At 50.6% G+C, this 63131-nt stretch overlaps 2 protein-coding genes and 1 long non-coding RNA gene across 4 annotated transcripts; 2 read left to right on the top strand and 1 right to left on the bottom strand.

The window, feature by feature from the left end:
* Positions 1–16280: 16280 nt before the first annotated feature.
* Trnp1 (TMF1 regulated nuclear protein 1) lies at positions 16281–17139 on the top strand. Its single transcript, XM_059255125.1, has one exon. It carries the CDS (start codon positions 16357–16359, stop codon positions 17026–17028), a length of 672 nt encoding a protein of 223 aa, XP_059111108.1. The 5' UTR covers positions 16281–16356; the 3' UTR covers positions 17029–17139.
* Positions 17140–17144: 5 nt separating this feature from the next.
* On the top strand, positions 17145–23253 carry LOC131904146 (uncharacterized). Of its 2 annotated transcripts, none has more exons than XR_009377683.1 (2): positions 17145–17170; positions 22565–23253. It is a non-coding gene; the product is annotated as an uncharacterized LOC131904146 (long non-coding RNA). The 2 variants fall into 2 exon arrangements; XR_009377684.1 differs by lacking the exon at positions 17145–17170 and adding an exon at positions 20047–21051.
* Positions 23254–26298: 3045 nt separating this feature from the next.
* On the bottom strand, positions 26299–34009 carry Tent5b (terminal nucleotidyltransferase 5B). The gene is made up of 2 exons (XM_059255124.1): positions 33472–34009; positions 26299–28150 (listed from the first exon to the last, which is right to left on the bottom strand). The coding sequence occupies exons 1-2, from the start codon at positions 33733–33735 to the stop codon at positions 27134–27136; spliced, it is 1281 nt and encodes a 426-aa protein (XP_059111107.1). The 5' UTR covers positions 33736–34009; the 3' UTR covers positions 26299–27133.
* Between the last annotated feature and the right edge of the window lie 29122 nt (positions 34010–63131).

Below are 63131 nucleotides of genomic sequence, written 5' to 3'. Positions count from 1 at the left end.
TGTGCCAGCTGTACCTTGACATTGTGCTCCCCTTGAACTTTTCATTTGGGTTAGTGGATAAATTCTCTTATTTTTCCTTAAGCATTATTTTTTTTAAATCACATTTATTTATTTATTTATTTATTTATTTATTTATTTATTTATTTATTTATTTGTGTGTGTGTGTGTGTGTGTGTGTGTATGTGTGATGGCACTCATGTGGCAGTCAAAAGACAACTTTTGCAGGCTGGAGAGATGGCTCAGTGGTTAAGAACACTTGCTCCTCTTCCAGAGGTCCCAGGTTTGGTCCCCAGCACTCACCTCAGGTGGTTCATAGTCACCTGCAACTTCAGTCTGTTGTGGAATAGTCTTTTTGTACACTGTAAAGATGTGTCTTTGCCAGGGTGCCTTCTGATTGGTTTAATGAAGAGCTGAATGGCCAGCTGGGCGGTGGTGGCTTGTGCCATTAATCCCAGCACCTGGGAGGCAGAAGCAGATGGATCTCTGTGAGTTCAAGGCCAGCCTGGTCTACAGAGGAGTTCCAGGACAGCCAGGGCTGTTATACAGAGAAACCCTGTCTCAAAAACAAAACAAAACAAAACAAAAAGAACTGAATGGCCAATAGCTAGGCAGGAAGAAGTTAGGTGGTACTTCTGGGTAGAGAAAGGAGAAGAGATGAATCTAGATGTGGGATGCCAGAGGACACAGAGAGGAAGCAGGACGTGCAGGAGAAGCGGTAAAAGACACGAGCCACATGGCAGCGCGTAGATGAATAGAAATGGGTTAATTTAAGCTATAAGAGCTAGTTAGAAACAAGCCTGAGCTAAGTCAGAGCTTTCATAATTAATAATAAGTCTCCATGTCATTTTTTGTGAGCTGGTAGACCAAAGAAAAATCTGTTTGCATATGGCATCCAGTGTGTGGGAGCTTGAATATCCAAACATAGGGCCTGAGAAAGCTAAGAAAATTCTGGACCAGGAGCCAGATGTAGCTTCCTAGTCCTGCAGTCTCTCAGGTGGGCTGGTGCTCCATGGCATACAGAGGACTGGCTCCTGGCTGTTGCCTGCAGGCTGGAGCCAGCCTCCAGCACCATGTGCCAGTGCCATGTGCTAAGCTGAGCCACAGGGCGACTGGCATAGCAGTTTAAGGTTTGTGTCATGCCGGGCGGTGGTGGCGCACTCCGGAGGCAGAGCCAGGCGGATCTCTGTGAGTTTGAGGCCAGCCTGGTCTACAAGGCGAGTTCCAGGAAAGGTGCAAAGCTATACAGAGAAACCCTGTCTCAAAAAAAAAAAAAAAAAAAAAAAAGATTTGTGTCACGGTCAGAAAACGCTGAAAGTGCTTAGTAAGGCCAGGTCCAGACACAGGAAACCTCTAAAAAGGTACAGTATGTTAAAAAATGTGCTCTGATGCTGAAAAAAAAGAAAATGGATATAGACAGTCATAGAAAAAAATAGTTTAAAATAATAAAGTCTTTAAAATGGAGTAGAGTAATCTAAAAAATAATAAGCCATGTAAGGATGGAAAATATTATAACACAGGGAGTTTGGACCTCATATAGTGCTTTGTTAATTTTGAATTTTTTAAATACTAATAAACAGAGAATTATGCTGATGAGAGACACTGAATTGTGGAAGGGACTGTGGAATTAAACCAGCCTAGATACTTTAGGGATATCTTGGCTTCAAAATGGAAGTCAGAAAATGTACTGCTTTGGGGAAGAGGTTATGCTTTTGTTTCCACAGAAAACGAAAGGCTGTGGATTCACTCAAGGTTGATAGAGATCAGGTTTGATTGGAGGAGACCCTGAAAATCCTGGCTACAAGCGTAAAGAAATAAACCTAGAAAAACTGCAAGACAGGTAACGTATATTTTACCTGCTCAAACATAAAATAAAAATCATCTTTGGCTGGCTTGTCTACAATGCATATTTCATATTTGTGTTAATGCAGATATGTGTGTTACCTTTGAAAGTTTGTGTGTTTTCAGAACAAGGGGACCAGACACCAATGAAAATGGTGGCCCAAGTGATCCTGCCTCTCGGAGTACCTCTGTTGTAGCTTCCTCAGAGTTCCACATCAGAATAGCTTCAAGGTTTCTGGCTGAGATGGTCCAGCCTGACAGACTATTCTAGCCAGGACTGCAGACAAGCCTTGTGCTTTCCCTTTGCACCAAGACTGGACAATAAATGTTATGGCTGGTTTTCCCATTATCTTAATTTTTTCAGGTTCCCCAAAGATGCCATCACTCCCAGAGCAGTCTAGAGAACACAATGTCCACTTTCCCAAGAGGTGGGGTGGTAGTTTTTGGTTGTTCGATGGGTTATGGATGTTTGTCATCATTTAGGGGGGTTGGTTACAAGTTGTTATTGGTCATGGTCAGGAAAAAAAAAAGCTGAACAAAGGAGATTAGATTTGGGGATTTATTTCTAAAGGGAAAAAAGGGGGATTTAGTATAAAAATGATGGGCTAAAAGGGTGGATTGTTGAGTCTACTTTTGTACAACCATTAGTCTCAAATAATTTACATTGGTATGGATTTTTGTATATTGATATAAATTTAAGGTTATTTTTGTTATACTGTATATGTTTCTATTCTTGTTTAAGGCATTGTACCTATACAGCTCATTTAAAATTGTAATGTAAAGTTTTAGTCTTAAAAGCTATTTAGGATAATAAAGAAATATAGGTTAGTAATTAGTCATGTATAACAATCAAATTTGTGGTCATGTTAAGTATGTTTTTAAGGTCATACGGAGATGTATTTTAGATAGATAGGTCTTCAAGCACTTCAGAGACTTACAGAATATGGCATTTAAAATGTTTTAATAACATAAGGCTTTTCATGGTAGTGAAACACATATGTTTCTGGCAGCACCAATTTACTTCAAAAGAGGATGATGGGCATTGAAGAACCTCCATATGGTGTTTGTTTTCAATGTGGCAAAGTTAGCCATTTGGGCAAGAAACTGCCCTTGCCTTGACTGCTGACAGTATGCTGTACAAATTGGACAAGCAGGACCCAAAAGTAGGTGACTGCTGAACTTTGCCAAAAAAAGATCAGAGAGTCCTTCAAAATTCCTGCTTCACAAGAAAGTCTGTCAGATATTCGGGGCCTGGTAGGCCAGAGACAGATGCCCCAATGTTACAGAAGAACCTTGGCTGACTGTCCAGACAGCCAGATGTCTCTGCCATTTCTATAGTTTTGGAAGTTGCTTGCTCTGCACTTCCTGTCTACGGGGTAATATTATATCCTTCTCAGGTCTTTGATGGGCTTGAAGACTAGATAGTTATAGTTACAGTTTTCCTTATTACCAAATTCAGAAAAGAATTTCACAAAAGAGGTGTAAAATATATAGGGTTGAGAGACATAAAAGCTTAAGTTGTTTATCAAGGAGAATATTTTCAGGTCTAAAAGGATAGTTTTGGGTTGCTAATGCGAGTTAGGATAAAAAGTGAATTAGGTACAAAACTTTGGACTCACCAAGATAGGACAGATAACGAAATATTTTCTCTGAATGCAAATGGACTGGACATTGTGAATGTAGCTCTTATCTGATCATTTTTCTTTTTTTTTTTTTTTTTTGGTTTTTCGAGACAGGGTTTCTCTGTGTAGCTTTGCGCCTTTCCTAGAACTCACTTGGTAGCCCAGGCTGGCCTCGAACTCACAGAGATCCACCTGGCTCTGCCTCCCGAGTGCTGGGATTAAAGGCGTGCGCCACCACCGCCCGGCCTGATCATTTTTCTTATTGTTTTGTTTTTATTATGTTAGAGTTAAAACCTTTCCTATTTATTTATTTATTTATTTATTTTATTTTTTTTGGTTTTTTGAGACAGGGTTTCTCTGTGTAGCTTTGCGCCTTTCCTGGAACTCACTCTGTAGCCCAGGCTGGCCTCAAACTCACAGAGATCTGCCTGGCTCTGCCTCCTGAGTGCTGGGATTAAAGGCGTGCGCCACCACCGCCCAGCGGAATGATCTTTTTGTATGCTGTGAAGATGTGTCTTTGCTAAGACACCTTCTGATTGGCTTCATAAAGAGCTGAACGGCCAATAGCTAGGCAAGAAGAGGTTAGGCAGGACTTCTAGGCAGACAGAGAAGGAGAGGAGATGAATCTAGGTGTGGGAGAGACACCAGAGGACACGGAGAGGAAACAGGACATGCAGGGGGAGAGGTAAAAGCCACGAGCCACATGGCAGCATGTAGTGTGGTGATACTTTGTTTATGCTCTCACAAATGAAGCTTGCCTGGAGATCAGAGTGTGGAGCTAGCCACTAGAGACCAGGCAGTGGTAGCACACACCTTTAATCCCAATACTTGGGAAGAAGGAACAGGAAGTGAGATGGCTAGGTGGAGAGAGGAAGTGATAAGGCGGGGTGGAGACAGGAACTTGCACCTTTTCAGGCTGAGGAGTCTTAGAGGTAAGAGGTAATTCTGGCTGCTTTACTTCTCTGATCTTTCAGTATTTACCCTGATATCTGGCTCTGGGTTTTTATTATTAAGGCCAATTAGAATTCGAGCTACCTTGTAGATTAATAGAAATGGGTTAATTTAAGTTATAAGAGCTAGTTAAAAACAAGCCTAAGCGGGCTGGAGAGATGGCTCAGAGGTTAAGAGCACTGACTGCTCTTCCAGAGGTCCTGAGTTCAATTCCCAGCAACCACATGGTGGCTCACAACCATCTGTAATGAGATCTGGCGCCCTCTTCTGGCCTGTAGACATACATACAGGCAGAACATAGTATACATAATAAATAAAATAAAAAAAAAAAAGGCTAAGCTTTTAAAATTAATAGTAAATCTCATTGTCATTTTTTGTGAGCTGGTGCCCTCTGGCCACTGAAGACATGCATGACACATAGTACTCATAAATTCACACAGACAGGGCCAGGCGGTGGTGGCGCATGCCTTTAATCCCAGCACTTGAGAGGCAGAGGCAGAGAGATCTCTGTGAGTTCAAGGCCAGCCTGGGCTACAGAGTAAGTTTCAGGACAGGCGCAAAGCTACACAGAGAAACCCTGTCTCAAAAAAACAAAAACAAACAAAACAAAATTCACATAGACACACACATATACATAAACTTAAGAATGAAAAATAAATAAAGAAGCAACCTATTTTACTGTATCAACTAAAAAAAATAAAATAAAAAATTATTCTGGGCCAGGCATGTTGGCACAAGTCTATAATTCTAACGTGCGAAGCAGAGGCAGGAGGATCTGGAGTTCAAGGACATCCTTGCCAACCCAAGATTGTTTCCAGAACCAAAACAAATAAACTAAAATAATGGATAAACCATACAACTATCTTTGTAAGACACGGACAACTACCGAGTAGGGGAAGTATGAACTTAAGATGTAGCACGGTGGTAGAGCACATGCCTAGCATGGGGAGGCCCTGGGCTCCTTCCCTAGCACTGTATAATAAAAAACAAAATAAAAATAGGACTAGACTGGACTGTCTTAGCAGGAAGGCACAGATATGTGTGGGTATTGAAGCAGAAGTAGCAGCGGGAAGGGAGGACCCACGGTCCCTATGAAGCGCTTAACCCAGGGTCTATTTAGTAGACTCCCAGTTAAGGAACCCTCCCATGCCAGAGGGCGCTGTTTGCACTGAAGTTGTTCTTTAGCTTTCTTTAAGGCTGGGTCTTTCGCTTTTTTTCGAAGTTCAGTGTCCATCCCATGGGGTGGGCTTGACAGTCCTCTAGATGACCACTAGCACCCCACCAGCAGAGCACTGGGGTTCCAGGCACTTTCAAGCACACTCAGCTAACACGGGCTCTGAAGATTCAAGTCCTCATGTTTGTGTGAGGAGTGTTTTACCCACTGAACCATCTCCCTGGCCTCACTCTTGCTTTAAGAATCTTTCAGGGGCTGGAGAGATGGCTCAGAGGTTAAGAACACTGACTGTTCTTCCAGAGGTCCTGAGTTCAATTCCCAGCAACCACATGGTGGCTCACAACCATCTGTAATGAGATCTGGTGCCCTCTTCTGGCCTGCAGACATACATGCAGACAGAACACTGTATACATAATAAATAAATCTTTAAAAAAAAAAAAAAAAGAATCTTTCAGCCAGGGATGGTGGTGCACACCGTTAATCCTAGCACTTGGCAGCCAGATCTTTGAGAGTTCGAGGCCAGCCTGGTCTACAGAGTAAGATCCAGGACAGCCAGGGCTACATAATGAGACCCTATCTAATAAAAAAGAAAGAAAATTTCATCTGCGTTATTTTGCCTGATCAATCCCATGGGTGTACCAAGGTACTCCTAGACTCAGCATGTCACCCCAGCCCGACAGATGCCCTCAGGGACAACTCACAGCCTCGGACTGTCCTTTCCCAAAGCCTCCCACAGTTCACTACTGCCACTGGGAACTTGTAGTCACATAAGCAAGGAGGACTCGTGGAGGGAAGTGAGTGGGGTGTGGTCTCCATCCCCTGTCACGATGGAGTCTGAATCAGCATCAAACGTCAAGGAAAGCTGGCTCAGCTAGTCTCAGAGGAGGCCGCAAATGCCAGACCTAAAAGCAGATGGCGGGTAGAGCTGTGGGCTGGCATCATTGTCAACTGCCTGTCGAAGCATTTCAGGCAGATGGCAAGGCCTGCCATGCAGAAGCCCATCCAGTGTCGCTGGCCAAAGTGTCACAGTTGGCATCTTATTGATGCTGGGTCCTTGCAGGGTACATGTAAGAAAAGAGAAGAAGAGTAACAGGGGACACACAGAGGAATTGTGGGTCTGACTCGGCCGTACTCTATCTCAGCAGCAGTGATGGGCGGGAAGACAGAATGAAGTTTGAGAACCCGGGGCGACAGAAGGGCTTACAAGGCCTGACATTTGTCCTGCCCGGCAAGCTGGAGCTGGGTGAATGGACTTTTCTGGGCTCTTATTTTGTTAGATGAGGCGTTAGGTCCAATGTCACCTCAAGGAGGCTTCTCATGGCTGTTCTCACAGGACAGCAATCGGTCCGATCTACAAACCACTGTGGCATCGCTGGTTTATTTCCTCAGCTCTAGCTTGTTTTCCTGGTCCAATAGCCAGCGCTCTTGACAGCTGAGAGACATGGCGCTTTGTGTCGACTGATTCATTAATTAAAGAGGCACTACCTGTTTTTTTTCTGTAAGGTGGTGGTGGTGGTGGTGGTGAGGTGTTGGTGGTGGTGTTGTTGTTGTTGTTGGTGGTGGTGGTGGAGGTGGTGGTGGAGGTGATGGTGGTGGTGGTATGTGCGTGTTTATTTCTGATATGTGAACTTTGTTGGGGAGGTGAACAAATGTCCGTTTGTTCAAAGGGACCCAAATAGACAATTCCATCCTAGCTGAGCCTTGTAACCACTGCGCTTAATTAGGGGTGCTTATAAGAGCAACCACGAGGGGTTACCTGAAGGAACAGGGAGACCAAGCACACCACTGAAGAAAATGTCTCTACACCCTCAGAGAGAGGCGGGCGGAGCCTCACCAACCCTCTCTTCTGTGAAGGAGAGGGAATGGGTCCAGTCTTGGGCACAAACCCTCTCTTCTGTGAAGGAGAGGGAATGGGTCCAGTCTTGGGCACAAACCCTCTCTTCTGTGAAGGAGAGGGAATGGGTCCAGTCTTGGGCAGGTCTCTGGCAGATACAGCGGCTGAGAGTTCAAGATGGCCACACCAAGCTCTGTGAATAGGTTTTGTTTGTTTGTTTTTTGTTTTGGTTTTTTGAGACAAAGTTTCTCAGTGTAGTCCTGGCCATCCTGGAACTCGATCTGTAGTCCAGGCTGGCCTCGAACTCACAGAGATCCGCTTGCCTTCACCTCCCGAGTGCTGGGATTAAAGGCGTGTGCCACCACTGTCCAGCACCCTTTCTTTCTTTTTTGAGACAGATTCTTACACTGCAGCTCAGGGTGGGCTGAAAATCCATGTAGTAAAGGCTGGGCTCAAACTCACGGCAGTCCTTCTGTCTCATCCTCCTAAGTGCCTGGATTATAGACATTAGCTACTATACCTGCCATCTTTGTCTTCTCTGTTTGGAGATCAAAGGATCAAACCTTTAATCCCAGCATTTGGGAGGCAGATCTCTGAGTCTGAGGCTAGCCTGATCTACAGAGCAAATCCCAACGCTACCAATACTACACAGAGAAACCCTGCCTCAAAAAAACCAAAACTAAAATAAAAGGAAAACATTTATTTATTATTGTGTGTTGGGGGGTGAATGCCATGGCGCTCATGTGGAGGTCAGAGGACAGTTCTGTGGAGTGAGTTCTCTTTTCCACATTTTCTTGTGTGTGTGTGTGTGTGTGTGTGTGTGTGTGTGTGTGTGTGTCAAACTCAGGGGTCAGGCTTTTGTGCAGTGTTACTGGAGCCCACTCACTGGCCCATATTGCTATGGTGATATTTGTAACTTGAGAAATAAAGCTTGCCTGAAGATCAGAGGACAGAGCCAGCCACAGAGTTAAACATAGAGGTCAGGCAGTGGTGGCATACTCCTTTAATCCTAGCACTCGGAAGTCAGAGATCCATCTGGACCTCTGTGAGTTCAAGGACACACTGGGCTACATGAGATTGATCCAGTCTAGGAGAGAAACAGAGCCAGGCAGTGGTGGCACACACCTTTAACCCCAGTATTTGGGAAGCACATATGCCATGAATCCCAGCACTAGGAAGGTTGAGATAGGAAGTGAAATGGTTGGGCGGAGAAAGGAATATAAGATGCGAGGAACTAGAGAAGAGAACCCTTTCGGCTGAGGACCCAGAGGCATTCAGTGTGAGGATTCATGGAGACAGGAGCTTCTCTTTTCGGCTGAGAAGTTGGCGAGGTGAGAAGTGGCTGTGGCTTGTTCCTTTGTCTCTCTGATCTTTCAGCATTTACCCTAATATCGGGCTCCAGGTTTTTATTATAAGACCATTAGGATTCGTGCAACACATTGCCTTATTTCTTTTGTTGGGTTTCATCTTTCCAGGTTAGACTGGTCCGTAATGAACACCATTTTGGAAGCCAGATACTCCTTTTCTGGTGCCCAGTGACTCAAGAATTTTATCTGACCTGAACTCACTGTGCAAACTAGGCTGGCTTCCTTCAAATTTGAAATCTTTCTGCTTCCATCTCCTCATTGTGTGACAGGGCAAGACAGTGTAGAGCAATGGTTCTCACCCTGTAGATCGAGACCCCTCGGGGATCCCATGACCCTTTTCACAGATTGCTTAAGACCATCGGAAAACACAGCTGTTTACTATTCACAACAGTAGCAAAGCAAAATTACAGTTATGAAGTAGCAACAAAAATAATTGTATGGTTGGGGGTCACCACAACATGAGGAACTGTAATAAAGTGCCGCAGCATCAGGAAGGTTGGGAAGCACTGCTCTGACCTGGGGCTGGTGGTCTCTGGAGTAACAAGTGCTGGGATTACGGGGGGCCACCACATCCCAGCCCCTCCTGCAAGCTGTTTGCTGCTTTCTGTATACCACCCCGTTAGCCCACGTATTTACATCGTGGACACTAACTACTGACCCTCTTCCCAGGGACAGGGTCATGCAAGGCACAATGTCCGTGTGGAGGTCAGAGGTCAACCACGGAGTTGGTTCTTTACTTCCACCTTCACACAGTGGGTTCCAGGGATTGAGCTTGGGCCATAAGGCTTTCATGCCAGCACTTTTACCTGTGGAACCATCCCATCAGCCAGCCCTAACATACATTCTTGACCTTGATTTCTCCCCCAACCCTGTTTTCCTCTCTCTACCAAGAACACCATAATCCAGCTGCTGTTTTTCCAGCAAAACCAGAGATCCTGCCCCACCCCCACCCTCACTAATCCGTTCTCAAGCGCCCTCCTTTCCAAACTGAACCCTAACCCATCCCCTTCCACCCTTTGCCATTAGGTCTGACGCTGTCCCCTCTCCCATGGATTACTGCAGTAATCTCCTAGCTCATCCCTTGCACCCCTCCCTTGCCCCCTTCCAGTCCAGGCTCTTCACGCTACCTAGGCAAAGCTTCATCTTTTAGAAACAAATCAGAGCACGTCAATCCCCAACCTAATGGCTCCATCCCAGAGCTCAGTCGGTCCTCCCACTTCCCTGCAGGCTCACCAGATAAATGAGCGCACTGACCTTTCTGCCCCGGGGCTTTGCACTTCCTGTTATTTTTTTCTGAGAAATTTCTCTCCCCAGTTTACCCATCGTAATTTTTCAGGTCTTAGATTAAACGTCACCTTTGTAGAGGAAGCCCTCACTGACTCCCTTCTCCAGGGAGTCTCTAGTTTCTTCCCCAGTTTCCCCGGGAAGCAAAGATGACCTGGGGTTGGTTCCAACCCTCCTTGGCTGTGACACCCATGGCTCCCTCTGCCTTCTGTTGTTTTACCTGTGGAACACCACACACAGCAGCATCTCTAGGAGCCATTCCTGGCACAGAGGGAACATTCAGGAAATATCGTCAGCTATTTCATTATCTTTAAGGCACATTTCCTAGGATTTGTTATTATTATTATTATTATTATTTTTATTTTTTTATTTTTCCTTCTGAGACGTGAGATTTGTCAAACAGGATCTATCTGCTAGCATCACACCGTGGCTGTTTATATAGGAAGTGTTTAATTGGGTTGATGAATGAATACAGGAGAGGAGGCGTTTTATCACCCCTTTTGTCCTGGTTATCTTTCGACACCAGGCTGTTTTAGTGATGTGAAAACTGGAACTCTGCCTAGGGAGGAAGCTCAGTGGTAGAGTGCCTGCCTAACATGCAGAAGGCTGAGTTCGATGCCCAGCCCTGCCAAACAAAGGCAATAAAAAACAATGCCCTCCCTGGGTGGAGGAGACAGGAGGGGGAAGAAAGAAAAAAACAAAAAACTCCTGAGATCCTATTGGGGCATTTGAGGAGTGCCTGCAGAGGGGAGGAACATCTCCTTGTCAGAAATGTGACAAGCTATCACAAGCATGTGGCACCTGCTGCCGCTATTGTGAACAGTTGCAGCCTTTTATTCCAGGAAAAAGAAGTAGGGCAGAATTTTCACCGCAGAAGAGATTAAAAACAAAGAAAGCCTGAGCTCCCTGGACGCAGCAGCAGGCAGATGCAGGCTGTAGGCTAGATGACATTGGCCGTGTACTTGTGGCTTGCTGGGAAGACACCCAGTCTCCTGTCCAAGTACCCTCCTCCCTCTGACATTTAGGAACCAGAGGCTTCATATTACCAGTGCAGGAACAGAGAGAAGGGCCGTGCTCAGGCCACGGTGAGTGAAACCCAAGGCAGGAGTCCTGTAAGCCTTAATGGATTGAAAGCTCTTTACAGAAGATGGAGAAAGAGCATGGGAGAGAAAGGAGGGGAGAGGGGGAGAGGAGGAAGGATGAAGTGTTCACTGGCAGGTGGGGGTGCTGACAAGTGTGCAGGGCAACCAGAGACGTTGGGGACATGTACAGGAAAGGGGAGCTGGAGGCTGGGGCCGGGCAGCCTTATTTTCAGAACTGCTATCTTTGTCTGCATCTGCTAAATTATTAAACCGCTATCACATCCTCGAGGGTGTCAGGCCAGCTTGCCAGGAAGATGCAAAAGGGGAAAAAGGGGGAGGGGGCCTGGAGCTTTGTGCTGGAGCCTCGAATCTTCTAAGCTGGAATAGAAGCGAACTCCTCAGGCCTTGATCCCTTGTCCTATCCCATGCTCAGCTGACTGAGGGACCTGGCCGGGGCCACAGCCACACTTGCCACACCCCACCCCACACAACCTCCTCCCTGTCGGTTCATCTGGGAGAGACTGGTCCATACTGGGTGGGACTCTGGAGGCCTGTCTGATGGCTCCTTTGCCTCCAGTGTCCTGAACTCAGACCACAGGCTTCGAACCAGGTAGACAGGAAGAGCCACAAGGTCTTGAACAAGTCCTGAGTCCTTGTCTGTGCCATAGGCACTTCCAGTTCTCAGACAGGACCCGGAAGTTGAGAGAAGGTGCCTTCCTGAGCGTTGAAGAGCCAGGGAAGGACGGAACCCCATCCAAACAGGCTCCCTGCTCCTCTTTTCTCTCGTCATTTTTTTTTTGTTGTTGTTGTTGTGAGATAATACTTGTTTTGAGACAGAATCAACTCTAAGTAGCTAAGGATGACCTTGAACTTCTGATCCTCCTGCCTCTACCTCCTGAGAGCTAGCATTACAAGAGTGTACCATCCTGCCACCATACCCAGTTTTTGTTGAACCCAGGGCCTTATACATATTAAGCAAGCATTCCAGCAACTGCTTTATCCCCAATCTTTTTTGTTTTTTTTTTTACTTTTATTATTCTCCATTTTAATTTATTATTCTCTATTTTCCTACAAGAAAACTATAATCTTTATAAAGATCCAAGAAAATGTAATGGTTGTGATAGGCAAAAAACGCATTTCCGAGCCAGGCCTGGTTGCAAACATGGTCCTTTCAGCACTAGGAAAGGGGAAGTGGGGGGTCAGGAGTTCAAGGCCAGCTTCGTCTAGCACAGGCAAAGCAGCCTGTGTTACATTAGACCCTGCCTCAAAAAGACAAACACAAGGGAAGTTTGCTTTTGTCTTTTTGATCTGCTAGCATCACACAGTGGCAAAGCACTGCCTGTGTCAACCTGACGACCAGAGTTCAACCTGCGGCCACATGGTGGAAGGAGAGGCCCAGCTCCTACAAGTTGTCCTCTGACCTCCAAATGAGGGCAGTAATATGTGCACACACCACATATACTCATGTGCAAGCATGCGTGTGCGTGTACACACACACACACACACACACACACACACACACAGAGTAAGTAAATAAAATTTTACCTCTTAGAGCTTTAACAACAATTAAAAGTCACTTTGTCTGGTTGGGCATGGTGACACACGCCTTTAATCCCAGCACTAAGGAGGCAGAGGCAGACAGATCTCTTGTCCTGGTTTGAATTACCTCCCGAATGCTGGGGCTACAGGCTTTGTCACTCACTATACCTGGCTAATGTGTTTGGTTGGCGCTGGGATCTAACCCAGGACCTCAAACACTCTCCCAACTGAGCCGCATCCTCAGCCCCCAGCTTCCTCATTCAAAGTACTCGGCTTTTTAGGCTAGCAGTGTTCTCATAGGTGGTTGGCATGATCCCTGTCCACTCCTGGGAGTGTGGCGTTAAACAAATGTGAGAATATGGGCATTGCCACCCTCTCTCTCTCTGCACATGGTATTCCTACCCTGAATCTGCCCCCACCGCATCTCTGTGTTATTCACGTTGACTCATCCTGCCGCTCTCAGTTGAAATACCACCTCCTGCATGCACCTCAGCCTCCCCAGCTGGCCTCATTGGGCAATGTGTTCCTGCACTCTGCCTGTCTCCCATGCAGGTACAAAGGGTACTGAACTGCCATCCAATCCCCTGTCTGTGTGTCCCGGCCCCTGCAGTTACCGCCACAGGACTTATCCCATTATGGCTGTACCTCCCATCCCATCAGTCAGCCCAGCAGAGGAAGAGATTGTCAAAGTGAGGAGGGAGGGAGAGAAAATGAAATGAAATGAATGAATGAATGAATGAATGAATGAATGCAGAGGGGATGTCTTGGTTCTGATGGTGCCTGCTTCCATTGTTTCCCACTTCAAGCAAATGTTTACTATGGTGGTATAGCTCTGTGGTAGAACTCTTGCCTAGTGTTCACAATGCCCCAGGTTTCACATATAGCAACACACACACACACACACACACACACACACACACACACACCATGGGCACCAGCACACAATCACTTGTTCTCGGCACCTTCATCAGCTGTGGTTCTCTGTTGCAAAGAAAAGTTTCTTTGACGAGGAGGGAGAGCTGTACTTATCTGTGGGGAGAAGGATAAATATTTAGAATGCAGTTGCTACTACTGTGCCCTTAGTGTTAATAGTTCTCAGGCATCAGAGCTGGATAGGACTGTTGGTTTCTTCCCTTCCTTGGAAGCTTGCATGGGACCTTCTGGTACCATGAAAGTTACTTCTCAGGGAGGAGGATTTCGTGTCAGACTTAGCTTGGATATATTGGGTCCTGTGTCCAAAGTGCAAATAGTGCCCTCAGAATAGTGACTTACCTTCAACCCCTTGGAAGCAACCAAGGGCAAAGGCCACAGCCTACAACGTTTTAGGAGTCTCTGGGACTACCCTGACCAACAACTCTGAAGGAGCTTCTCAAGCTTAGTATTGGGGTATTTGTTAGATCGTCTATGGCTCTTGGGGGTGGCATTGTCAGACCAGGTGGGAAATTTTCATTTAAACTATGTATGTATATATGTGTGTGTGTATTTTAGATAAATAGAAAATATGGTTCTTTGTTACTGATTTTAGATAGCCTTACCATTACTGTGCCCTCCTCACTCTCTCTCCATCTTTATTGTTTGTTTGAGACAGAGTTTCTCTGTTTTGTTCTGAGTGCCCTGGAGTTCACTATGTAGACCAGGATGGCCTCGAATTCACAGACATCCTTCTGTTTCTGCCTGCCAAGTACTGGGAGGAAGGGCATGGGCTGCCATTCCTGACCTTTCTCTCTTTAGCCAGGGTTTCATGCGGCTCAGGTTGGCTTTGAACTCTTGATCTTCCTGCCTCCACCTTGGAAATGCTGGAATTACCGGCTTGTGCCACCATAAAGGAATGGGGGTGGGGGTGGGGGGTGGCGTAATAAGGGTTTGTCCATCCCTCACCTCCATTCATCTGGGAAATTGACAGCAGATATTTACCTGATGCAGAAAACACCAGTCTAACTTCTCTGGGTGGGGTGCTTTAGCACGGAGAGACCCAAAGTTGTTCTGAAAAACAGGCCCATGTTTAGGATGCCACCGTGGGGGAGGGAGGGCATTCCTTCTTGCTGGAGACAACCGGACAGTCCCTGAGCCCCCCTCATTCTCGATGAAGTTCCCATGCTCTGGGCTTCCCTGTCCCCACTGTGCCCCGCCCAGCCCCTGTCTCTATGTCTAGGCATCGATTAACTGGCAGCCTTGGGTCCTGTTACTGGGCTGAACTCATTGAGCTGAACGGCCCCTTCCTCTTCCTCTCGAGGAGTCATCTTGCCAGTCTGTCTCTTCTCTGAGAGCTACTCTACTTCTCTAACACCCTTCACTACCTGTGAGTCATCTCCCTTCTCTGAATCTAACTCCCCCTGACACTCTCTCCCTTCTCCCTCACTCCAGGAGCTGTCTCTCTGGAGACTTGTTGTCATGCCCACGAGTCCGCAGTAATTCAATCAAAAGGTGCCTGTAAGCACTTAGAGAAGAAGGTCAGGGGAAGGGAGGGCCCGAGGCTTTCCTCCTCCCCTAGCCAGACTCCTCTTCAGATTCTTTGAGATTCAGGATGCTGGCCACACCTTTGGCAGGTCCTCTGAAACCCGGGGGCCGCTGCAGTCTTTCCTAATGGGGTTCAGAGCTGCTTTCTCGCCCTGCGGACCTTGCCCCCTCCCACCACCGACCCCTCCCGTCTTTGATGGCACATTCAAACAGATACCATCAGAGGCAGGGTCATTGGGGTCTGGGCCAAGGCGGGAACAGCAGGGCTACTTCTGTGGCGGGCAAAGAAATTGGGCAGAGCCAGGATGATTACAGTCCTAGATACGGAGTCGAGCACCTGGGGGAGGGGAGGAATCCAAGCATCAAAGGGCTCTGATGAATGGTTGAGCTTGTTCATTTCCGTCCAGACTCAGCCGCTATCCCACAATGTGACCTTGAGCAGGGCATCACGGCTTCTCCTGAGTTTCCCCCTCCACGTAAAAGGTATTGGGGAGGTGTCTTGTGTGCTGGTAGGTGCACACACAGGTAGGAGTGGAGCTGGAAAATAATTTTGCACACCTTGGGGTTCTCTAAGGGCCCCACAAAGGTTGGCGGACCCAGCAGCAGCGGCTGTGGTGTCTTCCTGCTGTGCAACCAATCCAATCATATGTCCATCCTTCTTTGGACGCCAGTCGTCCCTCTGCCTTAATCACCCTACAACCCCAGAATGATGGAGGAGGGCGTCCTAACGAGCCTCGTGGCCTAGGAGACCCTGAGCGCTGAGTTCTAGGCCAGGCTCTCGCTGTCACGCGAGCGGAGAAAGGGGGCGGGGGTGACGCTCACCCCAAACCCTCCTCTGGGTGGAGACTGAAATGTCCGACTTTTAAGCATCACTTCGAAGTTTACCGCTGCGAGAGTCCAGGCGAGGAAAGTGACCCGCCACTTATCCACCCAAAATTTGGGGTGATGCCCAAATAGGGCCAACCTGGGAGAGGGAGCGGGAACCCGAGGCGCTTTGGGGGACACGCTTCTTGGTGGAGGGCAGGGCCGACTGAGGACATGCAAGCCTCGGATTGGCTGAGCTGCCCGTGGCCCCGCCCACGTGCTATAAGTTGCTGGGCGGCGCGTGCGGCCTGGGTGTGGGCTCTGCGGCCGCCTCTCCCTCGTCTCGTGCTCCGCGTCTCCCGTCCCTGCGTACCGACCGCCGGGGGCCGCCGCGGGGCGGGGGATGCCGGGCTGCCGCATCAGCGCCTGTGGCCCAGGGGCCCAGGAAGGGACGGCAGAACCGGGGTCCCCCCCGCCGCCACCCCGGGAGCCCCTGCCGTCCCTCCTGCCCCCGCCCCCATCGCCGACCTCGACCCCGACACCCACTCAGTCACCGCCGTTGCCCGAGGCGGCGGAGACACCGGCGGAGGGGCAGGAGCTGCAGCGCTGGCGCCAGGGTGCTAGCGGGGGCCCCGGGGGCGCGGGCCCGGCGGGGGGCGCGGGCGCGGCGGCGGGGGCGGGGGGCCGCGCGCTGGAGCTGGCCGAAGCGCGGCGGCGACTGCTGGAAGTGGAGGGCCGCCGGCGCCTGGTGTCGGAGCTGGAGAGCCGGGTGCTGCAGCTGCACCGAGTCTTCTTGGCTGCCGAGCTGCGCCTGGCGCACCGAGCCGAGAGCCTGAGCCGCCTGAGCGGCGGCGTGGCCCAGGCCGAGCTCTACCTGGCGGCGCACGGGTCGCGTCTCAAGAAGGGCGCGCGCCGCGGCCGCCGGGGTCGTCCCCCCGCGCTGCTGGCCTCGGCGCTCGGCCTGGGGAGCTGCGTGCCCTGGGGCGCGGGGCGGCTGCGGCGCGGCCACTGCCCCGAGCCGGACTCGCCCTTCCGCCGCAGCCCGCCCCGCGGCCCCGCCTCCCCCCAGCGCTGACCTCAGAATCCCGGACCCCTGGGCTCCCGAGACAGGCGGAAGGACGGAAGGACGGACAGGTCCGGGTGCTGGCTAGATGGACGGCGTCATCTACGCGGAGGAGACAGTCGGGGGGCCGGGGAGCCCTGAAAATGAGACTGAGGTGAGGTGTTGACGGGTGCTCTCTGGGGGTACGGTGTGTCAGTGTCGAGGGGTGCAGTGCCCGGGATCTCCCATCTCTGGGGCCCTGATGGAACTGTCCGGTTTGTGGTGGCTTCTCTCATGCCGGGTTAGATGGCAGTGCCAAGTCCCCTTACGGAGCGGAACTAGTGGAGGGTGGTTAGGCTTCAGGAAGGATTGGGTGGCAAACTTCAGCCAGCTGGAGCCTGCTGTAATGTCACAGCATCTGCCACCCTCATCTGCGCTTGTGTGGCCTCTCCTGGGTCCCCTGGGACCGCAAGTGAAGTCCTGCCCTTGAAGCTGCTGGTTTCCACACAGCTCAGCTCCACCTCTTTGGGGAGGGAAGAATAAGGCCCCAGGATGGAAGGAGGGGCTGCCTCGGGACTGTATGACTGGATTCTCCTCCTCTGAGCCCCTGTCTCCCATTGGAGGACGACAGAATCCCATGGAGGTTGAAGATTTGTACCCATCGTATGTAGGCCTCTCTGTTTCTAGGAAACAGCTTTTCTCATACTCCTAATAATTTTGTTACCTGTGTTTGTAGCCTGATGGAGATGACCAGAATGGAATGTTTATCACCTGCTCACCTAGCAGCCCTCCCCAACGTATCTCTAAGATGGCTCTGCCAGGGATGGAGCCAGGTGACACTCTTTAACAGCCCCAAGGGGGCAGGCATGGCATCAGCTTCCAGAAAGGGGGGCCTTAAAGGGCCAGCCTGGAAATGCCACCTGCTTCTTCCTGACGAGATGCCCTTCAGGCCCCCATTCCTCTGTCCCTACCCATTGGCCAGGCCTCAGCCTTGCTCCCTGCATCTGGTGGCAGCCCCCTCGTCAGTGGTAACATGGGTATATCTGCCTCTCAGGAGAGCTGTGGGGAGGCTACCACGGGGCATAGGATTTTTTTTCCCACTGTAAGTCATGGTAGGGATACTTCACTCATTTAAATCACACATACAGATGGGTGCTGCCTGGTCTCGGGAGCTAATTTAAAGTCTTCATTTTATAGAATGGAAAAGGGATTTCTCAAGGTCACATGCCAGAGAGAGCGAGAGAGAGCCTGATCCTAGGCCTGTGTGTGTGTCCTTTTCATTGTATTAGGGACAGTTAGGGAGAACTGACCTCTATACCCTGTCTACAGTGGCCCAAAGCAATGCTGCCCCCTCTCTGAGTCATTCTCTGAATATTGTCCCTCCTGTCAGGCTTGAGAAAGGAGTGAAGGAGGAAGATGTCAGAGTCACAGCACTTTAGTCCTGCCAGTCAGATATATTGTGATAGGCAGGGGTCCTCAGCTGACCCTACCCCCGTCAGGCCTTCCCCTCCAAACCTAACAGACTCCTGGCTGGGACCAGTGTTGTAGGACTCTGGCATGTCCCGGCCTCCCCAGATAGGAGGACTTATTGAGGCCTCTCAGGTTATCTAGAGTGCTGAGGTCCGGTGGACACAGGACTTCCTGGAGGTGATATAGCCGGTGTTCAGGCTGCGGCGCTGGACTGCCGCCAGGACCGCCCGGTTTCTGGTCTGCAGGGATGGCAGCAGATCTGGAGATGCTTTTAGCTAATGGCAGAGAGTGCTTTCTGCCATCAGTTAGTCTCTGGGAGTCACTGTAATCAGCTTTGACCTGATTTAGAGGTGGGGTGGGTGGATACATAGAGAGACACTTGCTGGAGAAGGTGGATGGGTAGGTGGGGGCACAGGCAACCATGGCCCCTCCCTCCACTCCCCTTCCAGATGCCAGGCTTCCCCCCCCCCAAAAAAAAAAAATTATGAGCCAAGGCACACAGAGCTCACTGACTTGAACCTCAGGTTATATGTCTGCTGTGTACTTTTCAACAATTAAAGTCACCTTCTCACCCTGCCTGGCCGTCCGAGGGCCCTGTGTACGTTCCAAGGTCGGGCTCCAATCTCTCCTCACCTAGCAGACTGATTCCACTTACCTCATGGGGTCAGGAGGAAACATGCAGCAGAGGGTCTCCACTTTAAAGGGCTTGCTTTCCAGACCTCCTCCAGCTACCTTTCCCTGGATGTCACCATCGCAGGGGACCTAGTTGGGGCCCAGATTACTTTCTAATTTTATTTTTTGAGACAGGTTTGCCTTAACCTCCATAAATAGCTGAGGATGACTTTGAACTTTTTTTTTTTTTTTTTTTTTTGGCTTTTCAAGACAGTGTTTCTCTGTGTAGCTTCGCACCTTTCCTGGAACTCACTCTGTAACCCAGGCTGGCCTCGAACTCACAGAGAATCACCTGGCTTTGCCTCCCCAGTGCTGGGATTAAAGCCGTGCACCACTGCCACCTAGCGACTTTGAACTTTTTCTTTTTCTTTCTTTTTTCTAGACAAGGTTTCTCTGTGTAGCTTTGCACCTTTCCTGGAACTCACTTTGTAGCCCAGGCGGGCCTCGAACTCACAGAGATCCACCTGCCTCTGCCTCCCGAGTGCTGGAATTAAAGGCGTTCATTACTTATTTGTGGGTGGGTGAGGGGCATGCCTGTGCCAAAGTGCTCTGTTGAGGTCAGAGGAAAACTTGCAGGAATCCATTCTGTCTTCCACCAAGTGGGTCCCAGAGGTTGAACTCAGGTGGTCAGACCTGGCGGAGGCATCTTTACCTGCTGAACTACCTGTCTGGTCCCAACTGTGAACTTACGATCTCTTGCCTCCACCCCTCAAATGATGGGGTTTCAGGCGCATACCCTACCATGCTGTATTTATGTAGTGTTGATGTTGGACCCAGGGCCTGGTCCAAGAAGGGCAGGCACTGTGTCAACTGAGCTACATCCCCAGCCCCTGGAAATTGTGTTTTAGAGTCTGGCTAATATTACTCTACCCCTGAGCAGGAAGCACTCTTTTCCACACGACTTCCCGACTTCTTGAACACTTTTTTTTTTTTTTTGTGAGACAAGGTCTCACTGTGTAGCTCTGGCTGAATACTTTCTTGATGGCCCCAAGCCTGCAGACTGGGCGAGTTCAGGGGCCCTGGGGATCTGTGCAATGAGGACACTATGTCAACCAGTGAATCGGGGTGCTGTAAACAAGAGAGGAGAGGAACATAGCCCCTTTGCGTCTTGGCTGGTCCCAGCAGCTGCCATAGCAGTGCCACCAGAGGGCAGTGTGGAGCTGCTCTGTGAGAGTTGGGGGCGTGGCCTGGAGCGGGTTCTGTTTCGGGTGCCCAGTCCTCAATTATCCCCCTCCCTGTGGTCCTGGGGCTTGCTGCCTTCGGGCTGTCAGGGTCTGCAGAATAAGCAGTGATGGCTTCCAGCGTGCGGAGGCTGGGGTTCTCTGATCTGCATCTATCACCCCTGGGAGCACAACTCTAAAGAGGCTCAGAGGGGACCCTGACTTCAAGGAGAGAATCCAGTAGGAAAGACTTCTTGGAAAGAGGCTTCCACTGTTGACTGTCGCCACCCAGTCAGTTCTGTATTTACGGATTTGTTACGGTGATGACAGGACTGGATCCTGCCACCACCCAACAACCAAGGTGGCTGAAGTGACAGGTCTAGACTCAGGTGTCCCATTGGGCAGCGTCTTGTGCTGACGGCTTGATTCCATGGGAACCACTCAGGTGCCCTGGCGGCTCAGTTAGAGAGACTCTAGGCGGGGGAGGAAGTGTTTGGGAAATGTGGGAAATCCCCAGCCTATTTCTTCCCCCATTATTCCTTGACTACACCCTGGTCAGAAGTGATGAGAGAAGAGAACCCTTAGTTCTGGGATAAATGAACCACTTCCTTCACACTGGGCGCCATGCTAAGCATTCTATACCCATTGTTCACATTCTCTCAAACACTCAGCAAAGCAAGGCTCTTATCCCCATGGCCACCAATGAGTCTGAGGGCCAAGGTGGGCAGATGGCTTCCTCAAAGGTGTAGAACCTGTAAGTTCAGTGGTCTAATGACAGCACCATTTGGGGGGACTTCTGAGTTCTTGTTTTTTAATGGGTCCAGTCCTGAGAGAGAGGTATAAGTTGCTGGAGAGATGGCGAAGTGTGTCTTGTACCCCGTCCCCCAGGACTGGACACACCCTTGCTAGGTTGTCTGGGTTCTGGGGGTGAGTCAAGCTGACTCAACATACCTGGCTTATGGCAAGGGTGGGCCAAGGATGTTCAGGGCTGTATGCACGGCTGAGGATTGCCTCCAGCTGTCTCCCCTCCCTGAAGACCTGGCAGGATGTGTGGTGCCAAGGGAGCAAAGAGCCTGGGTGGCAGGAGAGGAGGATGACATGTTCTATGACAGGCAGAAGGGCCCAAAGCAGAACAAAACAGACCTGGAATTTGGTCCTGGGTGAATTGAATTGTCTCAGCTTGGGGCAATGACTTGCCCTTTTTAAGTCTTTTGTTGTTTTGTTTTGTTTTGTTTTTGGAGCTCTACAACTGAGCTAAATCCCCAACCCCTTTTTTGAGACGGGGTTTCTCTGTGTAGCCTTGGCTGTCCTGTAACTTGCTCTATAGACCAGGCTAGCCTTGAACTCTTATCTGCCTGCCTCTATCTCCCTAGTGCTGGGATTAAAGGTGTGGATGATCACCTTCTGGCTTTAAATCTTTTTTTTTTTTAAATTTTGTGTGTGTGTGTGCGCATGTGTGCGTGTGCGCGTGCACATGTGTGCAGGTGCCCTTGGAGGACACAAGTGTGGGGTCCCCCTGGAAATGAAGTTACAGGCATTTGTAAGCTGTTTGATGTGCGTGCTGGGAACTGAACTTACGTCCTATACAAGAGCAGCACATGCTCTTACCCTCCGAGCCATCTCCCCAGCTCAAGGAACACTAGAGAAGAGCTAACTTCTGGGTGTGAGAAGTCCTGCTCAGTGCCTCATAGTGGGGCTGTGAACGGTCAAACCAGTCTGCCTAGGACAGGAGAGAACACCGAAGAGAACATTCCATCAGAAGAGCAACACAAGCCTTGGTGGCTCCAGAGCAGGGGTTCTCAACCTATGGGTCTCGACTCCCTTAGGGATTGCCTAAGACCATCGGAAAACAGATACGATGCACAGCAGTAGCAACATTACAGTTATAAAGGAGCAACGAAAATAATTTTATGGTTGGGGTCACCACAACATGAGGACCTGTGTTAAAGGGTCGCAGCGTTGGGAAGGTTGAGAACCTCTGCTCTAGAGCATCACCATATTGGGAATCTCTGGAACAGCCCCGGGGAGCTCCGTAGAGGAGCGGTGGGGGAGGGGCAGGCCCTTCATTCCTGGAACATTCCATTCCAGCTGCTCAGACTAGTGGGGATCCCAGCCAAGGACAAAGACCCAAGGGAACCTCTGCTTCTCCGAGCCCCTTTCCACAGCAAACCCCAGGATAGTTCCGGAGGAGACAGCTGTGGGGGGTTTGGGTGGGGTGGGGCAGCTTCTGGAAAAGGTAATTAAGGCTCTTGGCATTGTTCTTCCAGCTCCCCAGTGCCTCCACTTTATGGGTCTGGACTCCTGCATTCTGCTCCTTCTCTGGATACCGCCCTCAGGAAGACTTCCAGGATTGACTGTGCCCAGTCTCGGCACCCTCCTCTCAGGAGCCCTTACAGTGGCAGGGGCCTGGGGCCTGGGAACTTGCTATCCTCTGAGTTGCTTTCCATACACTGCATTCAATTTGCTTATACAGGGACCTGTTACGGTGTCAGTTAGCCAAGAGTGCGGCACACATGGCCGGCTTTCTTTTTAAAGATAGACTCCTCATTCTTAAACAAGTCACAGTGTAGCTGGAGTCCCCACCATCACTTTTATGTCCGTAGCTCCAGAAGGCCTACGTAAGGCAAGTCACTGGTGTGGGAAACCCCATTTCCCTCCCCACTGTGCGTGTCCTCCCCATGTGAGCGAGGACATACCTGTGGCTCCTTGCAGACAATCAGCTGCTGCCTCCTAGGGGGACACCTCTTTCTCAGGATGAGGTGGTGGCAACCACACTTCCAAGCAAAGTTAAATGCACAAAGGAAATCCACTTCACATGTCCTGATGAGGGAAGGAGGCACATTTACTCACACACCGCCCGAAACTTATAGGCTTCTGTAGAGTGGCTGTATATCGACTCAGTCCCCAACTATATACACACACGGGAAGAATAAATCTTAATAATGTGAGGCTGAAACGTGCCGTTTTGAGGTTCATGCTGCCAGTGTCCTTGCACCTTTCCTTTGGGTGGGTCATGCCTCTCTTCAGTTGACGGCTTCTGGAGGGCTTCTGTTTGGTTTGGCAGTCTGGGCTGGGGCCGGGCTTACAGACCCATTTGTCCCTTGACTTGGCTCAAAGCTGACCCTCAAGAAGTGCCTCCGTTAACAAGGGTGTGATGAGGAAGCCCATGAATGTGAGTGACCCCTGCAGAGGTTGGGATACTGTGGCGGTGGATGACACAGCCTGTGTGAGACTGCCCGTTAAGGTCTCCTCGGGAGATAGGTACATGAAACTGGGAAGAGCTTTTTTTAAGAAAGGGACTCTTGCCGGGCGGTGGTGGCACACGCCTTTAATCCCAGCACTTGGAAGGCAGAGCCAGGCAGATCTTGGAGTTCGAGCCTGGTCTACAGAGCGAGCTCCAGGAAAGGCGCAAAGCTACACAGAGAAACCCTGTCTTGAAAAACAAAAACAACAAAAAAAAAAAACAAAAAAAAAAAAAAAGGTAAAAAAGGGATTCTACAGGTGTGGGATGTACCTAAGAAACTAATAAAGGGGAGCCAGAACTGGGGGCACATGGCTGTAATCCCAGCACTCAGACTGAGGCAGGAAGATGTGAGAATTTAAGGCTAGCCTGGGCTACACAGGAATACCCCATTTCAAAAAAAAAAAAGACTGGAGATGTAACTTCAGTAATAAGATGTTTGTCTAGAATGTGGAAGGCCTTGGGGTCCCGAGGGAGCTGTGGAAATAATTGACAGGAACGGAAGCTCCCCACTGTTGGGCCTTCTGGAGGCAGGTGTTAAAGGTTGCTGCCATTGCTTGAGGGGCATGAACCATGACAGCCTGAGAGGAGGGGAAGAGTAAACACCCTCTCCTTTCAGGCTCCTGCCGGGGCCTGTCATTGTCAAGAACAGCAGGAAACTGGGGAACAAGGGAGCCATTGATGCCGTCCAACAGCCTCCCCAGGGCCCTGAGCAGAAGGGTGGGTAGTGGATCTGGAGGGGCCAGCAGACCGTGTGCCTGCCTGGGGTCTCCATCACTGTGACTTTGGCCCTCTGATTTGTATGCTGGTAGGGAAGTGGAAGGTGGGTTGTTGCTGGTACAGCGGTTAAAGGACGTACTCTCCCCTCAGCTGTCCTCTGATTCCAAATTCCTGTTGCCTACACATCCTAGCATCCCGAGTTGGCGACAGGGATGGTCCACAAGAACAATGTCAGGTACAGAGTGTTTTTCTCACACCCAGAAACAAGGCACCACACCCACAGGCTTACTGGTGCGCTGTTGCCACAACAGGTCCCAGACAGTCACCCCAAGCCATGACTACTGGCACAGATACATCAAGAAAATGTATGTCTTGCCACATTACTACACTCTGCCAGTCATACAGAAAATAGCCTGAGCCTTGCCACATAGGCACAGGAGACAGACTTGTTACCATCATTCATGTGGAATTACAGGGCAGGGGTGGGATGCAACATCTTGAGTCTGACAAACCTCTGTGACCACTTTGGCCTCTGTTTTGTCTCTAAGATGGAAATAATACTGTTCTCTGGAGTTGTTACAAGGATGCAACTCCAAGTGTTTGGGCATACCTAAGCATGGCATCTGGCATGGAAGAAGTCATGCTAGACAGCTATTGCGATCAACTTTCGCCAGCCCCCCCCACCTCCCCCCCCCACCCCGGAGCGCGCTTCCTCACATCCACGCACGTGTGCATGCCGGCTCCAGAGAGTACCCACACCCACACAGGACCGGCCAGACATCCTCAGGCACACGTGCCCTCCTTCAGACATGCCTGCCAGGGCACGTGTACATTCACAGACAAGTTCCCTTGGCCCAGAACACTTTCTCCAGACAGCTACATGGCTCACTTCCCAGAACCTGTAAGTCTGTTCAATCAAATACCATCTTTCAGTGAGGGGCACCTTGTCTGAATTAAAGTCCCTTGTTACATTTTTATGCATTGCTGACCTTCTAAGACCACACTGTTTACCTTATTAGGGTGTAACTGTCACAAGGGTAGGGATCCTAAAACCCAGAACCATAACAGGAAAAACCCAGAATCATAACAGGCATACGGTTGAGCTCAGACAGTGCACACACACCAAGACCAGGACCTCTGGGTCTCATCTGAACCAAGCACATCCGGGTGAACCCTCACCCCAGGCTACTGAGCCTGCTGTGCTTATACTGTTCCCAGCTCAGGTTCAGGCTCCTGATTGTGGCTAAATCAGGAGGTAGGATAAGTTGTCTCTCTCAGCCCCTTAGGTGACCACAGCTGGGTGGGGCAGGAAAGCCTTTTCATTTGCCCTTCCAGCCATTTAGAGGCATGAGCAGAAGGAACTGAGGCACCTAGCCAAACCCACAGAGCAGGTGAGGACTCCCTCTGATGACCCGGGGTCTCCTTTGCTGCCTTATTTTTTTTCCACCCTGACTGGAACTATCAAAGTCACCACTTCAGAGGAGCCTAATGAGGCTGAATATGTTAAAAAGCTTTGCGATCCCCAGATCAAAGAGGCAGGGTAAACAGTGGGCAGCGTTCAGAGGTGAGTGGCCAATGCCCGGAGGGAACAGCTGCCCAAAAGCTGGCACTGCTGGGTTCAGAGAGATGGCAGCCCCTCTCCAGGGGACCTGTTTACAGGGACATGTTTACAATGAGCTAAAGCTTGCTAGGGAGACCCTACCTGGACTCTGGGGACCCTCCAAGTCCACCAGCCTCAATTTCCATTCCAGTTCAGATTCACCCTGCTTGCTTCCTGGGGAGATGGAGTGGGCAGACCTGCTCACCAAAGGCCAGTTTCAGGCTGGAGAGATGGATATATAAATCCCCTTGAACACGAGAGGTCTAGACTTGCTGAGGCAACATGGAGACCAGCCACACTCCCAGTTCATAGTTGTCAGGCTGTGGACAGGAGGGACACTCCACAGCCACTCCTTGGCTCCTCCCACAATATGAGCCTGGGGAGGTAGTGCCACCCCTGTCACAGAGATCCTTACCCCAGGAGAAAGCATACAGTTATGCTCAGTGTCGACAATTTTTATTGGCGGGAAGAGTGTGCAACACAGCAAATCTAGAGAAATGGGCAACGAGCCGGGGTGTGCCTCCCTCCCCATGTGAAAACCCTATAACCGAGCAAGTGGGTGGGGAGTCGACCGTGGCAACCTTGAACCCAACCGCCTCCGACGTGTAAGCGTGCAGACGGCGGGGTTCCTGGGAGGCAGACGGGAGGGAAAGGGTGACGCACTGGGAGGTGTATGGGTTGCATCCCATCGTGGCTGTTTAGAACCTGTCCACTATATATCTCAGCACCTCAAGAAGTCCATGTAAGTTGCAGGAGACTAAATTCCCATCCCTCCAAACACCCAGGGAGCTTGCCTCATGCCTCAGTTGACCTCTTCCTAATGGTCAGCGAGGTTGGGCCACGAGGCTCTGAGTCATTCAGCTAGACCCCAAGTGAGTGTTCCTGTTACATGATGTCATATTTTAGCCAGTGTAGGAGCTTCCGGGTCCCTGTGGGCTGACCCCATCCTGGCCCTGGAAATCCACCCAAGGTGTTGCTACTGAGACTGCCACCCAAGCTGACTTTGTTCTTTCCAGGCAAGTAGCCTCAGTGACCCACGTCACGCAGGCCCAAGAGTGCGGTGCAATGACCAGACGGCCCTCCTGTCAAGAACCTGACTTGGCTCTAAGTCCATAGGAGCCTCATGCAGGAAAGGTCTGGGCTATTCACAGGTCCAACCCTATAGTACTGGGCCAGCTGGCACAGGCAGCCTGTGTCTGGTCACATCCTCCACATATACCTGATGACCCTGCCCCACCCCCCATGAAGCTCGTTCCTTTCTGGCCAGGATCAGAGTCAGTTGCAAGGCAGCCAGGTGGGATAGGAGTGAGCCCGGGGCAGCAGAGGCTGCATGGGGGTCACGTAGTAATTAACAGTGGCTGGTACAACCCCATCAGAGCCCGGACGTCGCCAGGCCAGGGCAGCGGTGGCAGCAGGGCCCTGCTCAGCCAGCGCCTGGAGGGCTAGCATGGTGATGAGGTCCAGGGTCTGGCGGCGCTCGTGGCTCATGAGGCACACGGTGCTCTCATTGACCACCTGGTGCAGCGTCACAAGGCAAGCATACCGGCGGGCGGCGTCTGCTCCGCCAAAGTGGGCCTCCAGGTAGCGCTCCAGAATGCGCCTCTGCTCCACCAGGTCCGGAAAGTCGATGAAGAAGCGGGAACACATGTACCGCTGTAGGGCGCGGACGTCAGTGCTGGGCCTTGGCCGGAAGCCCCGCACCAGGAGGTGGCAGTACTTGAGGAGGCCACCGCCACGGATCTCCTCAGGGCTGCGTGTGGCAATGACGCGGTGCTGCAGGTGCTCCAAGGCCTCGGCAAAGTCCCCGTAGAGGCTCTCGCCTGTCACGGTTGGGTGGAAGTCCTCTGACATTGGTGTGGAGGAGCGGCCGAAGAGCAGCAGGGAGTCCAGGATGATCTGGAAGGAGTCAACGCTAAATTCAAACTGGCGCCTCACGGAGTCCACGAACTTGAGTTCCACGTTCTTCCCACTCTTGTTGGATAGCGAGATGAGGCTCCAGCGGTCCAGGTCTGTGCATACTTTCACCAGCTTCTGCACATAGGCCTCCTTCAGTGTCAGTGGCGTGATCTTGGCCCGGCTCACTCCCACTGGCAAGAAGTCCAGCAGGCAAGCCAGGACCACTGCCTTGGTTAGCTGGAAGGATGCCTCACTCTGCAGGTCCATCTGGAACACCAGGTCCAGGTCCTTGTAGCCTAGGCCACTCTCGGGGTGCAGCACGTGGCTGGCGGCCGAGCCGTGCAGTCGAACGCTGTGCACATGCAATCCCTGTTCTTCCAGACTGCTGCGGACCACCTGCAGGGGACGGTGGGGGAAGTTAGAGGGTCAGGTGCCTGGGCCTCTCATACTGCACCAAGGCCTTCCAGGATTAATCATCCTACCACCCATCACTGTGGACCTCTTACCAGCTTCTGTGTCTTTGTGAAGTCTTTTAACTTACAAAGCCTTGATTTGCCAATCTGGAGAAGGGCCCAGTTGAAAGGAATGACTCAGAAGAGCAATAAAAATAACAAATGCAAGCTGAGAACTTACTAAGCACTTTACATTAAAATACAACCTCACTTAATCTTCATAATAACCTGATGAGGCAAGGTATATTCCTGCTTCACAAGTTGGGAAATAGAAGCCCAGAGCATCCTGAGAACTGTCCAAAGTCACACAGCTGGGAAATACAGAGCTGAGTTTTCAGTTGAGAGTCTAGGTCTTCCCACTGTACTCCCCGACCTTCCTCACACAGCCAGGTAAACACTTGGTATGATGCCTGGCACTGCATGATGGGCCGCTTAGCACCCCTCATGCCTTCGCTCATTACTTCCATGACAGTCAGTTTTGAGGACTACTATCCCAGTCAACAGATGAAGGGGTGTTAAAAAAACAACAACAAAAAACACGCCCAATTGCTGTAGAGTAGGCAGGCTAAGACCAGAACCCACGTTGGTTAGATTCACAAAAGTCCATCTATGTTCTCTTGAATTTTTAAAATTTTGATTTAATTTTATTTATCTTTTAATTTTTATTTATTTATTTTTCTTTTCTTTCTTTCTTTTTTTTTTTTTTTTTTTTTTTTGAGACAGGGTCTCACTATGTAGCTCTGGCTGTCCTGGAACTCATTCTATAGACCAGGCTGGCCTTGAACTCAGAGATCTGCCTGCCTCTGTTTCCTGTGTCCTGGGAATCAAGAGGTGTTCCACCATGCCTGGCTATTTTTAAAAGATGTTACTTGTATTTTATGTATATGTGTGTTTTGCCTGCATATACACATGTGCTCCACCCATGGAGGCCAGAAGCTGGCTTCAGACTCTTGGAACTGGGGTTACAGGTGGTTGTGGGGCTGTCCTGTGGGTGCTGGGATAGAAGCCAGTCCTCTGCAAGAGCAGTAAGTGCTCTTCACTGCTGGGCCTTCTCTCCAGCCCCGTTTGTTCTTCTGACTGTGACATACTTTTTTTTTTTTTTTTTTTAAAAAAAAAAAAAAACAAAGAACCAGGGAAGCAAATCCTACATGAGCAGAGGCCATTCAGAAATGACTGGGCTGGGGGTGGCGGAGCAGGCCTATAATCTCAGCCACTTTGAAGGCTGAGGCAGGAGAATATGGAGGACTCCACCTGGAGCCCCAGGGTTGATGGCATGGGAACAGGACAGGGACACCTGTAAGTCTTCTGGAACTTGGTTCTTGGCTAGAGCCCTGGGCAGTGGCACTCGTGGGAGAGAAGTGAAGCTGGGGGTGAATACAGACATTTGGTTTCTCGGCAACCCCAAACCCTCCACACAGTGTCCTGAAAGTGACCAGGCAGCATTCCTGCCCTCAGTGACTCTGCAACCCCACCTCCTTGCCAAGCCAAGTCAGCGCGGGCTCTGGGGCAGGTTGTTCTCCAGCCTCCCAGGGAATTACTGCGAAGAATGCATGTAAATGCTGAGGAGGCAAGCCGCAGTGGGGCAATCTGAGGCGGGCGGCTCCCTCCAGGAAGACTTCCGGGAGGAGTTGTCATGGTAATGGGGGTGGGAAGGAAAGGACATTCAGCACAGGGTGGGAAAGGGAGGAGTACCACGGTCAGGTATTTAGTAAGCATCAGATGCAGGACCTCAGCAGAATCTGTGGTGGGGGAGGGGACTTGGGTGTGGCTCAGCTGCAGAGGGCATGCCTGAGATGTGTAGCGCTCTGGGCTCCATCCTCAGCACCAAAACCTAACCAAAGTAACCAATCAACCAAACAAGAATCTCCGGGGATAGATCTCCATGATCTCTATGTTATAGATGGAGAAACTTGGGTTCACAGGAATGAAGTCACATCCTTAAACCCAAGAACGGCCAATTCCAAGCCTGTCTGTTTGTTTTGCTGCTGAGTGAGGATTGAACCTGGAGGTCATGTATGCTAAACTCACTCTCTGCAGCTGGCCCCCTGCCCCCCAGCAGAGCCCTGCTCTCTCTACCACATTCAGGCCCAGGCTTCAGAAGCAGCAGACTATACACTTGTGTTCTAATCCTGCCTTGTCGAAACTTCAGCTGGGCAGGGTGGAGAATGCCTGTAATCTTAGTACTTGGGAGGCAGGAGGATTACTGAGAGTTGGAAACCAACCTGGGATATACAACAAGACCAGGTGTCAAAATTAAACCAATTTCCCTACATCTATCTGTCTGTCTGTCTGTCTATCTATCTATCTATCTATCTATCTATCTATCTATCTATCTCATATATACATACATATACATAGTACATATATATGTGTATATATATATATATATATATATATATATATATATATAAAATAATTTTTTTTTTTGAGATAGAGTTTTGGTAGCCCAAGTTGGCCTCAAACTGGCTGAGTCTGGCTTTGAACTTGTAACCTCCTACCTCCGTTTCCTAAGTGATGGAAATGCAGATACACCACCACGCTTTTTTTTTTCCTCTCAAAGTGAGAATGAACCTTGAATCACGAGGCTCAGCACAGTTGGTGGTGGGAAGGTAGGAGCTGGGGATGTATTTAAGCCAAGCAGGGCCAGTTGCCTGCAGCCAGCATGTGATTCTTTCATTCCACACCTTGGCAACTGTCCCCAGCCAGCCATCAGGTGAGCTACCTGGGGCCTTAATGTCAGCTCCTGCTCCCCAGCTGATGCCCACCCCAGGGCATGGCATCTGGCCAGGTGAGTGAGTAGGCAGCAATCCCCTCATTACACCCCCTGTGTCAGGGCCATGGGGCCAGCTGTGTCAGCCAACCACTGGCTGTTGTTTCTTTCCCAGGTATGACTATTGCCAGTCTGACAGGCGGTCCCGGATACTGCCCCACCCAAGGACTTCAGGACAGCTTGCAGCCGTCCAAATCAGACTTTCCAGCCTTGGAGGGGGCAGTGACTGTAGCCTCCTTTCTCCTGTGCTGAGGCACCCATTCCCCAAACTGCTCTGTCCAGTCTTCTGCTGAGACCGACCTTAGGAAGACTGAAGACTTGCAAAGCTTGCAAGAGCAAGCCCTCTGGCTGCAGCTGGAGAGATCAGATTGTTTAGTTCATCTCTGGGCCCAGAGAAAGCAATTGACTTGTTCAAGGTCACAAAGACAGTGGGTGGCTGAGTTGAACGAGAACCTGGTCTCCAGAGCTGGAGAAAGGGCTCCTATAAGGAGGAGGGTCCCTCTAGCCAGACACAAGCAAGGGTGTATTTTTCTAGCTGCTCAGATTGTTGCTGTAGAGAAGATTTGGTTGGGCATAGAGGTAGAAGGCTTCCCGTTCTTGAACCATGAGACAACTTAGCTCTGGGGAGCACCCTGAAAGCTCCGCCCTTCCTCCCACCCCCAACATCCCAACAGCTTTTACAGCTGCTCACTGTGGATCCCCACCAGGAGACAGACTGGCTGCATAGGCAGGTGAAGGCGCGTGTTCTCTCCGGAGTCTGGAACCAGCAAGGATATTGCTGAGTAGTTGAATCCATTTCCACTGCACAGATGGAGCTGCTCAGCCCAGCAGAGGATAAACAGTGAACCCGGACACCCGACTCTTGGTCTAGCCCTGAGGCCTCTGCCACCTCTCCACTCCACAGCCAACAGTTCCCTGTTCTGGGGTGTCCCTAGTTAAGGACATAGTTTAGAGCCATGAAATTGGTTCCCACTGACTCCGTCTCCCTCACATGACTAGGAGACGGCAGTTGGTGCCCAGTCACATTTATGCCCTTAGTGTCAGGTTAGATACTTGTTTCTGCAGAGGTGTGATCACGCTGGGCACCACCTTTCCATCCCTTCATGCCTGGGATTATGGTAATTCCTCAAGAGAAAAACCAGCACAGTGGTGGCATGCACCTGTAATCCCACTACTCAGGAAGCTGGGGCAGGAGCAGCAGTTGAGCCTACAAGTTTGAGAGGAGCCCAGACAAAACAGAGGAAGATCCTGTCTCAAAACAAGCCACAGCGGGTTTACTAATAATCCAGACAACAGCGGGCAAGTGAGGAATGCTTTAGCCAGCTCCACTGGGACAGCCAGTGAGTCAGCCCAGGAGAATCTGTCTCCACCCCCTCCATCTCATTCCTTGTTCCTAGGAAGGGAGGGTAAGACCATCCCCCAGCACCACCCTCCCTCTCTGTTGGAGGCTATAGTAGCAGGGGGATGTCCAGTTTTACCTGGTTTGTGTGTAAAGCCCATGATTGGCAGTAACACACAGAAGCATCGCTAGACTTTTCTGGTTTCCATTATCCGGAGACGCCCCTAAGATCTAAGTGTTGAGCTTGGGGAGCCAGGGGAGAGGTGGGAAACTCTGGAACCTCAACCATCTGCTCCCGGGGAGCTCCAGGATTCCCTAAAGCTTGATCTCCACCTCACGGGGTAGCCTTAGGTGGCTCACAGTCCCACCTGAGACCTCAGCTAGAATGGGGGGACGAGCACGGGCATCCTCTGGTATTTCAGAATACCGTCGTGCTCATGCTCAGGCTATAACCCCAAAGAGTAAGTTGAGGTCACATAGGGTTAAGTAGAAGAAAAGCTGGGCTTTGATGGAGGGAGCATTTGCCAGAACCTCCCCCTCCTGATCGGGGATGGTGCTTTGGGGTCTGAACCTTGGACTGGCCTTCATTTCCAATCTTAAGGGAGGAGGAACACCTAAAATGGAAATGTGATGCTATCTTCAAGGGTGGGGTCTCCGGTCTGGCCGAAGCACGTGGGAGGCAGGGAGTCTTCCCAAGGATTTCTGAGCTCTTTCACCTAGCCAAGGTTTCTTGAGCCAAGGGCTGTGGGAACACAAGGACAGAGTGCCCTTAGAATCCTGGGGGTGCAGGACGTCCAAGAATGTGGAGTAGAGGAAGAAAGCTATTTTGGAACCAAGCACAGATACTCCTCATTGGCGGCTGCCCGTATCTTTTAGCCTTTGCTTGCAAGATGGGACGATGCCCCATCTAGTGCTTTCCTAATCTCCCAGCCAGGGTCTTGGTGAGTGGTTCCCAGGGAATAAGGACTCCCCAAGACTGTGAACAGGAAAGCTCAATAGGGTGCAGGAAGAGCAGAGCTGGTAGCTCCGGTTCCCGTTCCTTAGGTTCCCGTTCCTTGGATTCCCTAGTTGCGGAGCCAGTCGCAGGCTCCAGGTGTCCTGCGGCAGAGCATCGCCCGCCCCCTCCCCCGACCCTGCCTGCCAGCGCCCCCCTCACCTGCACGATCTGCCGGGGCTGCACGCTCAGCGTGGGGAAGTTGCCGCGCCCGTGAATGGGGATCGGCTCGCTCAGCAGCGCGTCCAGCCGCTTCACCTGTGGCCAGCTCAGTCGGCTCTGGTGCCGTCCCGGAGAGGCCGAGGAGGCCTCCGGGTCCGGGCCGCCGCCGGCCGCCCCAGCCGTGGCCACAGCCGAGGCCGCATCCATCCCCACCTGTGCAGCTGGCCGCTCCAGGCTCTCAACTCCACTCTCCGACGGCATCATTCGCCCGGCCCCGGCGCCCCGACGGCAGAAACCCGGGAATGGTTAAGGCGAGGAGAGCAGTGAGAGCGGCGGCGCACCGGCCGAGGCTGGGGGCGGGGTGCGGGGACCCGGCGGCGGCGAGGCAAACCCAGGGGACACCTCCGACGGCGGCTAGGACTAACAGACCTTAGAGCCAGGTGGCTCTGGCCCAGCTGACTCTTATAGGCAACGGGCCGCACTGCCATTGGTCGGCACAGCTGTCACACAGCGGGAGCCGCCCCGCCTCCCATCCCACCCCCTACCATTGGCCAACAGAGTTTCGCACAGGAGTGCAGGCTCCCAGGGATTCTGATTGGTTGGAAGGCACGCCCCTTCCCCGCCCCCTCTCTCGGGCTGAATTCCCTCCTTTGGTCTTTAAAGAACTTCGGCAGCATGCGATTGGCTCCAGCCTGCCGGGACTTGGAGAGACAGCGCCCTCCAGCGGCAGGAGGAGGGAGGTCTCTGTAGAGTAATGTTGCAGTGTTTAATGAGCCGGCTGCTTCCTAATTTATTGCCTTGATTGGCCCTTCGAACCACAGCATGCCTGCTGTACATGTTCCATTTTAGGTGAGGTGAAATCTGCTCAGAGAGGGCGTTATTAGCAATCATCGCATAGTGTGTGAGTGTCCGTTATGGTCCTCCTGATGGAGGTGTAAAAAGTCAATGCAGCATCCTCTCTCTCCGCCTTTCTGAGATGGATATTTCTGTTTTTCCTCTCTCTCTTTGCAGATCATAGAGGCTGAGACTTATTGCTACTTTTGAATTTGCTCACGTTGTTTTTCAGATTTTAAATATATGTGTCGTGGGGAGGAGGAAGAATCGTAATCGAGTCACCCTGATTCATAACTTCAGTGTTTTTTCTTCTCGTTCTCCTAATAATATAACAAATTCCATATCCTCCCATCCTCCTATAAAGCAGGCTGAGGAGTAACGTGACAGTGAAGGAGGAATCAGGACTTAGAAGCAGCTACTACATCCCAGGGTCTGACAGGACACGGCGTGGCCCGCCTCAGACCAGAACACATATTGCTTCTTCCCGGAAGCCAGCCCCACCACCATGCTGCCCTTGGTTTCCTCTCTGGGAAACCCCAAGAGAAGGCACCATGTGCTCGGCTGGAAGAGTCTGAGTTCCCAGTAAAGTCAGTTGCTATTTTTACTTTTTTTTACATTTATTTACTCTTTTATTTATTTATTTTTTGTTATTTTATATTTTGGAGACAGGGTCTCATTAGTAGACCTGTAACTCACTATGTAGATCAGGCTGCCCTTGAACTCAGATCTGCTGGCCTCGAACTCAGAAATCTGCCTGCCTCTGCCTTCCAAGTGCTGGAATTAAAGGCTTGCACCACCACCATTCCTTACATTTCTTTACTGTGTGTAAATGGGGGGGGGGGGCGGTATCCAGGGATCAAATTTAAGTTCTCAGCCTTGGTGACAAGTCCCTTTACTCCCTGAGACATCTTTTCTTGTTGGTTTGCTTGGTTGGTTTTTTGAGACAGTTTCTCTGTGTAGTCCTGGCTGTCCTGGAACTCACTCTGTAGACCAGGGTGGCCTAGAACTCTCAGAGATCCACCTGCCTCTGCCTCACAAGTGCTGGGATTAAAGGCATGTGCCTTCACCACCTGGATCCCTAAGTCATCTTGATAGCACATTATTTTGTTATATATACTTTTGATGGACACAAACAGATAAAGAGATGGGTGTGACTGGATTGGTAGGAGTCATGCCTAGCATGTATGAAGCCCTGAGTTTGATCCCTGAACTGTATAAACTAGGCATGTAATCCCAGCCTCCCAGAGAGGGTTAGAAGCTCAAGGTTACTCATATTGAGTTCTGGGTCAGCCAGGGCTACATAGTGAGACCTTGTCTTCTTCTGCTTCTTCCTTCCTTCCTTCCTTCCTTCCTTCCTTCCTTCCTTCCTTCCTCCCTCCCTCCCTCCTTCTCCTCCTCCTCCTCCTCCTCCTCCTCGCTTCTTCTTCCTTTTCTTTTCTCTTTTTTTGATTTTTGAGACAATTGCTGTCCTGGAACTCACTCTATAGACCAGGCTGGCCTCGAACTCACAGAGATCCGCCTGCCTCTGCCTCCCAAGTGCTGGGATTAAAGGTGTGTGTGCCACCACGCTGTAAACCTGTCTTCAAAAAAAAAATAATAATAAAGGAGAGCTGGAGATGTAGCTCAGTGACCGATTGCCTGCCTAGCATGCTGGAAGCCCAGGCAGGCTTCAACCTCTAGTGCCACAGAAGGGGAAAGTAAAGACAGCTCCTTTGGCTGAGTTATCTCTGAACCCTGGGCTCACGGAGCCCCCTGAGGCCACTGATGAAAGCATTTGGGGTCCAGCCATAATGCTCTCCTGCCTAGGGATTTGGCGCAGTGGCTCAGAATACTTGCCTAGTGTTTGCAAGGGCGGGGATCTAATCCCCAAACACCAAAACCAAAACCAAACACCCCCAAAGCCCACAGCATAGCACTGTCACTCACTTTCTCTCATACCCCAGTAGAAGAGGGGGGAGAGAATTAACATTTCTAAACCTCTACTATGCACCAAATCATAATACATATGTGACCATTCATTCCCAAAAGTATGCCTCAGCAGGTGAGCTCATTCCTCTAGATATGCAGATGAAGAAACTATGGTTCCAGAGGTCAAGTGATGTGCCCAAAGTCATACAACCACTAATTGGCAGTATAGGGCTTGAATTCAGGCCTCCTGACTATGTTTCCAGCCCCTCCTCTTAGAAGTTGGCACAGGACACAGGGTCATGCTTGGCACAGCCCTGGCACCACCCACAACACCCGTTCATCCATTTATTCATTCTTTTTTTATACAGTTTTTTTTGTTTTGTTTTGTTTTTGTTTTGTTTTTCAAGACAGGGTTTCTCTGTGTAGTTTTGGTGCCTGCCCTGGATCTCACTCTGTAGACCAGGCTGGCCTGGAATTCACAAGGATCTGCTTGGCTCTGCCTCCCGAGTGTGGGAATAAAGGCATGCGCCGCCACCACCGCTCGGCTCATTTATTCATTCTTTAGTCAACATATGTTCACAGGGAACCTACTAGGTACCAGGTGCTAGGCTGGATCCAGAGATGGGGCAGGCAAAGTCCTTGTCCTTCTAGAACTTTTGACTGTAGAAAGACAACAGAGAAATAAACAAGACATGTCAGATGGCAGGCTGAGATAAAATAAATAGGGCCACAGGGGAGAACAAACAAGAGGTTGTAGGGAGCTGAGATGCTCGACCAGGGGCAGCCTCTTGGCATGGTGTAACTCTGCCGGGCCCCCTTCTGCCCTATGTCTCCTTGTTTGTCCCTGAATAGCCAGGGCAGCCAGAGAGATACCAGGCCACGTAGTCCTAGTAGCCTGAAGGTCCAGCTAAGCAGGCTGTTGGCATTCACTGTCTTTGTCTTTTCAACTTTATACATGGAGAAAGTGGGGTGTAGAGAGCAGGAGAGATTTGCCCCAGGTGGACCAGCTAGGCTGAAAATCACTGAGGGACAAGCCAGAGTCGTGCCCCTCTTACACGCTTGATCACGTTTTCCAAGGAAATTCGAATCTTTTTTTGTCTGTCTCCTTCCTTCTAGGGAAGAGCAATTAGCCAACACTTGTGCTATGAATCACCCTTCTGTCCACACTTCCATCTGCAAAGCTGATGCCTTCTATGTTTGCCCAGTGGGGCTAGGGGTGACCTGGGGAACGTAGGAAGCCAGGAGAGAGAACACAGGTGTGCCCAGTAAGAGCGTTTGTTTCCACTAGAACCAGCTTTGAAGTATCCCGGTGAATGGAGAGAACGTACTCTGGGTGCATCTCGAGTCCAGTCGGCTTCGGGATGGTGTAGGTGAGCCTCCACCAGGTACTTGTACACATTTCCCTTCTTAATTATGACTCCAGCTGACTTTAAAAGGGAACTGTTCTCTGTGATAATAGAGCCATAGTGATAAAAAGCAATCTCTTCGCCTGTCTGGACCCCAGCTTCTTATTCTGTGAGATGGGGTGAAGTAGGGGCAGGCTCTCCCGTTCATACCATCTCGTTTGAGGACTGGAAGGGAGAAGCTGGATTGCTACAGTGGCACCCCAGAAGAAAGCATTCTGGGAACTGATGTATGGCTACTTGGTAAACCCACACCACTGAGCATGCTCCCTGCCTTACGCTTGCCACGCTCATCAGATTTCAGAACGTAATCTCATGACACAAGAGCAAGTGCCCACTTGGCAGGAAAGGAAACCGAGGCCAGAGAAAGGAAGTCATTTGTGCGGGGCCTCAGAGCTGGAAAGAGAGACTTCATACCCAGGTCTGTCTGAACCCCAGGCTTAAGTCCTAATGAGGACCTCACCTGGGAGGGTGACTTTGGGAAGCCAAATTACACACAGGTGATCCCACAGCGGCGGCTCGCCCATCCCCTCTTCCTGTGGCTCTTGGCCTCCAGCCTACTTCATGTCCTCATGGCCAAGGTAATGAACATTGTCATTACAGGTAATTGTGCCTCTACGCTGCACTCTGTTGATATCAACCTCACCTCTCATCCCTTCTATTTACACATACAACCCCAACGCCATCAGCTTCTTCACCCACCAGGTCCTTCAATCCACTGATCCTTTCTCTCACTGTTCCTGGACTCCATCACGTCCTTGATTTCCCCTCCTTAACCAGCTCAGAGTCCGTGACCATCGCTGTAATTACTCCCCCGCGTACGCCCTCAACCCCCTTGTTCCCCCCCATCATTAAATCGCCTGCACCTGGCAAAACCACACCCTGACTAATCCTCCACAGCTGACGGGGGCTCAGAGGGACACAGCCCTGCTGACCTCACTTCAACACTGGACCCACCACCTACCATGTGACTCAGCCATCATTCTCTCTCCAGTCCTAGAGAACAGGGTCGGGCCTTGTTTCTCCCCAACTCCAGCTTCTCCTCCTGTGTCCTCTTCTCAGGGGATGACCCTGCTTCTCGCTTCCCTAGGAAAAGAGACCAATCCCGTGGATATTTCCTTCCACCTCAACACCTGTTCCACCCATCCCAGCCTCTGTGCGTGGGTTCAGCCTCCCTTCCTGCTGCACGGATGCACCTGTTCGCTCCTCCCCTGAGCATCCCAGGCCCCTTCTTCTCACCTGTGGCAGGACTTTCCTCCACTGACTTCCCCTCTCTCATTTACTGGATTGTTCTAATCTGCATTAAGACATAATTCCCAAAAAGTTGGGGTGTGGTGGTACATGCCTGTGATCCCAGTATGAGGGAGACATTTGGTTTCACATTTTCACCTAAACTGTCGGGGTTAAGGTCACATTGCTAAATCTAATCCTCAATATTCTTTCTTACCTCCCCCCTCCTTTTTTTTCTTTTTGGTTTTTCAAAACAGGGTTTCTCTTGCTGTCCTGGATCTCGCTCTGTAGATCAGGCTGGCCTCGAACTCACAGAGATCTGCCTGCCTCTGTCTCCCAAGTGCTGAGATTAAAGGCAGCCTCGGGGCCGGGCAAACGTCAGGATGCAGCAGGGGGAAGAAGAAAGGATGCTGAAGAACAAATCCAGAACCCGCAGGCACAGATTGGAGGATGTCAATGGACACCTGGACCCCTCATGGAGCAATGCCACATCCCAGGTCACGGGGACCTGATTTTCAGCTTCCCTTCTCCTCTTAGCTTCAGCTGTGGGGCAGCATCAGGGAAAGCAGGGGCAAAATCTGAGTCTCCTTTGGCCACTTTGGCATTTTCTAGAAACATTTCTCCACACGTGCTTTTTCAAATTGCAGCAGGTATCATGGAGCACGCCTTTAATCTCAGCACTCAAGAGGTAAGGGCAGGCAAGTCTCTGTGAGTTCAAGGCCAGTCTAGTCTATATAGTGAGTTCTAGGCCAGATAGAGCTATAGAGGGAGACCCTGTTTAAAAACAAAATAAAACAAAACCTGAAACCAACAATAGAAAACACCACAAAATTAGTTTGTCCTTTTACTCAGCAGTGGCTTCTGGATAGCACTGGAATATAAACCCTTTTAGTTTGGACTGCAAAGTTCTGGATTCATCTCAGGGACATTTCTGTGTGAGTAGTGTCTTGAGTTGCATGTCACATGTCAAGGAGAGCCAAGCTGTCTTCATCTAGATAATATGGCAGACTCCAGACGATGACATAGATGCTCACGCCACCAGGGCCTGCAGGGCACACCCCTGCCAGAGTGTCTTCGGGATGACATCTCATTAAAGGAATGATCTCCTTTAGCTTGAGACTTGGGGGTGCTGTTCCATCTAGTCCCTGCAGAAGTGACTGTCAGCTGCATAGATTTCAGACTGCTCTTCGGCCACTTGGCAGTGAGACTATACAGCCTGGGCGGTAGCACGGCCACCTAAGGCAAGGATAGGGCATAGGTCTTGTCCCTTCCCTAGCCTGTGACAGCCTTTCCCATCAGTATGCTCCAAGTCTGCCAAGGCAGGCATTACCACCTGACCACAGATCTCCCTCCCTCCCTCTTTCCCTCCCTCCCTCCCTCCCTTCCTCTTTTGCTCCCTCCCTTCTTTCCTCTCTTCCATTTTGTTTTTTGAGACAAGGTTTCTCTGTGTAGCCCTGGCTGTCCTGAAACTCACTCTGTAGACCAGGCTGGCCTCGAACTCAGAGATTCACCTGCCTCTGCCTCCTGAGCGCTGGGATAAAATGTGTGCCACCACCGCCTGGCTGATCACAGTTCTTACATACGGGAGCCAGGCATGAGTGAGCTTCACAAACCCTCAATCCAGGGCCTCAAAACTGTGTGTTCAGGGTTGGAACATCAGGCGATGCCTATTGGCATTCCTGGCCGAGGAACACCTTGTGAGTGACCGGGGAAGGGTGCAGAGAATTGGAATGGCTGTGGTGTGAGGGCCTGGTGTACCTCCCGAGCATTGACCTGTCTTTGTTGCTGGTAGGAGCAGTCTCTGCTAGCACAGACATTGGAAGAAAAAGTCATAGGACAAAAGCCACATGTTGGATCCATATGTAAACTGCAGAATAAAGCAAAAACACGATATTTAAAAAAAAATTCACCTGTAGTGTAGCATGTAACAGGACCTTGTTTATTTCCAGGGCAGGTGATTGAGCCCTTCCCCATCTTCCCTCCCCACCACACACTACACTCCAGTTCTGTTTTCCTTTACTACTAAGTATATTCTACTGATACATGATAGTCTGTGTTTTGTTTACCCGTTCAGCAGTTGATGGACATTTGGGTTGGTTCCACTTCCTGGCTATTATGAATGCTGTGAATACATCAATGTGGTTTTTTAATTCTTTCTCTTTTTTTATTCTTTCTTTTAAAATGATTTTATTTATTTGTATTTTATGTGTGTTGGTGTTCTGCCTGGTGTGTCTGTGTGAGGGTGTCAGATCCCCTGGAACTGGAGTTACAGACAATTGTGAGCTGCCGTGTGGGTGCTGGGAATTGAAACCCTGTCCTCTGGCAGAGCAGCCAGTGCTCCTAAGTGCTGAGCCATCTCTTTGTGTGTTTCTGTGTTACATGTTTTCATTTCTTTTGTGTGTGTTCTCAGAGGTAGAGCTGCTAAAGCAATTTTTGTTAAGCCTTTTGAGAAACTGCCAGACTGTCTTCCAAAAGCAATCATGCCATTTACCTTCCCATTAGCAGTGTGCGATGGCTCTAATTTCTCCACACGATGGCTTTAATTTCTCCACCTCCTCGACATCACTTGTTACTATGGGTCCTTTTTTATTATAGCCATCTTAGTTATTCGAGATGGTATCTCATTGGTTTTTTGTTGTTGTTGTTTGTTTTTTCTGAGACAGAGTTTCTCTGTATAGCTTTGGAGCCTGTTCTGGACCTCGCTCTGTAGACCAGGCTGGCCTCGAACTCACAGAGATCCGCCTGGCTCTGCCTCCCGAGTGCTGGAATTAAAGGTGTGCACCATTGCCACCTGGCCTGGTATCTCATTGTTTTAATGTTTTTGATTGCATTTGTTTATTGAGGGGAAGAAGGCTTTGCATGTGGAGGGCATAGGACAATTTGTATGACTTGGTTCTCTCTTCCGTTATATGGAAACTAGGCAGCAAATGTAGGTGGTCAAACTTGATGCTGAGTGCCTTTACCCTCTGAGCCATCTCACCAGCCTTCATGATGGTTTTGATTTTCATTTTTCTTTTTTTTTTTTTCTTTTTTTGAGCTGAAGATCAAACCCAGGGCCTTGCTCTTGCTAGGCAAGCACTCTACCACTGAGCTAAATCCCCAACCCAATTTCCATTTTTCTAAAGCTGATAATGTTTTTTCAAGTGCCCATTGGTTATCTGTGGTTTTTAAAGGAATGTCTTCAGACCCTTTGTGTTTCTGTGTTTCTGGCAATCAACAAGTTCCTCCCGTCTCTGCCTCCCACACTGCTAGGGTTACAGGTCCAGCTTTTTGCATGGGTTCTGGGGATTTGAACTCAGGTACTCATGATTGTACAGCAGGCACTAAGCTATTTCCCCTCCCTCCTTTTTTCTTTCATTTCTTTTTTTTTGGGGGGGGGGGTTGAGACAGGGTTTCTCTGTGTAGCTTTGCGCCTTTCCTGGGACTCACTTGGTAGCCCAGGCTGGCCTCGAACTCACAGAAATCCGCCTGGCTCTGCCTCCTGAGTGCTGGGATTAAAGGCGTGCGCCGCCACCGCCCGGCCTTTTCTTTCATTTCTTAAGATGTGTATCTAGGCTGGCCTTGAACCCACTAAGTAGCCAACACTGGCCCTCAGCTCTTGACCCTCCTGCTTCCACTTCCAGAGTGCTGGAGTTGCAGGTGCGTCCCACCAGGCCTGCTTTCTTTTTAATATTTCTATCAGCACATTATTGTACATATTTATGGGGTACAGGTTGTACTTTAATATATGTATATATTATACAATGATAAAATTGGGCTTATTAGCATATATTTCACATGCAACATTCTTCATTTCTTTTTGCTGAAATCATTTGACATCCTCCTCTTAGCTATTTGGAAATGTGTATTACATGATGTAACAAGGTGGTGGTGGCGCACACCTTTAATGCTGGCACTTGGGAGGCAGAGGCAGGTGGATCTCTGAGTTCAAGGCTAGCCTGGTCTACAGATCAAATTCTAGGACAGCCAGAGCTACACAGAGAAATCCAGTATCAAACCAAACCAAACAACAACAACAACAACAACGTCAAAACAAAAAAATAATCATAATACATAATAATCAATTAAATAGTCTGTTAATTGGTTATTAGTGGTCCACAGCTGTGTGAGTAGAACACCGAGCTTACTCCTCCTGTAACTGTTAGCTAGCCTTCATACCCTCTGTCTAACCTCTCCTCTTCTTCCTCCAGTTTTCCTCCTCTTCAGTAACTACTGCTCTATTTCCTACTTCTATGTGAACAGCTCTCTTTTCTAAAAAGACTTATTTAATTTTTATTTATTTCTGTTTTTTCAAGACAGGATTTCTCTGCGTAGTCCTGGAACTCACTCTGTAGATCATGCTGGCCTGGAACTTGCAGAGATCCCCTGCCTCTGCATCGTGAGTGCTGGGATTAAAGATTTATTTAATTTTTAAAATTGATGTGTATGTGTGTGCTCACGTGCGTGCGTGCGTGTGTGCGTGCGTGCGTGCGGTACCCAAGGAGGCCAGAAGAGGGTCCAGGATGCCCTAGTGCTGGAGTTACAGGAAGTTGTGAGCTGTGCAATGTGAATTCAGGTTTTCTGGAATCTCAGGCTGGGCTCTGAACTGCTGCGGCATCTCACTCACCCAAGGACAGCTCTTCAGGTTCCATATTATGAATGAGAACATGTGGTTTTGTCTTTCTATCCATGTAGTGACAAAGACAGGGTGTCACCTTTTCATGATATTTTACTGAGTATATAACTGGGTTTTCTTTATCCACTCTGCGGATGGTTCTTTAAACAATACTATAATAAACATGGAGTGCAGATATCTCCTGACATGCTGATTTCAATTCCACTGAACATTTATTTTATTTTAATATAGTTACCCTTTTTTATATGCATTGGTGTGAAGGTATCAGATCCCCTGGAACTGAAGTTATAGACAGTTGTAAGCTGCCATGTGGGTGCTGGGGATTGAACCCTGATCCTCTGGAAGAGCAGCCAGTGCTCTTAACCACTGAGCCATCTCTCTAGCTCTGGAACATTTATTTGTGTGTGTGTGTGTGTGTGTGTGTGTGTGTGTGAGAGAGAGAGAGAGAGAGAGAGAGAGAGAGAGAGAGAGAGAGAGTGGTATTTATATGGGCACGTGTGCCATATTCCTGTAGAGGTCAGAGGGTGACTTGTGGGAGTTGGTTTCCTCCTTCTGCCTTGTGGGTCTTGTCCTGAGGCTGTGGACTGAACTCAGGACGTCAGGCTTGTAGCATGAACGTTCACCTGCTCAGCTGTCTCCCCAGCCTCTATCCTTTTTCTAAATTTATTTTTATTTTATGGTATAGGTGTTTTGCCTGCATGTATGTGTGTGCTATATTTTCATGCCTGGTGCCCATGGAGGCCAGAAGCGCGTGTCGCATCCCCTGAAGTGGGAGTTGCAGACAGTAGTGAGCTGCCTTGTGGGTGCTTGGGGTCTGACCTGGGTCCTTTGAAGCAGCTGGGCTCTTAACTCTCGCTCCATCTCTCCAGTTAAATTCATTTGAGGAACTTGCATACTGTATTTTTTCCCCATTTCCACTCCTCCTTTGTCTTATGGACAGTCTCCTGTAGCCTAGGCTGACCTTGAATTTGCAGATAACCTTGAACTTCTGATCCTCTGCCTCTACTTCTGGGAGTGCTCGCATTACAGGTTTGTGGTTCATGTGCTGGCGATGGAACCCAGGCCCTACCTATGCTAGGCAAGCACTCTATCAACTGAGCTCCATCCCCTAGCCCCAGAAGTAACCAGATCTTGCAGGGAATGGTGACATGTGGCCTTAACCAGATCTCCTTAAAGTCGGAAAGCTCACTCCTGTTTTCCAGTCAGGGAACCTGGTAGAGTGGGAGCCCAGTGTTCCAGTCCCTATCTCACTTTGACCTCCTGAGGGCTCTGTGGCCTGGGAGCAGATCACTCCCACCCCTACGCCTTGGTTTTTTTCATCTGCATTGGACTGCTAGCTACTTCCAGGACTGGTGTGGAACATCCATGTATCAGCATTCAGGGGACTGTGGGAGCCCATTTTTGGGTTCCTCGTGGCTTTACCCAGCAGGTCCGCATAGAGGATGATTAGGACCACGGGCCTGAGTGCAGGTGTCTGAGATGGTCTGCACTTGGCTGTGCTGAGGGGGAGGTCTTTTGCTCCACCCCTTGGCGTCTCTATAAATACCCTGAGGCAGAGACAGTCAGGGCCCTTTGGAAAAGGTTCCAGGTCCTCTCGAGGCTATCCTTTGTTTTCTATCTGTTTATCTCCGTAAGATTCTCCACAATAAATCCTTCTATCTAATATTTCCTGCTGCTGGCACTCAAGAAAACTCGGGGACCTGTGGGGTTGGTGGGTAAGAAACGCCCCACAGGGGACTCTGGTGTGAAACCTCCGTGTATCAGCGTTCAGGGGGCTGGTGTGGAACATCCGTGTATCAGCGTTCAGGGGGCTGGTGTGGAACATCCGTGTATCAGCGTTCAGGGGGCTGGTGTGGAACATTCGTGTATCAGCGTTCAGGGGGCTGGTGTGGAACATCCGTGTATCAGCGTTCAGGGGGCTGTTGTGGAACATCCGTGTATCAGCGTTCAGGGGGCTGGTGTGGAACATCTGTGTATCAGCACTCAACACGGCCCACACTCTCCAGACAGGACCGACTTGCTGATGTGGGGCAAGTTTCAGACAGTTGTGCTGTGTCTGTTAATTCTGGTGGAGAAGAGGAGAAGGTAGGGAGGAGATGAGAGGGAAAGATGGGGTCCTGAGGAAGCACAGGAGGGGTGAAGGACATGAAGGCGGAGGGGCTGGCAGGGCCAAGGACAGGAAGGAGTCTGACCTCACTTCCCTTGGTTGGGCAGCTAGGAAAAGCCCTCCTTCCCAGGAGCGCTTCTCAGGCCATCCAGTCAGAGAGGAGGCAGGTAGAGGGACTAGGTGTGTAAGGTGAAGAAACAGCCTCCTGAAGGCTGCAATTCTCACCTACCTCATAACCTCTCCACCCCTCACCCCCACTGCCAGTAGCTTGGATGCTCGCTCCTCAGGCTTAAGGGCTGAGGCACTGTCTTCTGTTCCCTCGGGGCCTGGGCGGCTGGACTGAAAACAGGAGCCAGTGTGCAGGAATGGGTTCCCTGGTCTTGGTGATCCCGGCCACTTCTCCACTCCGCCCCCCTCCCCTCCACTCCGCCCCCCTCCCCTCCACTCCGCCCCAGACAAGGTTTCTCTGTGTGTAACAGCCCTTGCCGTCTTGGAACTTGCGTTGTGGACCATGCTGCCTCTGCCTCCCCAGTGCTGGGATTAAAGGTGTGCCACCAACCTGGCTCTGCGCCCCTCTAACAAATACATTGCAACCTGGTCTTTCATGAGTAGAACGCAATTCATACATGACAACCTATGGATACACTCCCAGTTTGGGGTGTGGCGTTGGAGGAGGCAGGGTCTCAGATGGTCCCACAACTCTGATCCTTCTGCCTCCACTTCCCAACTACTAGGATCTCAGGCCTATGTCACCACACCGGCTCAATAAGGAGGGGGGGGGAGAACGGAAAAGAGGAAGAAGAGGAGAGGGTGGAGGAGAAAAAATTAAGGTCTTAACTGAAATGTAAAGAAATACTGGAAAGTAATGACAGTATCCCTCTGTCTCAGACTTGTATGTACTTTTGTCACATGCCTAAAAGTCACATGGGGACCGATTGATGCCGATTCTGAAGTTATCCGCCAGTGGAGGGAGCTGAGAGTACATTTCCACTCGCAGATGCCCAGCAGCTGCTCCGCTAGCTGGAGGCAGAGCCACTTCACCCACCGACCTCGTCCCCCCACCTCCTCACCACCTCCACCTCATCCCCTAGCCCCGTTGCAGCTGTGGGTGACCACGGCATTCGGGGCGCCCAGTCCCCGGTAAGGCCCGCGGGCCAGAGCCGTCCCCTCCCACAGTGAGGGGCAGTGTCGTCCTGGGCCCGCCCTGCTGCGCCAGACTCATTCCCCGCACCTACATGGCTGGGCACCAGCTGCAGACACAGCAGTTCCCACGGGATTCGTGGGTCCTAGGAACGCACCGCAGGCAAGGGAGGGAGGCCCGGGCATTGACGTCAGAGGGGCGGGGCCTCGGCGCCCCACCCAACCGCTCCCCTTCTGCCTGGTCCCAGCTTGGGTCGGTGAATCCCGGTGCTGGCGTGGATTCCCTTGGCTCCCTTCTCCCGTCTCCCTTTCCTCGCTCATCCTCTGCACTGTCTAGTCTTGGTCCCTGCAGCGGGGAGCCCGAGGAGATCCAGCTGTCACCCTCCTGATCTCCCTGCAGGAAGGTGGCCTCGGAGAGCTAGTGCTGGTCCTGGAGAGGGACGGGTGCGTCCTGGGGAGGCTGTGAGCGCGTCAGAGTGAGGCGGAAGAAGAACGATCCCCGCCCTGAGCTCTGCTGGAGGGTGAAGCTTTCGCCCATGCAACTGTTGCTGTTCCCTGCCAGGAGAATTGCACTCTACAGTTTACAAAGTGCTTGCTTGTTGTTTGTTTTCGAGGCAGGGTTTCTCTGTGTAGCTTTGGCAAAGTGCTTGTTTTAATTATAAAAATGTTTGAGGGGGCTGAAGTGATGACTCAGTAGTTAAGAGATCTTTCTGAGGACCTGAGTCCAATTCCCAGCATCCACAATAAGGGGCTCACAATCACCTGTAACTCCAGATTCAAGGCATCCAAGTCCTTCACAGGTATTTGCACACACATGCAAACACCCACACTCCCAACACAAATACGTATAATCTGAAAAATAAAATACATCTTTGAAATGTCTTATTTAAAATATTTTGTTTTTTAAATTATATGTCTAAGCCAAGGGGTGGTGGCCACATCTTTAATCTCAGCTTGGGAGGCAGAGGCAGATGGATCTCTGAGTTGGAGACCAGCCTGGTCTACAGAGTGAGTTCCAGGGCAGCCAGGGTTACACAAAGAAACCCTACCTATCTCGAAAAACCAAATCAAGGGCTGGAGAGATGGCTCAGAGGTTAAGAGCACTGGCTACTCTTCCAGAGGTCCTGAGTTCAATTCCCAGCACCACATGATAGCTCACAATCATCTATAATGAGATCTAGTGCCCTCTTCTGGTGTGCAGACATACATACATACATGCAGGCAGAACACTATACATAATAAATAAAAAATGATTCATTAAAAAATCAGTAATAAAAGTTAATAGTAATAAATCTTTTTTAAAGAAAATTATGTGTATGCATGATGGGTAAGCACTCTCCGTGGCTAGCGTGTGGAGGTCAGAGGATGGCTGTGCGGTTCGGCTCCATCTCTACCTTTTCCAGCCGTGGAACTTGTGTCCTCGGGGCTGTGTAACATAGCGCTTCGCCCATTTTGCTGCCCCTAGGGCTTTCTTGCCCTCATCACATTTTTATCTTCACAGATTTGCTCTAACTGTCATTTGACAGATAACAAAGCTGAGGCAGAGACACCGACTCACGAACACCAAGTATCCGAGCCGGGAAGTGGCTCCGGGATCGGAACCTTACATGCTGGGCTCTACCAAGATGTTTCCTGGGTGTCCTTTGCTTGCAGTTGGGGCTCTGATGGCCCAAGGCGATCTTTGGACGTCAGAGCTGGAGCACTGAGGGGAAGACGTTGCTCTCGGGTCAGGTGAGGCACCACACCCTCTCAGACAGACTCTAGGTCACCGGTCTGTCTCCTACCAGCTCCCAGGGGGCAGTTTGGGTACAGGAGGTCAGGAGGTTAGGGTAAGAGTTCTTCAGATCAAAAGAGGAGGCTGACAGGGAGGGCGAGGAATCTAATGCCTCGGAAAATGTACTTGGCCTTTAGGCTTTATTTCCTAAGATAAAGATGTGTCACAAAGTAAGAAGGAGACGTAGGGGTTAATCGGTCCTTATTTGTTTGTTCATTCTGTGATGCTGGGGATCAAACCCAGGGCCTTAACACGTGCTAGGCAGGCAAGCACTTGGCCACTAAACCACACCCCCAGACAGACAAGCACTTGGCCACTAAACCACACCCCCAGACAGGCAAGCATTTGGTCACTAAACCACACCCCCAGCCCCTGTTCTTTTCAGACTTAGGTTACTCTGTAGCTCAGGCTAGTTTCTAACTACCAATCCTCCTGCCTCCATCTCCAAAGTGCTGGGAGTACAGGTGTATGCCACCACATGGTTTTAATTGGCTTTAGTTTTCCATGTTTGGTTTTGCAGACAGGAGACAGGCCTGAAGTGCAGAGGTGAGAGATGCTGAGCCAGCCACCCTTGAAGCTTGTTTGGGCTCATGGGCCAGGTTTTGTCATAATTGTAGAGTTGAGCTGAGGCATGCTTTAGGTTCAGATAGGTAGGAACATTTTCTCTAGACCCATCAGGTCCCAACCTGAAACCGAAGGGTCTATGTCTGGGCTTTGAATGATCTCGGCTAACATGCTCAGGCTCAGAGACCAAGGTCAGGGTTCATCCTAGGATAAGGGAACAGGAAGACTCAACCTTGCTTGATCCCTCCCAGTCCAGATCCAGCCCGGGATTCCTGCTCAAGATTGAGTCAGGCAGTGGCTTGGAGCCCAGAGCCTTAGGCTCCTGGGCTGGAGAGCCAGCTCTTGGTGAATGGGCTGGAGGGCGGTGGGGGAGGGGTGGCTCACCATCGGGGGGAGGGTTAGGACCCTTCTCCTCTCCATAAGCACCCACTCCAGAACATACCTGCCAGGACTCGGGCGGGTGGTTGCCATCTCCATTTGCTTTCCCACTCAAGGTGCTACTGCTTACAGAGACTGGTGACATCGCTCCGGCTCGGCCTAGGGACAGCTGGCTGAGTGTGGGTCAGCTCTGCCACGGTCTGCCGGGACTCTCTTCAGAGGCATGCATCCTGAGAAACCACTGGTTGAGGGCACTAACTGAAAGTCCCTGCCGTAGCTGATTTCTGTCATCACATCCCAGCATGCCTCCTGTTGTGTCTCAAGGACAGCTCTGGGAGGGGCTGGGTCCCTTGGTGACCTGTCTGGTCAGGGTGCTCTTGCCCTGTGCATGTTCGTGGGAAGGTGGTTGTAACCACGTTACTAGGGCTTTTGTTGTTCTTATGGTTGTGGTACCTGAGGCTCTCCTTTCTGCTCTCAGTGACAGGAAGTGTCTCTGTTACTCAACTGACAATGTCACTTAGGCCCATGTTGTGTATCCAGATAAGACACTTGGCCTGATACAACCCTAGTGATGTTATCCATCTCCCCTCCTCCTCTGTGCAGTGATGTCCTGGCCTCCCGCCGCACTGAGGAGACAGGAGCCCACCTCAGGCTGCTCCCCTTGAATCCATGTTCTCTATTCCTGTCTTGTTCTTACCCAGTCATTCCCAAGGACGTGTCCTTTAGGACACCCTGACTGGCTTCCAGCGGACACGAGCAGAATGCTAGGTCTTTCACTGCCTGTCTTTTGTCTTTCTTTTCCCCTGCTCCTGGCTTTTTATGCATTGGACTCTGCTGCTGTGTTTCCGATCTGCGGATACAGCAAGCTTGCTCCTGCTCTGGGGATTTGAGACACAGCTGCCCCCAGTTTCCCCACCTGCCTGCCCCCACTGCCCCCCCCCCACTTCAGTTACTGCTGGCTCAGTATCACTTCCTGTCCCGAGTCACACTGTCTGGTCCACTGTTTATTTATTGTCTCTTTGGAGACAAGATCTACCTCTTTAGCCCAGGCTGACCTCCAGCCTCTGATTCTCCAGCTTCTAATCCTCCTGCCTCAGCTTTCTGAAGAGCTGCGATTCCAGGCCCAGCTGGTAGACAGGTATTTAATACAGAGAAGTAGGAATTCACACACAGCAGGAGAGGCTGAAGGAACAGGTCCTCCGGCAGTGAACTATATCTAGATCACACAGTGCTGACCCACCAAGAGAGCCACGAGCAACACCAGAGCTCCGAGCTGACCCAGACACTTCTCTCCAGGACCCTGAAAGCTGGCACTCTGAGACCCCCATCACTGCTTCCCCTCAAAACCTGGAGTTGGGCAGGCAGGAAGCTGGAAGCCTAAAATGCCACACTGATGTCACTAGTAACCGCTGGGTGGCTCTCCAGCTTGCACTTGCTGGCTGGTAAAACAGCTGGAGGGAGGCAGGGAATGACAGAAGATGAAATCCCAGTGGCTGCAGCAGACAACCGTGATGGGCCGTCAAGGAGCTGATGCCGTTTGTGGCCAGCCTCCTTTTCTAGTCATTGATTTTGGAGGCTGGCCTCAAACACTCTGTGTAGCTGAAGATGACCTTGAACTCCTGATCCTTCGGCCTCCACCTCCGGAGTGGTAGGACTGTCACATGTGTTTCCTGCTGTGCTGGGGATAGACTCCAAGGCTTCACCGATGTCCAGGCAAGCCGTCTAGTCCGCTGCTACTCAACTATCCCTATTTTACGACAAAGAAAGCACCTGAAGGTGAGCGCCCCGCTTCCGCCCTCTGCTTCTTGCGTGAGCCACTGCAAGGGAGGAGATGGAGTTGTCAGCTGTCCAGCAGGGAGGGCTTCACAGGAGTGTCAAACACTGAGCCACACTGCCTGCCCCACGTCACCGGTCCATCAAGGCTAGGATGTGCCATCGCCAGAACCTCCACCTACTCATTACCAGCTTGGCCCCTTCTACTGACACCAAGATCTAACAGCCATCACCTTTTCCACCACTGGATCACGTCACTGCTGACGTCACCACGGCTGCTACCCTGATTGTTCCCATTATGTCCCTTCACAGCAGCGGTGGTATCCAGCTGGCAGTGAGGTCACTTCCTGGCTGTGGCACTCACATGTAATTGCTTAATGAGATGGTTGTGCCCCAGCACGCTACTTACCTGCGCTCTGTGGGAATCTTCACAGGCTCTGGGCTCAGTGGCTGTGACTATGACTTCAAGGATCCCAAGAGCCCCCAGAAGGTCATTCTGTCTATCCTCCTGCCTCACTATCACTTTGTTTTTGTAGTGGAGAAAAACAACATCCTGGGACAGTTCAAGAGTGCTAGCAGAAGCCAGTCCTAGTGGCTCATGTCTGTAATCCTAGTACTTGTGAGGCAGAGGCAGGAGGATTACTGTGAGTTCCAGGCTACCTTAACCTATATGACCCTGTCTCAAAAACTAAAACCAAAGCCAAAACAACAAACAAAGAGTAATGTTGAGTTGTTCTAGTCCAGCAAGTGACCTTCACCTTGAAACCAGAAACCCAGCCTCAGTTAGCTCATCTGTAAGATGGGGGGGGGGGACTCAAAGAACTGTCATACAGGGTAATAGGGGTCTTTTGGAGACATAAGTGAAGAACCTGGCCGTGTCTGGTGCCAAGAAGCCCTCAGGTAGAGTCTGCTTCTGTAACTTCTGTAACTTCTGTAACTTTTTTTTTTTCTGTCAAACATTCAGATTTTGATTTGGTTTGCTTTTGAGACAAAGTCTCACAAGGTAGCCCTGGGTGTCCTGGAACTCACTCTGTAGACCAAGCTGGCCTAGAACTCACAAAGATCCACCTGCCTCTGCCTCCCACTCTGGGACTAAGGGAGTGTGCCACCATGCAGACAGACTAAAATTTATTTTAATTAATTAATTTTAAATTTTGATTTAACTCGAGTCTAGTTCTAAACTCGGACTCTTAATGTTTACCAGCAGGCACCTCCTCCTCTCTGACCTGTGACCCTGTCCTTCCTGTCCTGCCCAGGCAGAGACTCGGAAGAAAGGACTGCCAACCCTTGCCAAGACAAGGCAGAAAAGCTCTTTAGAAAATCCTGCTTCACAGATGAGTCTGTCAGATATGCTAGGCCTGTAGGCTGAAGATGGGGTGCCCCAACGTTGCAGAGGAACTTTGGGTGACTGTCCAGGCAGGCAGCTGTCTCTGTCATTCTAGATTTTTGGAAGTTGCTTACAATGCATTTCCTGTTTACTCAGGTAATATTATATCCTTCTGGGGTCTTTGATGTAGTTGAAGACTAGATAGAATATTTTCTTTAATTTTGCCAAATATAAATAGACTAGATATTATAACTGTAATTCCAGCTTGATTACTGTTCTATTATATGTAATTTTATTATGTTAAAGTTAAAACCTTCCTTTTTTATTAGACAGAAAAAGGGAAGTGCTGTGGGATGTCTTTCTGTATGCTGTGAATATGTGTTGCTCTGACTGGTTGATGAATAAAGCTGTATTGACTTATGGCAAGGCAGCCTAGAGGCAGGTGGAAATACAAGCAGATAGACAGGAAGAAGAGAGGAGAGGAGGGAGAGATGCCAGCCTGCCGCCCAAGGAACAACATGCCTACAGACTGGTAAAGCCACGGAACACATGGCAAAACATAGATTAATAGAAATGGGTTAATTTAAGATATAAGAGCTAGCTAGCAAGAAGCTTGAGCCATAGGCCATCCAGTTCATAATTAATATAAGCCTCTGTGTGTTTACTTGGGTCTGAGCGGCTGCGGGTCCGAGCAGGACACAGGAAAGCTTACAGCTACAAGCATATGCATGGAAGAGAGCCTCCAGAAGTCACTCAGACAAATTGTTCCTTTTCTTGGAACAGTCTCCCTTGTCCAGGCCTCCCAGCTCTCCCAGTCAGGAAGTCCTTCCTGTTGTCTGATTTGAATGTGGGCTGAAGCAGCAGTTTCCAGGGAGGAAGCTCCTCAGGGGGACGTCTTGTGAAAGGGGCCTCAGGAGACTGGGTTGTGGGATGTCAGGGCTTATAGGGGTGAACCTGGGCACTCAAGGAGTGGAGAGGGGTTCCAGACATCGGCACAAGGGCAGGAAGGACACTGGGGGATGCCACATGGTTGGCTGTTCCACAGAGGTCCCAGTTTCCAACCCGTCCTTGACTACCCAGCGGAGTCTCAGATCTCATGGAACCTCCCCTCCCTTGAGCAAGCCTTGCCCAGGCAGCTCCAGACTTCTGTCCTCTCTGTGCTCTTGGTCCTCATCTACCTGTCCCCACAGGCGGTTCCTGAGGTCCTAAAGCAACCCTCTTTAACTCCCCATGCTCTTTACTCTCTTACCTCTCTCCCCTGGTCCTGGAGACTCTTTGGGAGCTGATACTAGACCCATGGCCTGGGCATGTCCCAAGCCGACCTCATCTTCTCTCTCTAACTTGGTCTCCATCTTGGCCAGGGGCCCCAACCACAAAGGGAGCAGAGAGTCTCCTGAGAGCAGTTCCTTCCCCATCAACCCCCTGCCCCAGGCTTCTGACAGTCAGTGGGTGCCCACTGTGTACCAGGCTGAGCAGCACGCACAGCTGAGGCTGACCAGGGCGGTTCCTCGACGCGCATGATTTCCATGAACATGAACATGGGGCCCCCCCAGAGAGCTTCGCAATAAGTCTACGAAGTGTGTCCAACATGTGGCCCTGGGGCCACATATGTCCCAGGATAGCTATGAACATGTCCTAACCCATCTGTAGATGACAATAGATTGTCATAATTTCAAAAGACTGTTCCTTCCCCTCCACGCCCTGGTAGTATTTCTTAAGGTTTGCAGGCCTGGCTTCTATCTCTCCACTGGGGTCCCGACTGAGGGCCATTTCAACCTCACAGTTCCTGCTATGGGGGCTCCTCTCCAGCTTCACCCTCCCTGCAGGGATCCCTGGGCACAGACACAGGCCCTGGAGGAACGTCTGGCCCCCTGTGGGTCTGGCACTGCCTTTTAGTGTGTAGAGGCCTGGGCCTGACACCCACCGGAAGAAGATTCCTCAAGGCCCCAACTTCCTGGTTTCTGCCCCTTCCCTTTCATTTCCTCAGCCAGCACCTCAGGCACAGGCTTCATCCTGCATCAAACCTCCCAAGCTTCGCTGTGGTCTCTCCCCTCTCGCCTCAGCACAGCTATCTCCCACTTGAAAATAAAATATAGGTTAGGGGCTGGAGAGATGGCTCAGAGGTTAAGAACACTGGCTGTTCTTCCAGAGGTCCTGAGTTCAATTCCCAGCAACCACATGGCGGCTCACAACCATCTGTACTGAGATCTGGCGCCCTCTTCTGGTCTGCAGGCAGAACAATGTATACATAATAAATGAATAAAAAAATAAAAAAACAAAAGAGTGTTTGTTACTTTAAAATATATATATATATATATATATATATATATATATATATATATGTTAGATGTGGTGGCACACACCTTTAATCCCAGCACTTGGGAGGCAGAGGTAAGTGGATCTCTGTGAGTTCAAGGCCAGCCTGGTCTACATAGTAAGTCCCAGGCCAGTCAGGAAGGACTACACAGTGAGACCCTGTCTCAAAATAAAGTAAAAAGTGTGTGTCACTTGCATTCATACATATTCCTGAGTGTTCATATTTCTACATGTATGTCATGGTGTGCATGGGGAGGTCAAATCTGACCACCTCAGGTGTTGGCCCCCGACTTCCACTTTATTTGAGGCGGGGTCTGTAGCTAAAGGACAAATCTCTCTCACCTGCCAGTCCCACAGCCACTCAGACCCGACCAAGTAAACACAGAGACTTATATTGGTTACAAACTGTATGGCCGTGGCAGGCTTCTTGCTAACTGTTCTTACAGCTTAAATTAATCCATTTCCATTAATCTATACCTTGCCACATGGCTCGTGGCTTACCAGCATCTTCACATGCTGTTTGTCATTGTGGTGGCTGGCAGTGTCTCTCTGACCCAGCCTTCCACTTCCCAGCTTTATTCTCCTCCTTGTCCCACCTACACTTCCTGCCTAGCCAATGGCCAATCAGTGTTTTATTTATTGACTAATTAGCAACACATTTGCCATACAGAACATCCCACCGCAGGGGTCTCTGGTTCACCACTGCTTACACGAGGCTAGCTGGGCCTTGGGCTCCCAGGAATTCTCTTGTCCCTATCTCCCATCTCGCCACAGGAGCACTGAGATTCCAGATGTGTGCCACAGCCTCTGGCCCTCTGCGGATTCTGGGAACCTGAACTCCAGGCATACGTACCTTATCTCTCAGCTGTCTCCACAACCCTTCCTTCCTGGGAACACCAAGCTGACGGGCCCCTCAAGGCACTGAATAGATTTGAGGATAGACTAGGCTCCCGACTCCTGGTACTCGGCCCTTCTTAGCTGGTTTCTGGCACCTCTGGCACCGTCATTCCCAACCCTCCCTCCCTGACATGTTCCCTCTACCTGCAAGGCTCTTTCTCAGCCTTTACATTTCAGCTCAGTGTCCCTTTCTCAGGATTAGGGCATGCCCTCTTCCCTAAAGACGGTATGGCTGATAAGTGGGGGGCCTCAGAGGCCTCATGCCTTGCCTTAGTTTGGGTCAACTCTAGACGGGCCCTCAAGCTCTTCAAAGAATCCATGTAAGAACCTGAAACTCAGTGACGGAGGTCTGCTTCCTGTTGGGGGGGGGGGAGGCTTCCTGCCCTGTTCCAGGGAGCTTCCTGCCCTGTCCTCCACAGCACTCACCTTAGCATGGCCTTCATTTGGTCTCTCAGTCACTTTACAGGACCCTCCTGTGGCCAGGTGTGCTCAAGCTCTGGCCCATTAGCACACCGGAGACAACAGGACCTGGGTGAGGTTGTGGCCGCCAGCAACGGTACAATCTGAATCCCAGAGGGAGCCGAAACTTAGAGCAGCGATGGGCAACAGTAGGCATGGGTGCCCAGGCTGGTGCCCGGGGGAGGGTACAGGACACCCTGCCCCACCCCCAGGAGCCGCAAAGGAGGGGACACAGAACTCCAAGCAGGTTCACTTCCTTCCTGCAGACCTTTCTGGAGGGCAGTGGATGGGCTCTCTGGTGGAGCGCGCTCCCCTGCCTGGCCCAGTGGGCCCGGTCCCTTCATATCACCTCACCAGGGACTTCAGGCAGGAACCTGGCTGGTGTGAGATTCGGGGTCTCTAAGCTGCAATGGGGTGAGGGCTCTCCAGCTGGGCAGGCTAGTGAGATTAAACTTGAACCCTTCAGAGCGTCTCTCTGGGACTGTCTCTGGTTTTCTTCACTGCCTTTTACCTAATTTCTTTCTTTCTTTCTTTCTTTCTTTCTTTCTTTCTTTCTTTCTTTCTTTCTTTCTTCCTTCCTTCCTTCCTTCCTTCCTTCCTTCCTTCCTTCCTTCCTCCCTCCCTCCCTCCCTCTCTCTCTCTCTCTCTCTCTCTCTCTTCCTTTTATTTTATTTTTTTGGGGGGGGCGGGGGAGGCTGGGGAAGGGAGTTGAGACAGGGTTTCTCTGTGTAGCCCTGGCTGTCCTGAAATTCACGCTGTAGACCAGGCTGGCCTCGAACCCAGAGAGCCACCTGCCTCTGCCTCCAGAGTACTGGGATCAAATGGTATGCTGCCACCACCCTGCTCTTTGCTTAATTTCTATGTGTTATGTGTGCCTATCAGCCCTCTGGGGTGGGGACAGGGCCTGCCATGCTCTCAAGGAGAGGGTGGGAACCCGGCCCCGATGCTGGCTTCACTCGGGAAGCCTGAGGACAGAGTGGAGGATGAGTGGAGGGGAACACAGCGGGGTGGCCGCGGCTGTGCCTCGGTTCCTAGAGCGTTTCCCTTTGTGCACAAAGCCCCGGTTCGATGCCCAGCACACCCTAAACCAAGCATGGAGGCTCACACTTGTAACCCCAGCCTCTGTGGGGTGGAGGCGACACGGTCAGGAATTCAAGTTCATCGTCTATGAAGCAAGTTTCCGGCCAGCCTGAGACCCTGGTTCCAAAAGACAGAGAACCAAACCACATAGACAAAAATACCTGCAGGAGTGGCTGCCCAATAACCACCGTCCCCACAGCCGGGTGTGGCCAGGCTGGGTCTGACCCGAGGGGCCACCTCCCATCCTGTCTGCCGCTCTCCAGGATCACGAGACTCGGTAAGACTGAATAGCAATAATAATAATAATAATAATAATAACAAGGGCAGCGGTTTCACTGCGACCTCTCAGCACTATGGAATCACAAGGTAGGAGCCAGTATCACTCCCACTGTGGATGCTGTGCCTGGGTTTCATCCTTGAGCCAAGATAAATAAATGTGGGGTAGGGACTTCAACCCAGACTGGCCTGAGGTCTCAGTGCCCCAGAGAGTTCGTGTCAGCTTTTTTCTGCCCTTCTCTGCTTCATTTTATTGTCTCATTGAGGACAACTCTGGGCCCCACAAGCCTTACACCCCCGAGTCACCTCCTCACCCCCTTTCTATTCTCCTTTACGTCATAGAGGCTTCCTAACCCCTACCTATCCTGTCTCCTTCAGACATCATGCTCAACAACTTTGAGCAGATACCTCCCAGAACCTCAGTTTACCTGTCTGTGAAACGGGCACACTAATCTCTGCCCATTTTGTAGTTAAGGATCATGGATGCCAAATGAGTTGCATTAAAGGGTCAAGGGTTGGGAGAGAGAGAGAGAGTGGGAAGTGATGTTGTGACTTGCCCAAGGTCACCTTGGGCTGGCTAGGAGCTAGGTCTCAGCCCTCAGCTCTGGCTGGGCTCTGTGGGTGAGTGAGGGTTAGTGTGAGGGTGGGAGACTGTGTGTTTGTGTGTGGGTGTGAGTGCCAGCCTCCCCCTCACCTCCAGGGCCTCTTGGAGGTCAAGAAAAGCTCCCCGTGGCTTCTCATTTTAGGTTTCCATCGTATTAAATGAGAAAGTAAGGAGATGGCGGAGAGCACAGCGCATTTTAAAAGTTTACACATAACAAATGAATGCTTTGAATGGGCACAGAGTGTAATGCAGCATAATTGTGCTATTCACGGGATAATTACAGGATTTATAGAAAATATCAATTCCTCTGCGCTGCGGGAGGTGTGGTCGAGGGATGGGACACAAACTCCGAGCTGAGGACGGGCGGTCCCGTTCTGCCCCTTTTCCGTGGGGTCTTTGTCACCCATGCCACAGCTTCCCCTGGGTACCCCTGGCCGTCCACGCTTGGCACCCTCCTTGCTTTGCTGACTCACCTCCACCCACTCAGAAGCTAGCCACCGGCATCAGCAGGCTGCCCCACCTACTGCCTCTCTGAGACGCCCCACCACCGCATCCTCCACTTCCTGTTCAAAGGCCCCCTCTTCCTTTCTCTCTTTGGGAGAAAGACCTGGAACTTGTTATGTAGACCAGGCTGGCCTCAAACTCACAGGGTCCCGTCTGCCTCTACCTCCGAGTGCTGGGATTTAAGGCGCGCGCCACACGCATGGACCAAGGTCATTTTGCAATGTCTTCGATGCTACCCTATTTGAAGTTACAACCTGTTTCCCCTTTTCTTCTTTCTTCTCTTTCTTTCTGAGACAGTCTTACTATCCCCCCCCCACCACACACACACACACACACACACACACAGGCTCCTGATCTGAAGCCCCGGCCTCAAACTCAGAATTTTCCTGCTTCGTGCATTTACATGTCTGGCTGCTCCTCCCCCATCTTTAAGAATTTGTCAGAAATACAGACAAGTGGGCTGGCTCACTGGGTTAAGGCGCTTGCCTCCAAGCCTCAAAATCTGAGTTCGAGTCCCACAACTTGCACAGTGGAAAGAGAGAACCAACTCCAGAGAGTTGTTCTATGACCTCCACACCAGGGAATGGCGCACATGCCCCTCTCCTCTGCATGCACAAAGTAAGCAAATAAAGTGCAATTAAAAATAAATAAAACATCAGGTTGCGTTTTTCAAAAACGAACGTGTTCATACATTACAAACACACAGTGAGTGTGCGTGCCCACGTATGCACACGGTTGGACTGTCGTCTGCTGTTTCTCCTGTGCCCCAGACTGTGGGAGCACAGCAGGTGCTTAAGACGCACTTGCTGGGGAAAGAATAAACTACACCTTAGCAAAGCTCTCAAAGCCGGTCCCTGGGGCCCTCTACTGCCCCCTGGTGGCCATGCCTTGGAGATGCATCCAGTTTCTGTGCTCAGGATGCAACATCCTTCACAGGAGTCACAGCACCATCAAGGGAAGAATTGGTTTTTTGTGTTTTTAGATCAATCACCTGCTGGTTTTCCCTCCCTTTTTTTTCTTCCTTGACTCAGGAATCACAACGGACATCTCCCCTCCAGGCTCATACCTTTCCCTGGAGTTCTCCTACCTTCTTTTAAATTTTATTTCATCTATTATTCATGTGCGTATGTTTGTCGGGGGAGGTGTATGTGTGGAGAAATGGCTCAGCAGTTAAGAGTGTGCGCCGCAAAGCCAAGTGTGGAGGCACATACCTTTAATCCCAGCGCTCGGGAGGTAGAGGCAAGGGGATCTCTGTGAGTTCGAGGCCAGCCTGGTCTACAGAGTTCCAGGACAGCCAGAGCTACACAGAGAAACCCTGTCTTGAAGAACAAACCAGGAGCGTTTACTGTTCATCCAGAAGCTCTCAGGTCATTTCCCAGCACCCATGTCGATGCCTCACAGCCGCCCGCCGTTCTAGCTCCAGTGAATCTGACGCCCTCTTCTGGCCTCTGCACACACCTGCATTTGCCCACACACTGACACACATGACTAAAAATAAAACAAATGTGGCTGGAGGGATGGCTCAGCAGCTAAGAGCACTGGCTGCCCTGGTGGAGGACTCAGGTTTAGTTCCTAGAACCCACATGGTGGTTCATAACCATCTGTAACTCCAGTTCCAGGAGATCGGATGCCTGATTCTGGCCTTCGCAGGCACCAGGCATGCACGTGGCACCAAGACATACGTGCAGGCAAAACACCCATACACATAAAATAAGAATTTAAAAGTCCTAAAACTATAGTGGTTGGTGTGTGTGCTCCCGAGTGGGCCTATGTGTGCGGGTGTGCGTGCTTGAAAGTCAGGGGACAGTTTCTGGGAGGCGGTTCTCACCTTTCACCATGTTGTATTTGGTTTAGATTTTTGAGACAGGGTTTCTCTGTGTAGCCGTGTAGATCAGGCTGGCCTCAAACTCACAGAGATCGGCCTGCCTCTGCCTCCCAAGCGCTGGGATTAAAGGCGTGCACCACCACTGCCCGGCTCGACCTTGTTTTGTGCAGGGTCTCCTGCTGTTTCTGTGGCTGGGCTGTGTGCTGCCCGCTGACTGATTCTCCTGACTCTGGCGCCATCTTGCCATAGGAATGCCGTGGTTGCAGATGGGTGCCACTGCGTTCCGCGTTTCACCCGGGTTCTGGGCACGAAGTTCATGGCCTCAGGTCTGTGTTGCAAGTGTTTTTACCCACTGAGCTCTTTTTAGCTTCTCCATCTTCCTTTGAGGGTGTGTGTTCTCGAGTGTGCACATGTGTGCTGGTGCACACACGTATGTGTTTGTGGTGGTTTTAATGAGATGTGCCCCATACTCTCAGGTTTTTGAATACTTGATTCCCAGTTGGTGGCGCTGTTTAGTTACTCACACCATTCCCAGTTCGATGCCTCTGCTTCCTGCTTACAGTCTAACTGGGAGCTTTCATGTTCTTGTATCTGTGCCCGTCACCTGTTGCCACCGTTCCCACCATGACGGACTCCTCCCCCTCTGGAACCCTAAGCCTAAATGAAAACTTCCTTCTAGGAATTGCTTTGGCCACAGTGTTTTATCACAGCCATAGGAACGCAATTCATACAATGTACACGTGTGTGCAGGCCAGCGATGGCATCGGGTGCCTTTCTCAATGGGCTCCACCTTATTTCTTGAGGCAGGGTCTCTTACTGAACATTTAGCTGGGATTGAATCCTCCTGTCTCTGCCTCCCCAGCACTTGGCTTCACAGGAGCACGCAGCTGGGGACCCCATCTCAGGTCCTTATGCTTGTGTGGCAAGCACGTTACCACCTGAGCCATCTCCCCAGCCCTCTACATTTCCTTGTGGGTCTCTGTTCCACTCTGATGCCCTCCAGTGAGCCTGCCCCGAAGGTTCTGCATCATCCCATCATGCCTCTTCTGGTTTCCCAAAACTCCTGTGCCTCCCTTTTGCAAAGCACTCTGGGTTAGGTGGGTGTTTGGTGTCTTTTCTAGACTGTGAAGGCCTCTTGGGTAAGGACAAGTCACCCTGTCATAATTTATCTTACTTGTTTATTCACAATGTTTACTGAGAACATACCATGAAATCTATTTTGGGTTTTGGGGACAGCATTGAAGGAAACAGATAAACCTCGGGCTCTCAGGAAGCCTTGAGTTGGCGACAGACACATAAGGGGATTGCCAGGGTCTGAGGCCAGATGATAGGACATCCCAGTGTCCAGCTTAGGGTCTTATCTAGCACCCCAAACACTTGGATTTGAGCCCCACTGTCCCAAGCTCAGACATGCAGGACCACTGCCCCTCTCCGGTACAGAAAACGCTTTTGCATGTGTTTGGGAAAACCTGTCTTTCTGTGTCTCATTTTCTGCATCTGTAAAGTGGGCACATCAGTGGCCTTTAAAGGCTGTCCTAAAGTAAACATATGTGCACAGAACCTAGCATATAGTCAGCACTCACTAAATGGAAAAGAAGGCTGGGTGGCAGGGTAGCTCAGTGGCAGAGTACTTGTCTGGCAAGTGAAGAGAGAGGCCCGGTCTTCGTACCCAGGGCCACAAGTGGAAAAGAAACGGAGAACGGGAGATGAGAAAAAAGAAAATGGGCACAAGGAAGGTGCAGGACCTGACAGTTCTCCTGCCTCTCTTGCCCTGGGATCTCTTGCTGATTCAATCTGGACTCGCAGTTCCAGAAATAGCCACAAGGTGGCGCCAAGATCCCGGGTGGTGTGGGAGTCAGTATGTAATTTTTAGCAGAGGAAGTTTTTAGTCCTGAAGTTGAGACAGAACAAGCAGGTAGCCTGCTCCAGCTAGGGGTGTGTCCTCTGGGGCCAGGAGGACGTCCGGCCATTCCAACCTCTCTCCTCCAGGCCCCTGACTTCCCTCTCAGTCCTCCAGTGTTGGGGACCGTTTTCTGCTGAGCAGACCCTATTCCTTGCCCATCTACCCCTCGAGACACTTCCCTCTCCTCTCACTCATGAGCCAGGCATGAGGATTTAACGCTTCCTGTGTGACTCTGGGAATAGAGGAAATGACCTGTTTCCTGTTCTTGGTGTCCCGAGGATGGGGTGAGAAATGAGAACAGAAAGTTAAAGAGACAAATGGAAAGCATAAGACTTCCTTCAGAACTACACGTGCGTGTGTGCGTGCGTGCGTGCGTGCGTGCGTGCATGCGTGCGTGTCTGAGGCAGGAGGATCACAAGATGGAGGTCAGCTTCAGCTGTATGTGAAGATCTTTTCTTAACAAAACAAAATAAGACTTCTTTCGGTGCCTACGTCCAGCACACGGCATTTCACAGAAACAGAGACTTGAGGCTCAGAAGCGTTACATACACCGTGTACATCAAATGGCACTTCATGTCTAGCTGGCTGTGTTACCAGTAGTGAGACTTGATCCAGCCATCTATGGAGTTCTGCCGGTGCCTCGCCCTTCCCTCAGGAGCTGGCTGCCTGCAGGGTTGGGCTGGGTTAGAGCACAGAGGTGACAATTGTGCCATCTGTGGGTCAGGAAGGTGTGGATCACTCCG

Source organism: Peromyscus eremicus, chromosome 2 (genome assembly GCF_949786415.1).
Source record: "Peromyscus eremicus chromosome 2, PerEre_H2_v1, whole genome shotgun sequence".
NCBI classification, from domain to species: Eukaryota; Metazoa; Chordata; class Mammalia; order Rodentia; family Cricetidae; genus Peromyscus; species Peromyscus eremicus.
This window is presented reverse-complemented; position numbering and strand designations above follow the sequence as displayed.

Bases quoted from the DNA above. Each gene is read 5' to 3' on its own strand.
- Trnp1 (XM_059255125.1), top strand. From the start codon at position 16,357: ATGCCGGGCTGCCGCATCAGCGCCTGTGGCCCAGGGGCCCAGGAAGGG.
- Tent5b (XM_059255124.1), bottom strand. From the start codon at position 33,735: ATGATGCCGTCGGAGAGTGGAGTTGAGAGCCTGGAGCGGCCAGCTGCA. The intron at 28,151-33,471 runs GTGAGGGGGGCG...CGTCCCCTGCAG, and splicing joins AGCCCCGGCAGATCGTGCAG to GTGGTCCGCAGCAGTCTGGA.